We start from the raw sequence: 58,950 nt of genomic DNA on the forward strand, positions 1-58,950 counted from the left end.
AGTTGCTGCTCTTGGTCTCTGACCTCATTTTAGCTGCATACAGACCGCTTACAGCGAGCACATAAGACAGTTAGGGACTTCTCCTTAGTATCTGGGTCATTCAGTGGGTGTCAAGGGTATAGGGCCATGGACCGTACCATTAAAATAGGATAATAAATAATTAGATATAATTAATTTAAAATTTAAAATAAATGTAGTTCTCATGATAGGACAATAAATAAATAAGACGTATAATTCATTATAAAAGTATATCCATCATCTGAACAACCTTGAAATCCCTCTCATACCCGGCTCACAGCAATACATTGGCTCTGGGATATGCAACCATTTCATTACTCACTCACTCAACTTTCCAAACATAACAAATAAAATAAAAAATAAACACAAACCATACCATCCACACATACTGTGCCTTCTGTTTACTTAGTTTTTATCTCACTATGTAAAATAGTGCTTGTGTGTTCAATTAGTTATATGTGAAGATTTATAGAAAAGCTATATATTTTTTTTTGTATTGTTACAATCAGTAACCGGCTTGAATGTGTTTATTTTCCTCGTCTATGAGAACTTTGTAAATTTTAAAATAACCATGGAGTAGTCTTTGTGTCTCTGAACAACTGGTTTTCAATATATAGTTTTATCAACGACGAGAGCTACTCGTTTCGCTTTTAATCTATTTTCTTTGAAAATTGGATACAGAACTTTGCGCCGTTCTGCAATTTCCTTCGGAAACTGATCATTCATGCCAATTTTGGTCCCAGCAAGTCTTTTACCCAGGCTTTTAACCATTATTTTATCTTTAAATGAAGCAAATTTGGCAACAATTGGGCGTTGTGTACCTCTGCCCTCTCTGTCCGAAGCGGTGAACACGTTCAAGTTGGATTTTGTCGACAACCTCGCGCGGAATCTGAAGCGCTGTAAGGAGGAACTCTCTAACTACAGATTCAGAACTTCTCCTTCTTTTTCTTGGATACCTGTAAGTACCAAATTCTCTCTCATGGATCTAGTTTGTATGTCCAGTAAGGCTTCTTTCAGAACGGTGTTCTCCTTTTAATTCCATTCATTTCGGTTTCAATCTTATTGACTGTCCCTTTTAGCTTGTGTGTTTCTTCTCCAATGTCGCAGCTTTTTCATCACTCATCTCTAGGCTTGCCTTCAACTCTTTTATACCTTACTAACTAGTTCAAGAATACCCAGTTTGTCATTATTGATTTTAACAGATCGGTTCGACCTTTACCATTCCCGGTGGTGAGAATATTAAATCATCAGTGTCTGTAGAGAGTCACGTTTCGTTTGTAATCGAGTTCAATCGGTTCCCCTGTCTTACTCTCCGTCATGTTTGGTTGTTGCCTGTTTTCGTAATATTTGTCGATAAATGTCTCTAGTTTTAGGATTTGTTTTGTGTTATTGTCCAGATTGAAGGTTATCACTCACCAGATTATGTAGTGCTAATATTTTAGTCTAATTTAGCAGATATTTCGAATATTATGTTTTATCTTGAGGTGCTCTACATAAATCCCTTCAGTCCGCCATTACCCTTACGTTACCTTTACGTCATTACGTCGACTTTACCCTTTTTTTGTAATCAATTTACATTTTGTGATAAAACAATAAAAAAGGAAGGGGGAAAAGGGAAAAGGAAAATACTGCAACACCAACTAACCCTACACATACAGTACCAGTCAACCAGCTTCATAAAGTAGTCATCTGGAATTTCAATTAACAAGACCTAGTCCATATTATTGCAAAAACAGCTCAAATAAGCAAAGAGAAACAACAGTCCATCATTACTTTAAGACATGAAGGTCAGTCAATCCGGAAAAGTGCAGTTGCAAAAACCATCAAGCGCTATGATGAAACAGGCTCTCATGAGGACCGCCACAGGAAAGGAAGATCCAGAGTTACCTCTGCTGCAGAGGATAAGTTCATTAGAGTTACCAGACTCAGAAATCGGCAATTAACTGCACCTCAGATTGCAGCCCAAATAAATGCTTCACAGAGTTCAAGTATCAGACACATCTCAACATCAACTGTTCAAAGGAGACAGCGTGAATAAGGCCTTCATGGTCAAATTGCTGCAAAGAAACCACTACTAAAGGACACCAATATGAAGAAGAGACCTGCTTGGGCCAAGAAACACGAGCAATGGACATTGGACTGGTGGAAATCTGTCCTTTGGTCCGATGAGTCCAAATTTGAGAACCGCCATGTCTTTGGAGGGTCATATCAGGATGAGCCTGCAGGAAGGGCAGAGTAGGTGGGCGGAGGATCTCTGCATGTATGGTTCCCAACATGAAGCATGGAGGAGGAGGTGTGATGGTGTGGGGGGTGCTTTGTTTTATTTAGAATTCAAGGCACACTTAACCAGCATGGCTACCACAGCATTCTGCAGCGATACGCCATCCACACCACCAGGCTGTGTAAGGGCTATTTGACCAAGAAGGAGAGTGATGGAGTGCTGCATCAGATGACCTGGCCTCTACAATGACCCGACCTTAACGCAATTGAGATGGTTTTGGATGAGTTGGACCGCAGAGTGAAGTAAAAGCAGCCAACAAGTGCTCAGCATATGTGGGAACTCCTTCAAGACTGTTGGAAAAGCAATCCAGGTGACTACCTCATGAAGCTGGTTGAGAGAATGCCAAGCGTGTGCAAAGCTGTCATCAAGGCAAAGGGTTGCTACATCGAAGACTCTAAAATATAACATACATTTTGATTTGTTTAACACTTTTTTGGTTACCACATTATTCCATTTGTGTAATGTGTGTAATGTTTTGATGTCTACAATGTAAAAAATAGTAAAAATAAACAAAAACCCTTGAATGAGTAGGTGTGTCCAAACTTTTGACTGGTACTGTATATACCACTATTTAATACAAATCTACATCACCACCCCATTCCACTACTTTGACCCTAACTGACCCTACACCAGGCCAATGGACTGGGAGAAAGGGACTCTTTTGTTCAACACACTTCGTAAAACCTTGTACTCCCAAGTACTTCTCTGCAGATGCCACCATAACATCTATTTTCTGTGATTTTCGTTCCATTTCTGTGGTACAGCTGATAACCATGGCAATGAACGCTAAGAAGCAAACCTTACTGAAGAACAAATTTGTATCACTCTGTATTGGCCTAGGCCTAGTACTCACCCTTGACCAATCATCCTCTACTCTCTTCACTGTCTCAGTATACAGCACCTTCTGTTCTACTCTGACCCTGGCAACCTCAACCTTTCTCTCTCTCATACCTTTCTCTCTCTCTTCTGATCCCCAGCAACATGAGCACCCCCACAAATGACACTCAGTTTTCCCCGCCGATACTACAAATTCCTTCGTCCCATGCTCTCCTGCACACTTTTCACATATCCGAATCTCCCTCCTACACACTGCTGCAACATGCCCATAAGCTTTGGCATCTGAAACACTTTAGTGGGTTCGGCACAAGTTATTTGGACTCACTGGATATCTGACATATCCTAACATGACTTTATCAGGTAAAGGTTCTGTTTCAAAACTCAAAAGGACAGACAATGTCTTCTCAGTTTCACCAAGCTCACCACCTGGTCTGCGTCGTACCAATCGGAGGGTGTCACAGACACAGAGAATTTTCAATTTCAGTTGCTCCACCTCAATGCCACCCCAGTAATCACTCCTTTCAAAGAATACCTGCTCCGAAAAAGAAAAGCAAGTCACAGATCTTGTRCCTAGTCGCGTGAAGCAAGACATCCGCTCCTCTGAACAGAAAAACATCACAAGTCCACTTCGAGCTACCTTTACAGATTTAACAGTTCCCAAATTATTTTCTACCCAGCCTGAGACTACAGCCAAAAGGCAGGGATCCACTTTCTCCAATAATGTCCCTCCCACTGTGTCGCTTTACTTGTACAAAAGGCCACAGAGAATAAATATTATCTCAAAGTAGGAGAGCTGTAGCTCTGCCCACCAGTGATGTGGAGCAGAGCATGTTGGGCCTTCTCCAGCTCTGAGGAGAAGGAAGTAACGAGATAAAAGTTATAAGTTCCAGTCATCTCCTGTGATTTCCTTTAGTTAGCATGCTTTGTTTTAGCCAAGGCCAGTGTGCGTCCTTCAGAAATGTGACTACATATTTCTTACTTTTCATGTGTTTATGTTGTGGACACACTCAGCTACAATTATTTAGTTTCTCTTTGTTTTACTAATTAGTGTTTTTCTGCACCATAAGAGCTAAGACGTTAATATTTGTGTAAACTCTACACAGTTGTGTTCTGAGTGCCACTAAGAATGCAGATACCCCATTTCATGGGTGCACAATTCATAGGTTAGGCTGTAGAGAGCAGTATGACTGGCCAATACACACAATAGACTGATTAATAAGGTGATTTCCCACAGTCAAAGTCCTGCAATAAGAACTAAGATGGACGTTATGGATGTTAAACTGGTGAGATTTTCTGATGCTACCAAACATAAATTTGCACACTGCAGTCAGTGCACAACAGAGCCAGAGGCGCTGTTAATATCATTAGCAAGCAATTTGTTTTCTCAGCAGTTTGAGTAGTGTCCTGTCTGACAGAGAAATGTGGCTGAAGTTAGCTAGCTCTTACTGTAACTTGGACTATGGAGTAACGTTAGCTAGCTACTGGTAGTGTTGCAAAAATGTAGGACTGGCATTTGGACATAAACTAACGCTGTTGATGTCTGACTCTAGCTAGCTAGCTAATGGCTGAAGTTATTCGTGTAARAAACCTTCCATAAACAAATATAGCTAACTACCTTTCTTTGCCTGTTCATTAGCTGACTGGTGTTAGCTAGCTAGCTACAGAGGTTAGCTGCTGGATTTTGGACAACCTAGCTAGCTAATAATATTAACATCAGCTGTGTTGTTGCCGAGCAACCGAGTTACTGACCTGGTTAAATATAACTCTGAGATCCTAAAAGAGTTCATCGGCTGTCCCCTATGGGACTAACCTCTGTAGCTAGCTAACACCCTTTTTGGTTCCAGGTAGAAACCTTTCCACAGAGGAGTTTACATAGAACCCCAAAGGGTTCTACCTGGAACCAAAAATAGTTCTACCTGGAACCAATAATAGTTCTACCTGGAACCAAAAAGGGTTCTCCTATTGGGACAGCCAAATAACCCTTTTGGAACACTAAGAGTGCAGTGTAAGTAGATCCAATTGATATAACACCGCTTCTAATAGAATACATTTGTAAAGTATTTTTTTTTTTCAGATGTCCTAATTCAACAGACATCTACCTCGGTGAGTCATGTAACGTTTCTTCCTTTTCTCTCTTGCTCATTCTCCCTGTCGCTCACTCAAACTCACACACGTGCGCAGTTGCAGAGAAGAGGAAGAATGATATGTCAGACAACTTTTGAACAAGATAATATGTTATTGTCTCTTTATTGCCTCTACACAAAGCCAAATGTAAAAATGTACGTTTCTTTTTTTAAGACTGCCAAGCTGTCCTCAATTGGGGGAACCTCTGTCAGGGACAATGTTCTCAGGATTATGGAGTGTGTGTTTCTAAAAGGTTGTGTAAATATCACAACATGTATTAGGATTAAGCAAAACTTTACCATTTAAAATGGGTTAAAATTGTCATTATCCAACTTCTGTTTAATGTTGATATCCTCTTTCTTAAAATGTTTCAGATTGATGACTAATATATTAATTTCCCACTTCAATATGAAGGGACAGAGGAGCAAACATGCCTTTGCTAGGACTTTTTAGTGATTCTGTTAGAAATATTTTACTGTGCGTTACTGTTCTGTCTTGTTGTCATGACTGTCCTGTGAGGATCACAATGGGTCAGATCAYTTTGGCAGAGGGGAGGATGGAACTGGAGTGGGGGTTTGACACCTCAATACCCGGTCGTAAATGAAGCAGGAGAGGACTCTCTCTCTACCCTCCAGTATTGGCTAAAGGAATGTCCCTTTGTCTCCAGAGACTTTTTCCCCACCCAAAACGCTAACGTCCAAAAAGTGGACAATGGAACAATATTTCTAACATAAAGAATGTGGGGAATGGTCAGTGGGGAGATGTAGAAAACGAATGTCATATTGTTTTTCATTTTGCGATGTCATTAAAAACTGTATGGACGAAATACTGTAACTTGGAAATCTGTCAAGTTTCCATCCAATACGTTGTACATAGGATATGAAAAATTATGTGGATGTTATTTTAGGAGTCATAAGAGATAACTTCTAATCCTATTCTTTGCACATTAAGTAGCCACATCCTGTGTGAGGTCAGAAGAGTGTGACAGACGGACGGAGCAATCCCCTTTGGCCAGAGTGCATAAAAAGCCTTGGTAACAGAATTAACATTAGACGAGAAAAGTGTGGAGCGGTGGCTACACGTCTGAAATGGTTGGAACTTTGAACCTCGACACGAGGTGAAGAAATGAACTCACCTTCCTTTAGAACAGAGAGACGAAGAGCTACAGGTCATGTCCATGGTGGTTTGAATCCTGAACCCTGAATAATCAACACGAGGAGGAAGAAGCGACAAACTCCCCCCTCAGACAATTACTGGTACAGCTGATTAGCTGTCCTGAGTCAAATATCTCAAACTCTTCAAACCATCCCATCCTACTACGAGTCTCAAATCACTGTAGTACGATACTTCCATCACCCCACTGGAACCACTGACACGGCTGGCTTATCTACAAATAAGCAGCTTCAGGAGCGAATGGAAGAGTGAACTCTGTAGTTCTGTTCAGGACTACACAACGGACAAGGGAACCCACACGCAAACACATTCATGATTTCTTATTCCAAGCGGGTGGCGGTTCGTGTGCAAACTATATGATTAGCATTACTGTGAGAATAATTCTGAAATGTCTTCACAATAAGTGTGCCTTTCTCTCGCTCTCTCTCTCTCTCTATGTCGTTGGGTAAAATGCCATATTGTGTCAGTCCGCTAGGAACCTTTGTCTCATGTAGTAAGTGTGTGTATTCTGTGTTATTATTTAGTTAGCTAGTACGTAAATAATTGAAACCAATTTGTGTAGTACTGAATAATGAGCAAGGCTGGGTTTTTTGCAGATGAAAGGAGGTAATGATTAATAAGATGACTGTGTATCGATGTAATAAATATATATACCTTATAGAGTTTAATTCAGGAGATGGTAACTCTTTAACCTCTTCTGTGGTGCCACAAATCCTAATGAGTTAACATTATTAATTTAATCGGGTAACAATTAAACATAGTTAGTGGATTAAATAAATAAGTCATCAGATTACTGAAGGAAAAGTCACGACAATGTCCTGCATGACCACAGTATGCCAATCATTAATTTATTTTCTTCTCTTTTATGCTTACAGTAAGTGCCATGAAAAGCCAGAAAATTCAGTAGGTTGATGTGTTGCGGGCCCTCTGGAAAGTTCTAAAATATGCCCCTAACCGCGGTGGTGTAGGATGTAAACTATGTATATGAGCAACTTGCTCTTTTTTTAAGACATCTCTAAGCTATAACTGCCACAAAATTAGTCAACTACCACCATGGAAATACCCATAGGCAGCTGAGTCCACAAAGTTTCTTCAAGAATGTCCTTTTCTAGTTTTCTTTTAAAATATAAAATTGATACAGATGTAATGTGCTGATTCTCTTCACTGCAGATCTGACCCATCACACGACTCTTCAAGAGAGCCACTACGCTCCAGATCTGACCCATCACACGACTCTTCAAGAGAGCCACTACGCTCCAGATCACCTTCTGTGCTCAYAGGACCTTGATGAGGCTCTACKCCATCAAACCATGCTTATGAATCATTAAACAAATAAGACAATTGGCCTTTATATAGTCTTTCTATGCATGTAATGTCTGTGGGTGAATTTTGAAACAATTACTGAATGCAGATGTGCAAAAATTTGTGATGTAGATTTGTTTTTGCCATTGCTTGATCTCTTTAAAATGTAAGAATATGTTGCAGATTAACTTTAATTGGTGACTATGGAAACAAATAGAAATGTAATGAACAATGTTTTCAATATCCAACTTTATCCTCAGCAATACATTTTACAGTACACTCTTAGAAAAAAAGGTGCCATCTAGAACCTTAAAGGGTTATTCGGCTGTGCCCATAGGAGAACCCTTTGAAGAACCCTTTTTGGTTCCAGGTAGAACCCTTTTGGTTCCATGTAGGACCCTTTCCACAGAGGGTTCTACGTGGAACCAAAAAGGCTTCTCCCTGGAACCAAAAATTCTTATCCTATGGGGACAGCTGAAGAACCCTTTTGGAACCTTTTTTTCTAAGAGTGTATGTAACACTCTGTAGTCAAGTGGTCATTACCAGGTTATGATGAGATCTTAACTATGACCAGTAGGCTGCATAACATAGGACATAATATAGTGGTCACAATTATGACCAACTGGTCGTATGGTGGTCAGAAAAATACGTAATATTCTGGTCAGTAAACATATTGTAATGACCTGGCTAGATCCTAAATGAACTAATGGATTGCGTTTACGAATTCCCGGTTTATTAACCAAACTCAACACAGGTTACTGTTTGGCCGTAGCCCACGCCAAATAAATAAAGGAAAACAGTATCTAACAACGGTGACCCATCTCTTGTTAAGACCAGATGTAAAGAAGGAGAATAGCATATGGTCTTAAACTTGCGGTGCTAGTTCAACTGCATGTTGTTCACTGCAGGCTATGCTTTGTACTGTAGGCTATTTTTATTTGTAAGATACTGTAGGTCTGTCTCATGGGCGGTAGTTTGTACTATCGACTACAGTACGAGAGGTGGCAGCATAGGTAAAAGCTAACTAACAATTTGCACCTATTTTCAAAATAACAGGAAATAGCAGTGAATGCGGAAGAAGAAAGATGGAGGCGGCTGTGTTCATTCTATCGCTGGTCGACTGCTGTGCTTTGATTTTTCTGGCGGTGTACTTCGTATCCTTTTCTTGAACATTAGCTAATACGTTGTGTACTGGATCTCTATTGGTATTCTTTGTTATAATCAATACGTTTTAGTGCTCGTGCTTTGTGGGTACCTGTCTGTAGTTAACATTGCCAGTGATTTAACGATGATCAAACGGATCAATCCAACCCGTGCTGCTCTGTCTTGATAAACGTACGTTGGCGAACTAGCCAGCAAGGTCCTGTTCGTCCTTTGCACTGTAAAATGTCGATCTTCTGGCTGTCAACAGCAGTGTTGACATATTTTAGATGCGGTATCTGCTGCTTGTTTTTTCCTAGCAAAAGTTCAGTGGTTACTGCTTAGACTGTTTAAGCTTAGACTGTCAGTCCAAGTTTCTCACACATTCCTACGTAGTCAATGGCTTCCTCGCTTGAGTTAGCTGACATTCAGAATATAGAGAAACTGTTACTGTATAGCTAGCCTGATACATCTCTGCCCAGACAGTTTACATACCTTAACTTCATGAATAGATAATTACCCTCTCCGATCTAGAGTGTGACTACATCAATGCACGAGCCTGCTGTTCGAAGTTAAACAGAGTAAGCACAGTTGTCATGGGTCATCTTTCAAATATATATTTTTGCATGTACACACAGCTAGCTGGCTCTCGAGAACCCAGGGGGCATAGCCATCCTTTAGGGCTCTCGGTTAAAGGTGTAGACCACAGCTGGCTCACTGTAAACTATAATCCCGACACTGTTTTAACGGTTAGAAACATTCAATCTCGTTTGCGATAAGGTTTTGGAAACCTCTGGGACTTAGCTTTCACATTATCGAGAAATAATATTTCAAATACCAAAAGTTACACTTGTGAATCGCAAATCGAGCATCACCGGGCCACATTTTGGTGTGCCGGCGTTTCCCAATGATCTTGAATTTGGGATTTCGTTTTAAGTAATTGCTGGCAGAGCACCGAGCGAATAAAGAGATATCCCACCTTGTTACCCACTCCACAAATCCGGGAGGCAGCCTGTGGTCAAAACGAATGCAATCATTATTTTTGACCACAGAACGGGTTAACCGGGCGAGCTAAATCGAACTCCCTTCATTGGAACATTAGATTCCGTCTGTAGTATATATAAAAAATAAAAATTACACAGCAGGGTGTAACTTTGCCAAACTGTGTACTGTAAGATACTGTGTATCTTTTGTGTTTTTTCATCGCTGATATGAAAGTTAAAGCTGCAATATGTAACTTTTTGGCCACTGGGCCAAATTCACATAGAAGTGTATGTTATAGACCTGTCATTCTCATTGAAAGCAAGTCTAAGAAGAGGTAGATATGTTCTGTGTGTGCATCCTATGCTTCCGTTACATTTAGTTGTTGCGTCTTTACTTTAGGTTTTGTACACCGTCTTCATTCAAACAGCTGAAAATACAATAATTTTGGTTATGGAAAATATATTTCACAGCAGTTTAGACGCTACAATGATTCTCTACACTATACTTGCTTGTTTTGTCAGAAACTGAAATTATGCAAAAGTAGAATTTTAGCAATCAGGAAATGGCGGAGCATTTTTATTAAGTTCCAAACATTTCCAAAATCCTATTGCAAGCGAAGTGTATTTACATTTAGACAGAGCATTTGGGTAGGGTCAGGACATTTCCAACTGCAAAAAGGGATGTGGAATTCCACATTGGCGGTGTCATAATACCCATAAAACCTGTCAAACAGGAAAGTGGTTTCAATCGTTTTCAACCATACATTTTTCCCGTAGGGGATTTTTAGAAACACTTAAAATAAGGGCTGGGTTTCGTGTAGGCTTACCCTGTCGTGATGTTTTGATAACCATGTAAATCTATCTCGGAGAAGGGGACTTATCAATATATTGTGCTTTATTTACTATGATTTGAAAATGCTAATTAAGATCAAAGTAGACATGCAAAACGACAAATCCCCGCAAGCTCCTGCAGACCATCGCAAGCTGACACCTTTGCTAACAGGTATTGTGTCAATTTAAAACTTGCATAAGGCAGTTCACAGAATTGTACATTTAAATACATTTAGCCAATTTATTCATTACTACATTTAGCTAACATTAGATAGTTAATCCAGAGATTCCTACTTTTGCCTTGATTCGGCAGCCCCGTCCAGATTATCATGGCATTTGTAGTTCTTTATGATAGCCACATTAGCAGCTAATTAGCGTTTCATTTTTGGTGGGTAAATACAGGCAAATATATTGATAAAAGTCACTTTATCCTAGAAAGATTTACACAGTTATCAAAAAGTCACTCAAGGGTAAACCTACATGAAACACAGCCCTTATGCATGCATGAGAGCATCAGCTGTTCCCGGACGACTGTGATCACGCTCTCCGTAGCGGATGTGAGTAAGACCTTTAAACAGGGTTAGGGCCGCGGGGCCAGACGGATTACCAGGACGTGTGCTTCGGGCATGTGCTGACCAACTGGCAGGTGTCTTCACTGACATTTTCAACATGTCCCTGATTGAGTCTGTAATACCAACATGTTTCAAGCAGACCACCATAGTTCCTGTGCCCAAGAACACTTAAGGCAACCCACCTAAATGACTACAGACCCGTAGCACTCACGTCCGTAGCCATGAAGTGCTTCGAAAGGCTGGTAATGGCTCACATCAACACCATTATCCCAGAAACCCTAGACCCATTCAATTTGCATACCACCCAAACAGATCCACAGATAATGCAATCTCTATTGCACTCCACACTGCCCTTTCCCACCTGGACAAAAGGAACACCTACGTGAGAGTGCTATTCATTGACTATAGCTCAGCATTCAACTCCATAGTYRCCTCAAAGCTCATCACTAAGCTAAGGACCCTGGGACTAAACACCTCCCTCTGCAACTGGATCCTGGACTTCCTGTCGGGCCGCCCCCAGGAGGTGAGGGTAGGTAGCAACACATCTGCCACGCTGATCCTCAACACTGGAGCCCCTCAGGGGCGCTTGCTCAGTCCCCTCCTGTACTCCCTGTTCACCCACGACTGCGTGGCCAGGCACGACTCCAACACCATCATTAATTGTCAAAGAGTTTGCAGACGACACAACAGTGGTAGGCCTGATCACCGACAACAACAAGACAGCCTATAGGGTGGAGGTCAGAGACCTGGCCGGGTGGTATAAGAATAACAATCTATCCCTCAACGTAACCAAGACTAAGGAGATGATTGTGGACTACAGGAAAAGGAAAACCGATCACGCCCCCATTCTCATCGACGGGGCTGTAGTGGAGCAGGTTGAGAGCTTCAAGTTCCTTGGTGTCCACATCACCAACAAACTAGAATGGTCCAAACACACCAAGACAGTCGTGAAGAGGGCACGACAAAGCCTATTCCCCCTCAGGAAACYAAAAAAGATTTTGCATCGGGTCCTCAGATCCTCAAAAAGTTCTACAGCTGCAAGATCGAGAGCATCCTGACTGGTTGCATCACTGCCTTGTACGGCAACTGCTCGGCCTCCGACCGCAAGGCACTACAGAGAGTTGTGCGTACGGCCCAGTACATCACTGGGGCTAAGCTGCCTGCCATCCAGGACCTCTADACCAGGCGGTGTCAGAGGAAGGCCCTAAAAATTGTCAAAGACCCCAGCCACCCCAGTCYTAGACTGTTCTCTCTACTACCGCATGGCAAGTGGTACCGGAGCGCCAAGTCTAGGACCCAAAAGCTTCTCAACAGCTTTTACCCCCAAGCCGTAAGACTCCTGAACAGGTAATCAAATGGCTACCCGGACTATTTGCATTGTGTGTGTCCCCCCCCCCAACCCCTCTTTTACGCTGCTACTCTCTGTTTATCATATATGCATAGTCACTTTAACTTTACATTCATGTACATACTACCTCAATTAGCCCGACTAACCGGTGCCCCCGCACATTGGCCTCCCCGAACTATCTGCATTGTGTCCCACCACCCGCCAACCCCTCTTTTACGCTTCTGCTACTCTCTGTTTATCATATATGCATAGTCACTTTAACCATACCTACATGTACATACTACCTCAATTAGCCTGACTAACCAGTGCCTGTATATAGCCTCGCTACTGTTATTTTTCAATGTCTTTTTACTGTTGTTTTTTATTTCTTTATTTATCTATTGTTCACCTAATACCTATTTTTTACTTAAAAATGTCCCTGTTGGTTAGTAAGCATTTCACTGTAAGGTCTACTACACCTGTTGTATTCGGCGCACGTGACAAATAAACTTTGCTTTGATTATTTTAAGTGTTTCTGAAATCCCCTATGGGGAAAAAGGAATGGTGGAAAATTTATTGGAACCATTTCCCTGTTCGACCGCTTGATTTCATGGGTATTATGACTCATACTGTGGTACTCTATAGGACTCGTGATAAGTACAAGCTGTGCACCTGAGTGCAGAGCAGACGTGAGACAGAACCTCATATTTAGTTAATGTTGGTATAGGTTTAAGGGAGTGAACATTATTTAAAATAAGGGTTACATGGAGAAAATCGGACCTCTGAAATGAAAATGTCTGGCCCTCCCTACAGTAAAATATATTTGACCTAAACCTAAACGCTTAAAAAAATCAGCCCTCCCCTACACCCCAAATAATAATGAACACATAAAGTGATAGCAACTTTGACTCTCCTGAACTGCCATTGTAGTCCTACACAGCACAGCCATTGGTTAGACAGCAAACAAAAACATTTTTGATTCGCAAAAGCAGAGCAGGCCGGGGCTCAGGGTTGGATTATACATTGCAGTGTGTAATGTAGCCTAGTTTCATTTACACCATCCCAGCAGCTATCTTAGAAATACAACTTTGCGCTGTGCTTCTCAAGCATGTACTTCGTAGCCTATAGGCTATGGATCATTTGATTGAGACCACACTAAATAGCCTATATGCTATGGATCATTTTGATTGAGACCACACTAATTAGCCTATAGGCGCACTTGATATTGAGTGCCCAGCGGAGAATCAGAGATAAGGGGCGGTATCGGACACACATTGATATATAGCCTAATAAGCAACTACTTCTAAAACTCTGAAAAATATTGACATTTCAATCTATTACAAATGACATGACCCTCCCCTGGACGAGATTAAGAAAATACTAACCCCTCCCCTTGACTAAAATTGAAAAAGCATGACCCTCCCCCATTTTCCTTCAGGTAACCATTCTAAATGTTGATCCATCCCTAAATCCGTTTGAATGAAATCACTTTTTGTCAGGATCCCTTTTTGAATTAAACAAAACTTTCCATACATTTTTTTGCCCATGGAAAAAGTGGTCAGAAAGTGACTTTTTGGACCTGATTGCCAAAAGGTTCAGGAGTTAAAGGTGCTAACAGTTTGCCTCACCATACCTCACCATACCATGAGACATCCATGTCTTCTTCACCGGAAAAGATAGTTGAGTTTAATATCATTTAAAAGCTTACAAACAGTTTTGTCAAACTATTTTATTTCTTGGAAAAATATTTTTGAAATACAAATTGTCATTTTTTAAAACCTTTTAATGTACATGATCAAAAAATTGATAAACTTCAAATATTTTCATATTCTCATATATCCTATTTCACATAATCTGAGGTTTCTGTGTTGTGCCCGCCATCGGTTGAGACACAACATGCTCTTGAATACAGGGTGGGTGTCATTTCAATCATAGAAATAGAATTCATAGAATGGAACTATCCCTTCAGACCACTGCAATTTAGCTGGTACACTATTGACCTTTAAATTGAATTGACATTTTAACTTCTAATTACTACCACAAAGATGACCGCCCATCGTCGACTGTCAACGTAAATAGTTATGTAAATTCTATTATCTATATTTCTATGATTTCAATAGGTTTCCTATGGACGATTGACAGTATAATTTAAAACAACAGATATACTCATTCCAGTCAACWTTCGCTGATGTGTGGACCTCCAACCATCTTTGTGGTACCATTTGAAATGTGACATTTCAATTTTATTCCCATATTTGTACATTTATCAGCCAAAACATGACACCCACCCTGTATTCAGGAGCATGTTGTGTCTTAACCGATGACACAACACAAAAATCTTGTAAAATAGGGTCTAAGCTACAACATATGCGAATAGTGTTTTTAGATCATTGACAAAGGTAAAATAAAATAAAAAGACATTACAAAAATAAAGCTACAAATTATCAAACAATTTGACAACCTTGTTTGTAAGCTTTTAAATGATATAAATCTCATCCGTTTATCTTTTCCAGTGARGACGACATGGTATGGCGGGGGTATGCAAAATTGGTTAACTTTGCGCACCTTTATCTCGTGAATGTTTTGGAATTCAAGTCCAAAAAGTCACTTTCTGAGCATTTCTACAATGGTTAAATAGGCCTATGTATGGAAGGTTTCGTTCAAACCAAAAGAGGTGCAGTCAAAAAAGTTCCTGAATTCAAATGGATTTACCCTACATGTAGTTAGTAACTTTCAGCTTCCTGACTTATACTTCTGTGGCCTGTTGTCTCCAGTTGTCTTTTTATTTATTGTGTCCTGTATGCTTGTGCTCATATACTTTTCATAATGTGTATCTGCAGTGGGTTGTACCAGAGCTGGTAGGCCAGGCCCTGGCAACAGTGCTGATGCTTGTCTCCCTTCACTGGTTTGTCTTCCTACTCAACCTGCCTGTGGCCGCCTGGAACGTGTACAGGTAAGTACACATGTTACAGTAATAGCACTGTAGAGATGACAGTTCCTTGTGGGGAACCGGTAGATGTACACGAGGAAGTGATGTTATTGAACTTGACATACTGCCCCCCTGCTCAGCAGGAAGTCCAGCACCCACAAGTAATACTATAACTACCCTAGCCAATGTAAGCCCCTTTCAAACTCCCCAACCCTTAGAGATATATCCCACCCCTAAGCAGTTTACTACAATGCCATGGTTGCTCTTTTGTCTCAAGTGTTGTTAGTTTCCCTCTACCTATTGTTTATCCGACAGGGTTTGGAAGGTGCCGATGGGAAACATGGGGGTGTTTGACCCCACTGAGATCCACAACCGGGGACAACTAAAGTCTCACATGAAAGAGTCCATGATCAAACTCGGCTTCCACCTGCTCTGCTTCTTCATCTACCTGTACAGGTAAGAGACTGCCTTGCTGTCTGGGATTCTGTATGCTAGCCGCTGTCACATGTTACAGTACTAAGATGGCTAATCTTACTGCTTCTTCATTTATTGCTTCGTACAGGATAACTTTGATGTTTAGCCTGAGCTTAAGTTTTGTTTTCAAGTCATTTCTTCACTTGTCACACGCTTCCTTTCTCCTCCACAGCATGATCCTGGCACTGATCAACGATTGAGATCCCCATGGCCGTTTTAATCCAATCGGCCAAATCACAAACTAATCAGTATGCGGTGTTCAATATGTCCTGGTCTTCAGTCCTCTGCTCAGCTGGAGTCACATGACCTTACCCCCCCCCCATTCCTTCTGTGTTCTCATAACTGCCCTGGAATTGTGTGTGTGCTCGCTTGTGCACGTGGGTATGTTCATTCGTTCAGCCTGTGTCCAACAATGCTGTCCACGCACTGCTCCTCTGGGCAGATGGAAAACATGACAATCGTACAGGCTATATGGTGCATACAATTGAGCACTTACAGCCAAGAGCCAATCACAACAGCTAGCACATCCTCTTGCAGCCTGCCGAACGCCATATTTGATTGTCATATTTATTTTTTTGTCTCTTGTCAACATGCTGGAAAATCCTTGAATTGAATATCCTTTGCAGAATACTGATCTGTGTTTTGGCAATCTATTTCTATGATATTTTCTTGCAGAGTCTCTTATTAACATCGATCAGTTATAGATCTGACTGCTGAAAGGTGCACATTTGATTGGTATTATAAAACAAAAAGTGTTCTCAGGGGAATACATGCACCTGGATTGGAAAATGTTTTTCAACCCTATTTCATCACTCTGACTGTGTATCAATGGGCAATATATCCTCGGGCTCGATTCAATCCGTAGCGCTGAAGAGCTGCGCTGTAGCGCAATTTCATTTAAGGTAATTTCCAATTGAGCTGACATGCAGCATTTATCATGAATGCAGTCTCCGCGAACGCGGGAACATTGCCTTTAAATTTGTATCGTGCTTCAGATTGAATCAAAGCCCTTGTCTGTATGATAGTTGTATGACAGATGCACATTTATTACACGTCAATGTGAACATTTTATTTGTGCAGTTTGAGAATGACCATGTTCCAGCCAAATGTACTCCATGGGGACAAGCGTGTTCCGATTGTTTAAATCAAACTAAAATGGCTGTCGAGTTTTATTTTTGCTTTTGAAAATAATCTGTGGGGGTTTCTTAAATAAATAAACTTGAAAGAGAACACTTTGGTGTCTTTTTCTTGTGAGATTGTATTAACCCGTATTGAGGTAGGGCTAATACAAAGTGAAAACCTCGGAAGACTTATGCATGTTCTGAGAATATAATAATTTCTGTGGCTGTGTTTCGTAAGCTGCTAATCATTAAAGCCATCACTCACGGCCTTAAAACCCTGAATGCTTTATTGAAAATATGCATACATATCTTCTCCTACACAACATTACGTAACAGTACAATCACTTTTTTTAATAACACATTTAAATGCAAAATGGATTCTTCCGAACCTGGCCGCTAACAAACAAACCTAATAACGGCTTCTCACCTCGCCAAGCGTTGACGGCAAGGAGTGGGAAATAAGAAGCCCCAAAATAAGGTAAGTCTCAAAAGAACAAGAAGTTGCATAAGCTGAACCTAGAACACCACATCTGTGATTGTTTTAGTGTTTGATCTGTACTGAGGTGTGTGGCGTGTGTATACATATATATTTTTTTATATCTATCAGTCTTCTGTAACAGAACAAGCTGGTGGTGGCTGTAATGACCTGTGGGCAGGCGCTCGCCTGATGCAGGGGAGATCTGTGTCACAGAAAAATGCTTAGCCTATATACTGTTCTTACACGATCTCATTATACATACCATAACATATACAGATATAAAGAGCATACCATATCAGAAAAGCTTATTTTGCTTGACCATCCAACAGGAACAATTTGTACATGTTCATAATTATCTGATACACTTGTGTACAAATGCATTACACATACATGATGAATTGTGGTAAAATAAATTAACGTATAGAAAAAGAAATGGTTGAAGAGGCCAATGATAGTACGGGGAAAATGAGATGAAGTGATAAATGAAACAGAAAACGATAGTAACAAAATTCACAAAAGCCATTAAAAACAGATAAAATGTCTGAAAAAAACTTATGTCAGCCTGTATTGAATACATAAATCAGGAAAATGAAAAACAAACAAAGCAGCAAATAAATGCTAATTTCACCACAGCTAGAGAAAAAAGTGGATACACCAAAAACGTAAGCGATAAAGGTGAGGGACAGGAGAGAAGGGAACAAGTGAGAGGCAAGGAGAGAAGAGGGAAATGGAGGTCAAATGAAAACAGCACAATGGTGGACACACAAATGAGATCAAAGTCAAGGAAAARCCAGAGTCAACCCCATTGCTGTTAAGGGTGATACAGCAAGTTGAAGCAATTCCTTCCCCACTACCTAACCTCTCCACAACTATAACCTCCTAAACGTTCCCATTAGAAAGTTAGCCTCAGCACGTGCTTCACTAGGTCTAGCAAGGACTCTGAAGAGTAAGAGCATAGCCACCATATAATCAAATGCTATTTAGCTGTGAACCACAGGTTGTCAAAATGGTTTCTTCTGGCAGCAGTGAGGCCTAAGCGACATGCACATCAATCTCACCATCCCACCAATTCGGGGAAACAAAGCTACATCCAATTTAAAAGGGTATTTTACTGTGTTAAAAAAAAAAAAACACTAAACAAACGTAATCATCATAACCATAGAAGCATCTCCGAGATTCACTTAGATTTGTGTATTTTATATCCATCCGATTCAGTTAAAATGCCCGTAAGTCCTATCATTTAAAAATAGCTAAAAGTTTGAGGTGAAATAAAAAAAACGTAATTATTTCCAGAGTGTGAAAACCACAATCTCATACGTTGAGACGTTTATTAGAGGCAGCAATGAATAAACCCCCCAAAGAATGACTTTCCTGTTGGAAGAGAAACATAGATATATAGTGCCGTGATATATATTTGCCCCCTTTCTGATTTTCTCTATTTTTGCATATTTTTGATAGCGAACGATATCAAATCTTCAACCAAAACCTAATATTAGATGAAGGGAACCTGAGTTTACAAAAAAAAAATATTAACAAAGTAATYCAACATCCAATTCCCCTGTGTGAAAAAGCAATTGCCCCCTTACACTCCATAACTGGTTGTGCCACCTTTAGCTGCAATGACTGCAACCAAATACTTCCTGTAGTTGTTGATCAGTCTCTCACATCGCTGTGAGGAATTTTCACCCACTCTTGCACGCAGAACTGCTTTAACTCAGCGACATTTTGGGGTTTTCAAGCATGAACTGCTCGTGTCATCTCAATTGGGATTAAGTCTGGACTTTGACTAATCCATTCCAAAACGACAAATTTGTTACTTTTGAACCATTTTCATGTAGACTTGATTGTGTGTTTTGGATCATTGCCTTGCTGCATGACCCAGCTGCCCTTCAGCTTCAGCTCACAGACCAATGGCCTGATATTCTCCTGTAGAATTCTCTGATACAGAACAGAATTCATGGTTCCTTCTATTAAGGCAAGTCGTCCAGGTCCTGAGGCAGCWAAGCATCCCCAAACCATCACACTACCACCACAATGCTTGACCGTTGGTATGAGTTTCTTACTGTGGAATGCAGTGTTTCGCAGGACATAATGGGACCCTTCTCATCCAAAAAGTTGACTCAAGTTTGCCAAAAAGTATGTGGATGATCATCAAGACTCTTGGAAGAATGTTCTATGGACAGAATTTTCAAAAGTAGAACTTATATGAAGACATGGGTCCAATTACGCCTGACGAAAACCAAACACGGCATTCCACAATAAAAACCTTAAGCATGATGGTGGTAGTGTGATAGTTTGGGGATGCTTTGCTGCCTCAGGACCTGGGTGACTTGCCTTAATAGAACAAACCATGAATTCCGCTCTGTATCAGAGAATTCTACAGGAGATTGGCAGGCTATCCGTCCGTGAGCTGAAGCTGAAACGCAGCTGGGTCATGCAGCAAGACATGATCCAAAACACACAATCAAGCCTACATGAAAATGGCTAAAAAGAAACAAATTTGAAGTTTTGGAATGGCCTAGTCAAAGTCCAGACCTAATCCCAATTGAGATGTTGTGGCAGGATTTGAAACTAGCAGTTCATGCTTGAAAACCCACAAATGTCACTGAGTTAAAGCAGTTCTGCATGGAAGAGTGGGCCAAAATTCCTCCACAGCGACATGAGAAACGAATTAACGACTACAGGAAACGTTTGGTTCGAGTCATTGTAGGTCAAGGTGGCACAACCAGCTACTGAGTGTAAGGGGGCAATTACTTTTTCAAACAGGGGCATTGGGTGTTGCATAACTTTGTTTCTGAAATAAGTATGTAACGGTTGTGTTATTTATTCACTCAGGTTCCCTTGATCTAATATTCGGTTTTGGTTGAAGATCTGATAACATTCAGTATCAAAAATATGCAAAAGGAGACAATTAGAAAGGGGGCAAATAGTTTCACAGCACTATATATACCCTTACCACTCTCCACCACTACAGCCCTCTCTATATATATATATCAACGTACTAATCATGACAATAAATAATATTATCAATAATAAATAATAAACTCTCAACGAGGCAGGTGAAAGGTGGCAGTCCTGGGGTTAGCTCCGAGACAAAAGAGGATGGGGCCTGGCTGAACACAGGTGCAGACATCAGACACTGTGAGCCACACAGGTAAGAGAAGGTGGGAGACAGGTAAGAGGAGGTGGGAGGTCACAGTCAAGGTGGCTGCTGGGTAATCAGTTAATTTATGTGATTTGTCTGACATCTCCGTGTGTGTGTGACGTTATCACCTGCCACAGCCCCAGAGCCAAACCTCCAGAAAGCGGCTGTCAAAACGCAATAGTTTCTCTGCTTCATTCGTTAGAGTCTAGTGTTGTTCTCCTGGATTCGAGAAGTAGTGTCTTCTGCTCCAAGGTCACCATCAGCTGTCCATGTTACAACATTCTTTCAGGGAGAGAGAGAAACAGAAGAGCATTTTCATTTATAGTTTATTTTTTTAAACATTTATTTTTGCCCATCCCCTTCTTTGGACTACAAAAATAAACTTTGTTTTTACAGTTTTTAAAAATGTTGTTGTTACATGCAGTCTACACACATTTTACATACACGTTTTACATACATTTCTTTTTAAAGTAGTTACATAGCAAGAATAAAATAATTTGATATTTTTTAAATACACTGCTCAAAAAAATAAAGGGAACACTTAAACAACACAATGTAACTCCAAGTCAATCCACACTTCTGTGAAATCAAACTGTCCACTTAGGAAGCAACACTGATTGACAATACATTTCACATGCTGTTGTTGCAAATGGAATAGACAAAAGGTGGAAATTATAGGCAATTAACAAGACACCCCAATAAAGGAGTGATTCTGCAGGTGGTGACCACAGGACCACTTCTCAGTTCCTATGCTTCCTGGCTGATGTTTTTGGTCACTTTTGAATGCTGGCGGTGCTCTCACTCTAGTGGTAGCATGAAGACGGAGTCTACAACCCACACAAGTGGCTCAGGTAGTGCAGCTCATCCAGGATGGCACATCAATGCGAGTTGTGGCAAGAAGGTTTGCTGTGTCTGTCAGCGTAGTGTCCAGAGCACTGGAGGCGCTACCAGGAGACAGGCCAGTACATCAGGAGACGTGGAGGAGGCCGTAGGAGGGCAACAACCCAGCAGCAGGACCGCTACCTCCGCCTTGAGCAGGAGGAGCACTGCAGAGCCCTGCAAAATGACCTCCAGCAGGCACAAATGTGCTGTGTCTGCTCAAACGATCAGAAAACAGACTCCATGAGGGTGGTATGAGGGCCCGACGTCCACAGGTGGGGTTTGTGCTTACAGCCCAACCCGTGCAGGACGTTTGGCATTTGCCAGAGAACACCAATATTGGCAATATCGCCACTGGCGCCCTGTGCTCTTCACAGATGAAAGCAGGTTCACACCTGAGCACATGAGCACATGTGACAGACGTGACAGAGTCTGGAGACCGCCGTGGAGAACGTTCTGCTGCCTGCAACATCCTCCAGCATGACCGGTTTGGCGGTGGGTCAGTCATGGTGTGGGGTGGCATTTCTTTGTGGGGCCGCACAGCCCTCCATGTGCTCGCCAGAGGTAGCCTGACTGCATTCGGTACCGAGATGAGATCCCAGAGCCCTTGTGAGACCTATATGCTGACATGCACATTTGTGGCCTGCTGGAGGTCATTTTTGCAGTGCTCTGGCAGTGCTCCTCCCTGCTCAAAGGCGGAGGTAGCGGTCCTGCTGCTGGGTTGTTGCCCTCCTACGGCCTCCTCCACGTCTCCTGATACTGGCCTGTCTCCTGGTAGCGCCTCCATGCTCTGGACACTACGCTGACAGACACAGCAAACCTTCTTGCCACAGTCGCATTGATGTGGCCATCCTGGATGAGCTGCACTACCTGGCCACTTGTGTGGGTTGTAGACTCCGTCTCATGCTCCCACTAGAGTGAGAGCACTGCCAGCATTCAAACGTGACCAAAACATCAGCCATGAAGCATAGGAACTGAGAAGTGGTCTGTGGTCACCACCTGCAGAATCACTCCTTTATTGGGGGTGTCTTGTTTAATTGCCTGTAATTTCCACCTTTTGTCTATTCCATTTGCACAACAGCATGTGAAATTTATTGTCAATCAGTGTTGCTTCCTAAGTGGACAGTTTGATTTCACAGAAGTGTGATTGACTTGGAGTTACATTGTGTTGTTTAAGTGTTCCCTTTATTTTTTTGAGCAGTGTACATTACATCTATATAGAATAGTACTTATACATTGCGCTGTCAGTCATAACTATTATAGAACATGAGCTTTTAAAACCACACCTCAGCTACTCTCAGTCCATCCCACCTATCGCCGTAAACCGCCCTCATGATTTCTGTGCTGTTCACATAAAATCTGAACTGGTATAATCCTATAGAATCTACATATTGTAAGATAAATATTTTTGTTACATTGTTGATTGATTGACTATGGCTTTCTAAATCTCCCAACAATGCTATATGTAGAGTTCATAATAGCAGAGCATTTGCATGTATAGTACCTTTTCTTCTTGGTCCACCCCTACACAATAGACTTAAAAACCTACAAATGGTCTTTTACACCACATTTRGTCTCATAATTACAGAGTAGAGGCTATGGTAATAATAGACACTGAACCTAAAAACATATGGCAGATATAATGAGGGACCACTAGTTAAAAGTATGATGACCAGTAAAATATATCTGTACCGTTTAGCCCCTCAGCGTCTTGGACATCAAGGAAAGGGGCGGGCCCCCAGATTCGGACGGTACCGTCGTCTGAAGCGCTGGCCAGGAGACCGGGCACTACAGGATTCCAGCTCACACAGTTCACTGTACGGGTATGACCTGTCAACTCTGCGATGGGCAGCTCACTGCGCCTGTGCCAGATGTACACTTTGTGATCTGTAGATGGACACACAGTATAAACCAGACCATGCGAGTGTTACATATACTCCTCTCTACCTTTTCCTGGGCCATGTTCATTAGGCAACAAATGGAAGAAAACAGACCGAAAACAAGGAGGGACTACCTGGCCTTCCAAAAATAAACGTTAATTTTCCTTTGCAAACGGTTTGAAAACGTTTTCCGTTGCATGAACTAATAAAACTTCCCTGATGTGAGTGAGTTCGTGTGGTTATACCGACAGGTTTACAAATAGTACTGAAAGTAATGTCAAAGCATAATTTGGACTCAGATGAGATCGACTTAGAAAGGGACGTGGCCTTACCCTCACTCCCACTGGCGATGAAGTCTTCGTTGTGTCCTCCAAAGCAGGAGTGGATGGTGTAGAAGCCCTGTGTCACGCCCTGATACTTCCTCACCAGCACCCGGTCATGTAGGTCCCACAGGTGCACACCCTACAGACAGACAGAATATTGACCGGTGCACTCTCAGACAGCTCGGCATAATCCGAACCAAACCCCCCCCCCCCAAAGAAAAGCCAAACCACTCACCTGAGTAGCCACATTCAGCAGAGCTAACCTCCCGTTCTTTGAAACTGTGAAAGACATGATTGGATGGTCCTCCTGGACTCTATGGAAGGGGAGCACAAACACAAAATTAAAATGACAGAACTTGCAGAAGCACAGGATGGGCCTCGTGCGTATAGAAACAATGATTAGATACGACAATGGATGGGACTAACTCACATGTTTCTGTCCGTAAGGTCCTCAAAGTTGTAGCCACGGATACGCTGGTGTGTGTCTGATGCCAGGACGGTCCGAGTGTCACCCAGGCACCACAGGCACTGAACCCTTACTCCTTCCCACGAGTCCAGCAGGTTACCGTCCAGATCCTGGGGATATGGATATATCAACATCAATGCACTGATTTGTCCAACACACACAATAGCTCAATCTYCCCTTATGCTGGGAACGAACAGGTCACACCCTGATAGAAGACACTCACACACTGGTAGAACTGGCCCCTCTGGCCTCCGGTGACGAAGCGCTTGCCGTCTGGATTCCAGGCCACACTGGTCAGACTGTCCTCGTGTGATTGGCTCATCTTTGTCCGCAACTCACCCGTCTGGCCAATGACAAGAGACATGCGTGAGTGAGCAGGGGGGACATTTAAAAATAAAATAAAACGAAAAAAAAACTGTAACCTTTTTTTTAATGCCTAGTAATAACATGACAATAACAACTYCCATTTCCATCCCGGTGAGAGTAAGATGTGGAAGTCATCTCTAATTTACCCGCAACACAATCATTAAGGAACATAACTTTGTAGAGGACTTTTGATCTTTCGAACAACAAGCATTCCGGATAAAAAGTCGATCCAACGTTACCTGTACGTTCCACAGCCACAGCTCTGAGCAGTCATCGGGGCCACAGGCAATCAAGTAAGTGTCATCAGGGCTCCAGGCCAGGTATGAGACACCGTAGGCGTGGCCCTCGAGAGTCTTCATCAGCTTCAACTGGTGACTCTCCTGTCAATCAGCAGCACAGCTATCACCTCAGCTAATCATTTCCCCCCAAAGTTCACATCTTCCCGCCTCCGCCACCCCTTTGAAACCCCCCTCTCTTATGCTCGGTTTACTAAAACCTGATACACTTATCAGCATGATCATGGTTCATCTGTAATGATGAAAGGCTCCTACTGTGTTGACATGCCACACGATGACTGTGGTGTCTTTGGATCCCGTTGCCAGTTTGGTGCCGTCATTGGAGAACTTGCAGAACCACACTTCATTGCAGTGTTCGGTGAGGATCTGCTGGGTGTAGCAAGGGAACTGTTTCCTGTAGATAACAACACTCAGACGTCAGGGAGAGAGGACATATAGGAGAGAATAAGGTTTTGTTGATTCCAGGTATAGACCTTATCACCCTGAACGTTCTACCCAGCTAGCGTGGGTAGCTAATACATTWAAAAAAAATCCAGGGCAGATAGTGGCAATGCCCCAAGGTTTTTTGCATTGGTTTAAATGAAGCACTTCACTTCCATTAGAAAATGTGAACGTCAGAAAACGAACGTTAGTTAATGGCGCGTGAATACATACAATCTAGACATGCAATCTTGTGACGTAACAACCACAATAGAAGCAAAACAAACTATTCCTGGGAAGTAAGACCATTACAACTACAGCTGAGGTCCCAGGCAAGGCAATGTTGACGGCCAAATGGAGGGAATGAACACAGGAAGGACAGACAAATACAGACAGAGTATAGAATGAAGAGCCTTACCGGCTGCAGGCGTGGTCCAGGAGGAGGGACACAGAGTCCAGGCCGCTGTCCAGTTTGGTGTTGTGGTAGAGGCAGCGCTCTCTCTGCAGCTCCACAGCCTGCCTCAGCAGGGTCTGCAGCCGGCGCGGAGGCAGCATCACAGAGGGAGGCAGGTACGCTACAGACAGGAGAAGAGAGGGAATGAGGCACAGTGTGATAAGATAGGAATGAGGGGAACAAAGAGAGAGGGAGAGAGATAAATTGTTGAAAAGAAAGTCTATTCTTAAAATGTCACTCGGAAAAGAAGAGGAACAAAATATCTGTGTTTAAAGGCCATCAATTCTGTTTCAAATCTGGAGTTTCAGGTTCTAAATGAACCTATTAAAACTCACGGACGCTTAATAAAGCTCAAACCAAGTTTATTCACCCATTGGGTCGATACAGCTGCATAAGACAGAAGACATTCACACAAGCACTGACATTTAACCCTTTCTCCTATGCTGAGTCTCCTCCTACACATCTGAACAGCCAATGCATCTCTGTTGCTAGACAGAACCTTAGTGATATCTGTTCTTCCTCACTTCATCTGACCTGACCTCTGCCCCAAAGTGCTCACTCCTCCCCAACTCACGGCTGTCATGTTGACTCGTACCAGACTGTGTCTTTTTTCCTCCCATAGGATCCCTGATGGCTAACAATAATATATCCGTACAGAATGTAAACATTATACATTCCCCTCTCTCCCTCAGTGACATGAATAAGTACATTTCATATTCTCAGAACCCAACAAGAGGAATTCATTTGATAATAAAGGTGCACTCATCTTAAACAAAACTGGGGGGAAGGCTGAATGTGAGGATGTGGTATGTGAGTACGTGGTATGTGTGGGTGTGTATGTGTGGGTGTGTATATGTGGGCGTGTATYTGTATGCGTGGGTGTGTGTGTGAGATGTGTATGTGTGGGGTGTGTGTGTGAGATGTGTGGTGTATGTGTACGTGATGTGTGGTGTGTAGTGTGTATGTGTGGGTGTGTAATGTGTGGGGTGTAATGTTATGGGCTGGGGTGTGTGTGTGAGATGTGTAGTGTGGGGGGTGTGTCATGTGTGGGTGTGTATATGGGCGTGTGTGTGTGAGAATGTGTATGTGCGGGTGTGTTGGTGGGTGTGTATACGTGGGCGTGTGTGTGTGAAGATGTGTATTGTTGCGGGTGTGTTGTGTGGGTTGTATCGTGGCGTGTGTTGGTGTGAGATGTGTATGTGCGGGTGTGTATGTGTGGTGTGTATACGTGGGCGTGTGTGTGTGAGATGTGTATGTGCGGCGGTGTGATATAGCTGTCGTCGGGACAGATCTGGGCACTCACTCTGTAACTTGTCCAGGAGTTTAGTGCGGGAGGCAGTGCCTTTACCCTCCCACTCTGCCTTTGCTCTCAGTTCCTCTGCATGGCTGCACATCAGGTACCTGGGAAATAGATGACATCAGCATTAGGCTGCCCTGCAGGACTCAGCCCCAGCACCGCGAAGACAGACAAGGAATCCCGCTATTCTAGCTCACTCAAAATCAGCTCAAATTCAAAGTGGAGCCAAAAATGTGTCTATAATCAAATCCCATACCATCGAGTATACTGAATGAGGATTGGCTGTACTCCAACACAAACACTCCTCACTGATGGAATAGTTAGTTGTCACACATTGCAATGGAGATGGATCAAATTCCTTTTAAAAGGAACTACAAGTGACAGCGGTTTCAATTTCAAAAGAGGCTTAGCTCTGTGATCTAGGCCATTTCTTTAGGGTGGGGTAGGGCATTAGGACTGTTGATCAGAGGTAGCTACCCGCTGAGGATGTGGATGCGCTCTGTGTTGTACTTGAGGGGAGTGAGCTCAGCTCTCAGGACCTGCAGCGCCTCCAGGATCTTGGCATCCTCCAGATACTCCAGGTACTTCTGCTGCAGGAGCAGGAACTTCATCCGCTATAGAGGAGAAAATAAGACGGGCAGGGGAGGAAAGGACATGTACAAATATGAGTGCATTATGAGTTAAGCACTTGCATCTTAAAACATATCAAAAATGGTTTGTCTATGAGGAAAATGTAGCCTACACATCCTACTCTTTTACTCTGACAAGCAATAGGTGTCAATGTCTTGTCCGCATTCTACTGTAGCCAGTGCTGAGTGATTAACCGAAATGTCGGTTATTTTTCGCTTTTTAAACAACTCATTGAAAGCTGTCAGTTCAATTTTTTGAATTCCATTTTATTCATGTTTTTTCTGTGAGCGCAATGCGCAGGTTCTCTAGAGATAAATCAGATCAAGCCCGAACTGTGCAATGTAGTAGGGAGTTTCCAACAGGTCAATATTCTACATAGTTTTGTGCAGAACACATGGTAATTACCTACAATGACCATAATCGAGAGAGAGAGAGAGAGAGAGAGAGAGAGAGAGAGAGAGAGAGATCGAGAGATCGAGAGAACACGCAATCAAGAGGGATAGAGAGCAGTTACTTCGTGAGGTATCGATACCTGAAAATACATCATCTAAGATTGATAGTTGGTATTCAGCAGTCATAAAATTATGCCTTATTTACTGTGAAGAACTACTAAAATAGTGATTTTGTCAGACAGCATAAGCATCAGCTCTACAGAGATGACGTGGAATTAAATAATTGCCATCAAATAGGCCTAAAACAAATGTAAAATACAATACAACTGAAATATTTTATTAAATGTGAATAGATTATGGTTAATAAGTGATAAGCAGTAATGGGCAGTCACTACCATCATGGGACTTTTATTAATTGTTTTTTTCTGTGTTGTTACAGCATTCAACCCACATACTGCATAGTGCATTTAATGTTAAAAACAATAATTGAAAACAGTGATTATTTTATATATAATCGAAATGAAACCGACCTCTAAATGCACCAATAACTCAGCACTAACTGTAGCACTGTTGGGCTCACCACAATAGCACTTGGAGAATGCATCAATGCTTTCAGCTCATTCAGGTCACTTTCAGCCTATATTCAATCAAAAAAAATAGACACTGGTTATTTTCTGTTTTCTAACTACTGTACATTTCAACTTAATAAGCGAAATTGTTGTTTAAAAAGTTTGAGAGAAATTAATAAAATGAGTCAACATGTAGAATAGATGCGTTGTGTACCTCTAAAGTTAGATGACTAAAAATAAAAACATCTCAAATGATTTCATCACCTTGTCCCACTCTCCTTCCACCACATGGTTGCGGAACATTGTGGCAGAGGGATGCTCCAGTCTGCAGCCAGACTCCTGCATCAACAGGTCCACTGTCTGACTGTAGATGAGAGGGAGAGCATGTGCAAAGGAAAAATACTAAGTATTTGCAAAAGGAGAGTCAAATAGCATTATTTTATGTAGAGGAATTCAACGATAAAGAAGTAATTCATTTGAATCATGTTTACTAACTTATTACTTGGTCAAGTACAATATCACAATGCCTGATAGGGTGATCATTGTATCTTTATCAATGACTTGCCAAAGTCCTAAACAATTCGACTTGTGCTGTATCAAATACGTAGACATATCTTTAAAGTTGGAGGCAAATATGATGACCGTTCAATTTTCTAAATTCTTAATGAAAACAGATCGATTTCACGTGATCTTGTGGCTTGACTGACATGCAAATACTATCAAATAACCAAACATTCTCAAAGTATTCTGGACTAGATTTTCCAGTTTCCTTGGTCTTGGCAACTCGCAAGAGTATTGTCATTGTAAGCATATTTTTTAAATACACTTAAAACAATATATATATATATATATATATATATATATATATATATATATATATATTAGAGGCCGACCGATTAATCGGAATGGCCGATTAATTAGGGCCGATTTCAAGTTTTTATAACAATCAGTAGTCAGCATTTTTGGATGCCGATTATGGCCGATTATATTGCAATCCACGAGGAGACTGCGTGGCAGGCTGACCATCTGTTATGCGAGTGCAAGCAGCAAGGAGCTATGGTAAGTTGCTAGCTGGCGTTAAACTTATCTTATAAAAAACAATCAATCGAAACAATCACTAGTTAACTATACATAGTTGATGATATTACCAGTTTAACTAGTTTGTCCTGCGTTGCATATAAACAATGCAGTGCCTGAAATTGTGTCACTTCTCTTGCGTTCAGTGTAAGCAGAGTCAGTATATGTAGCGGTTGGATGGCTCCTTGCGAACTGTGTGAAGACCATTTCTTCCTAACAAAGACCGTAATTAATTTGCCAGAATTTTACATTATTATGACATAACATTGAGGGTTGTGCAACGTAACAGCAAATTTAGACTTAGGGTTGCCACCGGTTCGATAAAATACGGAACGGTTCTGTATTTCAGTGAAAGAAAACAGTTTTGTTTTCGAAATGATAGTTTCCGGATTTGACCATATTAATGACCTAAGGCTCGTATTTCTGTGTGTTTATTATATTATAATTAAGTCTATGATTTGATATTTGATAGAGCAGTCTGACTGGGCAGCGGTAGGCAGCAGCAGGCTCATAAGCATCCATTCAAACAGCACTTTCCTGCGTTTGCCAGCAGCTCTTTGCAATGCTTGAAGCACAGCTCTGTTTATGACTTAAAACCTATCAACTCCCGAGATTAGGCTGGCAATAGTGCCTATAAGAWCATCCAATAGTCAAAGGTCTATGAAATACAAATGGTATAGAGAAAAATAGTCTTATAATAACTACAACCTAAAACGTCTTAACTGGGAATATTGAAGACTCATGTTAAAAGGAACCACCAGCTTTCATATGTTCTCATGTTCTGAGCAAGGAACTTAAATGTTAGCTTTTTTACATTGCACATATTGCACTTTTACTTTCTTCTCCAACACTGTGTTTTTGTATAATTTTAACCAAGTTGAACATGTTTCATTATTTGAGACTAAATTGATTTTATTTGTGTATTATATTAAGTTAAAATAAGTGTTTATCGTTCACTCAGTATTGTTATAATTGTCATTATTACACACATATACATATATATATATATATATATATATATAAATAAAAACCGGGTCGATCAATCGGTATCGGCTTTTTATGGTCCCCCAATAACCGATATCATCGGTCGACCTCTATATATATATATTCTTGTCATTTCATGAAGTCACATTTCTGGACCCCAAAGTAACAGTTAACGTTAGATAGCTTACTACCAAGATCAGCTAAATTGTGCAATAACGGGCCATCTTTCTCCCTTCATCAATTTTCTATAGGACCCCGTGCTCTATTCAATTTTACCTCTACAAAACTCCTCTATTTATCTCACCGAACTAGTCGCTGTCAACATGATGACTTGCTTTATTCGCGGTTATTATGAAGGACATGATTTAGCATCAGCTGACAGCTAGCTAGAAAGTTAGCAAACGTTACTTACTTAAYTCCTAAATCGTGTAAATGTTGCCCTATAAGTCTAATGACATCTTCCTCTGACTGAGAAAGACGTTTCTTCTTTTTCACGGAGTTTGCATCCGAAGACACGGTGTTGTTGGATGCTGCTGGGGCTGGGATACCGATGTTGTTACTGACAGAGTTCCCATTGTTTGTTGTGGATAGTCCATTAACGTTAGTGTGAGCTCCCCCGGCGGAGGACGACTCTCCGTTTTGCGTACTGTTGTTTAGGCAGGACAGCTCCGAATCTTGACCCTGTCCTGCCCCGTTGGCCTGCATGTTATTAATGTAGATGTGGGCTACACTGTGCGGATTTAATCGAATGACAGGAGCAACGGGTGAATTGGGAAAAGTTAAAATCCCCACAACTGTAGACAGGGCCGCTGACCCAATTGCAGCCCCAAGCTCCCCTGCTCCCTCCACCACCGAAGCTCGGTATTTCTTCCGCGGTGGCGGCGACGCTCCGCCGGTTTCCGAGTCGGAGGAAGCGGAGGCCAGAGTTAATTCGCCAAGGGCGTTGGTGACAGAATGATATCAAGTTGGGGCTGGCAAAGGTGTCAGAGACAAGACAATAACTCGTTTTATCGCGGAGCTTCTCTTGTTATTGTTGCTCTCCAGACAGCTGCAGATCCATTATCGATATTGAGACGCAATGACGTCACCGGAAATTCCGACACTACCTTGTGTCCGGGTAGTCCATTTGTGGCGCCCTTGAAGTTCATACTGAACTTTGTTTCACAAGTTAATAGACCTTTTTATATTTTGTTTTATATTTTGATTAATTTTCTCTTGGGAAAATGATAACTTGTTTACGATAAAAGGGTAAATCTGCAGTTCTAACAATAACCGTGACCGTCCTGCTGCTGTATGTAACCACTGTAACCAAATGCAACCACTCTCAAATTCATAGACGAGCTATTTTTTTTAAATTATTATTATTATTTTTTTTTTAAAGTTGACAATAGCAAAATGTTTATTCCAGATATTATGGTTTCAGCCAGACTGCAAAGAAATAAGGTTCAGTAACACGGAGGAAACTGTTGAAGAGACCTCGAACCTCAGAGAGACAATATACAGTAACGTACATACAATCTCCCACTGACTCTCAAACTGGACACGGACAGTAGTGCACAAAATAGCATTTGGAAAATCGGGTGGCAAGAAAGAAAAATAATGCCTTGTGCCCACCCCACCCCACGGCCTAGTCAAGTCCTGTTGAGACTCTCCTGAAGGTCTGTTGTTTCCTTTAGTTTGCCTCATCCTTGGAAGCCTCGTCAAAATTCTCCACCAGATCTGGAACATCATCATCTTCCTCCTCTATGGGTCGATTGGTGCTTTTCCATCTCCAGCCTGTTTGGGCAGAGCCTCAGCCAGTCTCCGGAGGCTAGTCAGACTGTCTGCTCCCAGCTGGTTGAGGATGCTGGGGAGCATCTCTGTCAGCTGCTTGGTCTCGGCGTGGCCAGTGATGGTGAAGGTGTTGGCTGCCAGGGAGGCCTGCACTTTGGGGTTGTTGAAGTGGATCACTGTCCCCTGGTTCGTGAACATGTTCACCTCTTCAATGCCAGAGATGACTCCTAGTTTCTTTAGGGAGAACTGAAGTTTCTTGTCATCTGCAGTTGCAGTTCTGTGCACAACCTTCTTCTTTCTGCGAGCAGTGCCCTTGCCACCGATGCGGACTTGTGCCTGAAGTTTGGCAAGTTTTTCTTGATTCATTATTATTTCTTTCATCTTGTGTCGTTGAAGAATGGCAGAAACAGTGGAGGAAAGAAGGTATTTTAGAGCTCCTAACTGACCTGCACACTAGCAGCGCACACACGCGGGGAGCAAGATCCATGGACAAGAGCTATGGATGCAAGGGCTGACCATTCATGACATCAAAACTATAGAATTAACCAAGTTGAGGCTATACAGCTTTTGTTTCAAATTACATTGTTTAGAGCTTATATTTACAGTTCGTGTGGGGTACAACAATTGACCCAAGGTCATGAGACTTGTCATGAGACTTGTTATATTCTTCAATAATCAATGGGTATATATTTTTTGAAATTTTTTACCTTTATTGAACTAGGCAAGTCAGTGAAGAACAAATTCTTATTTACAATGATGGCCTACTGGGGAACAGTGGGTTAACTGCCTTGTTCAGGGGAAGAACGACAGATTTTTATCTTGTCAACACAGGAATTATAGCCCAATGCTCGAACCACTAGGCTACCTGCCGCCACAGGTAGCATAACTTAATGATTATATARCATTAATTTAAAAGTCTAAAACTGGAAGTTGCAATTGCAGGTTTCCCCTTTAAGTTTTTTTCAAGCTACATCAAAAAGGGGATCTCTTCTCAGCAAGCAAAATTGGTTGAGACGTCTTTTAAACATAGTGTTCATTAGGTTCTGCAACTTCTGCATGAAATGGATCAGATGTCACACTCTCAACATATGCAACAACTTTACGCTATCCAAAGAGGCAACAGACCTACTCAAAACACACTAAATAAAGAAAGTATTAGGGACCATGGTTTAATTTCATTTTTTTTTATCAATACACTTGAAAATGACAAATAATTTAAATGAAATACATTAATAACTTATCTTTAAACTCAAACACAGATAGTTTACAGACCATTCAAAGTGCCATTTTATTCCCAAGCCTGAGGTTCTTTAAAATACAAATCGAGAAACAGCAAAGACCTGCATTTTGGCCACATGTACAGGGACCAAAGCCATTCCTTCAACATTGGCACTTTTACATTGGTTTAAAAAAGAAAAAGGAAATCTGTCCCTGACGACTGCAATAAATTAATTTAATGAACAGTAAACTGTATGTACAACTTAAAGACTCATTAGTCCTTTATCCCATCACTTTAAATAGAATCTCAGCATGAATTAAACTTAGTTATAAAAATATTAAAGGGCCAGGAATGTTTTAATTTGTGTAAGGGGCAAGCGAGGACAGAGGGTTGTAGAAGAATAAACTATTGCACTTTCATTCAATTTCAGAGAAAAGACACTGATGGGGACACAATACGAGCAAAAGAAACTCACCTGCACCTGCAATACTGTCCACATATCCACCTTACATACACACAAACAAYCATACAGTGCTGTGAAAAAGTAATTTGCCCCCTTAATTCTCTACTTTAGCTTTTTTTTTTATACTGAATATGATCAGATCTTCAACCAAAATCTAATATTAGATAAAGGGGACCTGAGTGAACAAATAACACAACAATTAAATACTTATTTAATTGATTTCATAAACAAAGTTATGCAACACCCAATGCCCATGTGAAAAAGTAATTTCCCCTTACACTCAATAACTGCTTGTGCCACCCTTAGCTGCAATGACTCCAATCAAACACTTCCTTTAGTTGTTGCACAGTCTCTCACGTTGCTGTGGAGGAATTTTGGCCCACTCTTTCATGCAGAACTGCTTTAACTCAGCGACATTTGTGGGTTTTCAAGCATGAACTGCTCATTTCAAGTCCTGCCACAACATCTGAATTGGGATTAGGTCTGGACTTTGCCTAGGCCATTCCAAAACTTCAAATTTCAAAATGTGTTTTGGATTATTGTCTTGCTGCATGACCCAGCTGCGCTTCAGCTCACAGAACGCCTGACATTCGCCTGTAGAATTCACTGATGCAGCAAGCATTTTGCTACACCCACAATAACATCTGCTAAATATGTGTATGTGACCAATAACCTTTTATTTGATACAGAGCATAACTCATTGTTCCTTCTATTAAAAGGCAAGTCATCCAGGTCCTGAGGTAGCAAAGCATCCCCAAACCATCACACTACCACCACCATGCTTCACTATTGGTACAAGGTTCTTACCGTGGAATGCAGTGTTTGGTTTTTCGTCAGGCATAATGGGACCCATGTCTTCCAAACAGTTATACACTTGACTCATCTGTTCATTAGAACATTCTTCCAAGAGCCTTGATGATCTTCCAGGTGTTTTTTGGCAAACGTAAGTCAACTTTAAATCCAAAAGTCAAGTTTACTTTAAAATGACAAAAAGCAACAAAATTGAAGTTTTGGAATGGCCTAGTCAAAGTCCAGACCTAATCCCAATTGAGATGTTGTGGCAGGACATGAAAGGAGCAGTTCATGCTTGAAAACCCACAAATGTCACTGAGTTAAAGCAGTTCTGCGTGCAAGAGTGGGCCAAAATTCTTCCACAGCGACGTGAGAGACTGATCATCWACTACAGGAAGCATTTGGTTGCAGTCATTGCAGCTAAAGGTGGCACAACCAGTTATTGAGTGTAAGGGGTTAATACATTTTTCACACAGGGGAATTGGGTGTTGCATAACGTTGTTAATTCAATAAATAAAATACGTTTATTTTGTAAACTCAGGTTCCCTTTATCTAATATAAGGTTTTAGTTGAAGATCGGCTAATTTAGTATCAAAAACATGTAAAAACAGAGAAAATCCAAAAGGGGGCAAATACTTTTTCAAGGCACTGCATTTCTACCCACCGGGAATACCCATAATGGCCAAAGGTGTCAGCTACTCACAAAGACCTGGTGACACACCTGCAATGCCTCCAAAAAACACAAAAACATTCAACCGGTCTCCAATTTCACACCTGGGTTCTGTGCCCACTGTCAACATAGACTCAGATGCCGTAAAGAAGTGATGTGTGCCAATGTAAACAAAGGGGGGGAAGAACATAGAAGGCATGTGTTCCAAATTCATAGCAAACAGAGACAGGGCATGGCATGTTACTTGATTCCGGATCAGAAAAAAGTGAGAAAGAATACTTTCACTGCAGGCTTGTTCAGCACACACACACACACACACACACACACACACACACACACACACACACACACACATATATATATATATATATATATATATATATATATATATATTAACCCTCAAACACTCTACCATCTTATCTCAGGTCATCTCCATCTCCAAGCAGTTTGGAGATACTGTAACAAACACAATGAAATCCATTATTTCCCCAAATATAAAGTATTTTGTAAAAGGGGGAGAGTATTCAAAATGAGGCATTTAGTCCAACAGCCATGATGCATCTGGCTTGAGTGCGTGGTAAGGATGGCATTGTAGTGAATACACGACTGTGTGTTTGTCAGACTGTGTTTCTGAATAAGATGTGTTTGTCTAAGACTGTGTGTAAATATGGGTGACTATACAGTAGCGTGATATGTGTTCATAAGTCTGTAGTGCAAAAAGCTGAGCACTATTTTGAAAAGCTTTGTAGTTTGCCAAAAAAAAATATTTGAACAGGCAGGGTTGGGGAGGCGGGACAACCCTTCTTTCTTTGCAAGATGTACATATCCTCTTACATACTTTGCAATTCTGAAAGAGTGTTGGTATAAGCATGAATTCAGATCTCACTTATACATTAGAATGTATGTTTCTGATTATGCGTGTGTGTTTCTGTGAGCATTGACACGCAGGTCAGGAGTTGTCCACCACTTGGTGTGGCAGGGTGACCGAGGAGCCGTTGATGAAGGAGCCCTGTTTTTCTCTACCCTTCAGAAAGTAGGTAAGCAGCTCTCCTTTCCCCTTCACAAAGATAGGTCCCCTCCTTACAAAACGGAATCCGTACTCCTTCAAGATGTGGTAGCAATCTTCCACCACCTGGGGGCAGTAGAATCACATCAAATTGTAGGTGATGAATCTCCGCATGCATACAGATCCATCCAACATGTGTTTCCTACCCAGACTTGGTAATCCACTTAAAACTATTCCCTGATGTCAAACCCCAAGATCTAAATAGTAATCAAACAAAGTAGGATTATTCTTGTGTTATTATAGCCATCTGGGAAACAACAATTCCAGGCCGACTACATTGCAGTCAACCAATGGTTGCATGCCACATCATCGACTGCGCAGTCGGGTATCAGATTGCTGTATGTGGTTTTGAGATCTTGCAGGTGACTGCAATGTATCACTCATTGTAGGCTATCAAGTGCTCCTGCTCGGTCCTCACCAGAAATCAGGTACATCAACGACCTTAACGGGCCAACGCGCTACAGCTATAACTGATTGTTTGGTTGTCACCTCAAGACTTATCCCATCCTGCATCTCGTCGCACCCTGTACGGAGAGGCCTTACCTGGATGTTACCCATGACCCCTGTGGACTCCATGCGACTGGCCACATTCACAGTGTTGCCCCAGATGTCATAGTGAGGCTTCCGGGCACCAATCACTCCTGCCAGCACCCCCCCTTTATTCAAACCTGGGGAGAGGAGGAAGTATGGGATACGTGATATGCATGCTGTACAAAACCAGGACACGCTCTCCATTCTCCTCTCACCTTAAAATATATGGCTGAAAGGTTAGCACTGACCTATGCGTAGCATGAAGTTGTTGAAGGACTGGTAGTTGATGTTCATGAGCGTGACCTTCATGGCCAGAGCAAAGTCAGCCAGATCTGCCAAATGCTGCCAGCGCTCCCTGTCGGTCAGCTCCTCTTTCTGCACAACAGAGCCCTCTACCTTAACCATCTTCATCATCAAGTTTCCGAGTGAATTCATTTGATCATCGCCACCACTACGTTCATCATCACCCATAAAATGAACATATCCTCTGTAAAAAATCAGTCCTGAAGCTCTTGATCACATTTCTGACCTGCTACCACAAACAGTATAAAATGCTCTAGACTGAGTTCATCAGGAGTTCTGCTGCTTAGCTATAGGAGTTCACAGGATTATGTCATACTATAGGAGTTTACATMATATAGTTTACACGGCTAGTTTAAGCCTGAGCTGACCTTCAGACAGGCGTAGCCGTTGCTGACGTCGGGAGTGACCCCTGACGCTGCCATGTAGGTGCTGCCAATGGTTTTGATTTTGGTGATGCAGCGGAACTGAGACTCGTCCAGAAGCTGTCAGAGGTTAAAAGGTCACGGGTTGAAAGGTCAAGTCTCAAAGTGTTAGGCAGCATCTTTCATTCCTATACATGCCTCGGGAATAGGGAGTAATAACATACAGTACTTCCATTGTCATAGCAAGCTAGTTTCAACATTTGCATGACTGTTACAAGTCGAAATTATGCATTCACGAGCTTCTTACGCTGTCAAAATCGGAGATGATTTCGTTGAGGAACCTGAGGCACTCAATCCCCCCATTGTTGATGCTCTCCTCTGTGTAGAAGTCCGAGAAGTTGGGGATGGAGGCGAACATCACACCAATCTCATCATATGACTGGCTGTACAGCTCCTGGAAGGGGTGGGTATATATATATATATATATTTCAGATTAACAGATGTACAGACATAGATAAGTCAACAGTATAACTCCAGCTGTAACCTTTGCAATAGCTGAACAAACCTTACCACTGTGATAACATGGTGGCTGATCACCGCACACAGTGACCGTGGCTGATACCTCTTTCTCAACTTCAGGAACTATGCATGTATTGGTCCCACTTCACATTGACTGCCTTAAAACCCATGCATTTATTAGGGCTGGCACAATTACCATATAAACGATGGTTATGGATGAAGACCGTCATGACAATTAAATAACTGTCATATCCGTAAATATATATATATACACTACCATTCAAAAGTTTGGGGTCACTTAGAAATGTCCTTGTTTTTTGAAAGAAAAGCAACATTTTTGTCCACTAAAATAACATCAAATTGATCAGAAATACAATGTAGACATTGTTAATGTTGTAAATGACTATTGTAGCTGGAAACGGCTGATTTTTTATCTACATAGACGTACAGAGGCCCACTATCAGCAACCATCACTCCTGTGTTCCAATGGCACGTTGTGTTAGCTAATCCAAGTTTATCATTTTAAAAGGCTACTTGATCATTAGAACACCCTTTTGCAATTATGTTAGCACAGCTGAAAACTGTTGTCCTGATTAAAGAAGCAATAAAACTTGCCTTCTTTAGACTAGTTGAGTATCTGGAGCATCAGCATTTGTGGGTTCGATTACAGGCTCAAAAGGGCCAGAAACAAAGAACTTTCTTCTGAAACTCGTCAGTCTATTCTTGTTCTGAGAAATGAAGGATATTCCATGCGAGAAATTACCAAGAAACTAAAGATCTCGTACAACGCTGTGTACTACTCCCTTCACAGAACAGCGCAAACTGTCTCTAACCAGAATAGAAAGAGGAGTGGGAGGCCCCGGTTTACAAATGAGCAAGAGGACAAGTACATTAGTGTCTAGTTTGAGAAACAGACGCATCACAAGTCCTCAACTGGCAGCTTCATTAAATAGTACCCGCAAAACACCAGCCTCAATGTCAACAGTGAAGTGGCGACTCCGGGATGCTCAGACTGGCCAATAAAAAGAAAAGATTAAGATGGGCAAAAGAACACAGACACTGGACAGAGGAACTCTGCCTAGAAGGCCAGCATCCCGGAGTTGCCTCTTCACTGTTGACGTTGAGACTGGTGTTTTGCTGGTACTATTTAATGAAGCTGCCAGTTGAGGACTTCTGAGGCATCGGTTTCTCAAACTAGCCCAAATAAATGTAACAGACACATCAACTGTTCAGAGGAGACTGCGTGAATCAGGCCTTCATGGTCAAATTGCTACAAAGAAACCACTACTAAAAGACAACAATAATAAGAAGAGACTTGCTTGGCCCAAGAAACACGAGAAATGGACATTAGACCGGTGGAAATCTGTCCTTTGGTCTGATGATTCCAAATTAGATTTTTGACTCCAATTACCGTGTCTTTGTGAGACGCAGAGTAGGTGAACGGATGATCTCCGCATGTGTGGTTCCCACCTTGAGGCATGGAGGAGGTGGTGTGGGGGTGCTTTGCTGGTCACACTGTCAGTGATTCATTTAGAATTCAAGGCACACTTAACCAGCATGGCTACCCCAGCATTCTGCAGCGATACGTCATCCCATCTGGGTTGCGCTTAGTGGTACTATCACTTGTTTTTCAACAGGACAATGACCCAACACACCTCCAGGCTATGTAAGGGCTATTTGACCAAGAAGGAGAGTGATGGTGTGCTGCATCAGATGACCTGGCCTCCACAATCACCCGACCTCAACCCAATTGAGATGGTTTGTGGTGAACTCTTTCAAGACTGTTGGAAAAGCATTCCAGGTGAAGCAGGTTGAGAGAATTCCAAGAGTGTGCAAAGCTGTCATTAAGGCAAAGGGTGGCTACTTTGAAGAATCTCAAATATAAATTATATACATTTTTGCTTACTACATGATTCCATAAGTGTTATTTCATAGTTTTGATGTCTTCACTATTATTCTACAATTTAGAAAATAGTGAAAATAAAGAAAAACCCTTGAATGAGTAGGTGTATCCAAACTTTTGACTGGTACTGTATATGAACGACCAGCTGACTGAAGACGGGATGGCAGGCCATTAGCGCAGTTGAGTCAGTTTCTGCTGTAACATGGACTCTACAACGTGATGAAACTTTGTTTCTCCTTGCTGAAACATGCAAGGTGTTGTAGCAAACGAGGATTCGGTTGCCTAGGCAACACCCCACTCCCTGCAGCAGCAGCACATGCAGTCAGAAGCAGAGGAGAGGAGAAAATGTGCGTCTTAAATATATTCACTGAGTGTACAAAACATTAGGGACACCTGCTCTTTCCATGACAGACTGACCAGGTGAATCCAGGTGAAAGCAACGATCCATTATTGATATCACCAGTTAAATCCACTTCAAATCAGTTTAGGTGAAGGGTAGGAGACAGGTTAAAGAAGGATTTTTAAGCCTTGAGACATGGATTGTGTATGTGTGCCAGCCAGAGGGTGAACGGGCAATACAAAATATTTAAAGTGCCTTTGAACAGGGTATTTGTAGTAGGTGCCAGGCTCACCGGTTTGAGTATGTCAAGAACTGCAACACTGCTGGGTTTTTTCACACTCAACAGTGTGAAATCAAGAATAGTGCACAACCCAAAGGACATCCAGCCAACATCACACAACTGTGGGAAGCATTGGAGTCAACATGGGCCAGCATCTGTGGAACACTTTCGACACCTTGTAGAGTCCAGGCTGTTCTGAGGCAAAAGGGGGTGCAACTCAATATTAGGAATGGGTTCCTAATGTTTTGTACTCATGTTTTGTACATGTATTATAATTGTTTTGCTATTAGAACGGTTATAACAGTGAACTTGTTTATTTGGATGACTAATAACTTTCATCCAAAATCCCATTACCGTCACAGCCCTAGTATTTACATTGTAGCTACATGGTAGTTACGGTCAGGGCTATAAAGTGTGACAATGTTGGTCGCATATACTCCTAAATGCATTTACAGGTTTCCATATTACTTTCAAGGGCATAACGTGTGCTTCAGAAGTAGCTAGCATACTTCAAGGCCCAGCATACAGTAGGCTATATCTCAATCGATATTTTTATTTTATTTATTTTCTACCAATGAAACATTTGAATTTAGAGCCCTTGGTTTTTCTATATTTTTGCATATTCTTTATACTGAATGTTATCAGATCTTCAACCATAACCTAATATTAGATTAAGGAAACCTGAGATTACAAAATAAAATTGGATACGTCCCCAAACCATTACACTACCATCACCATGCTTGACCGTTGGTATGAGGTTCTTACTGTGGAATGCAGTGTTTGGTTTTCGCCAGGCATAACGGGACCCATGTCGTCCAAAAAGTTGACTAAAGTTTGCCAAAAACATACCTGGAAGATCATCAAGACTCTTGGAAGAATGTTCTCTGGACAGACGACTGAAAAGTATAACTTCTCAGACGACACGAAGGGCGAACCAGGTACTGTATCTACAGTGGTGAAGTTGTCTCACCTCGTCCCTTTTCTTGGAGCCCAGGAAGTGGCGCGCTACGTGCTCTGGCAGCATGTTCGTGACCAGCGCCTCGTTCCAGCGCCTCATCTCATACACCTTCTCCTTCTGCTCGTGGACCTCAATCTTCCACAAAAACAGAGTACGGGCTAGCTTCTCCACCTAAAGTCAGGGACATGGTGGCGGGAGACAGGAAAGAGGTTCAAATAAGAGGTGGAGAGGTTAACAAGAATGGAGGAGAAGCAGAACATGTGGAGACTAGAGAAGGTGGTGACGACTTGGAAGGTATATAACTAGTAGACTTCGGCCATAGTAACTTACATGTCGAGAAAAGTAGTAGAAGCTGATCATCATGACGAAGATCATGATAGTCATGGCATATTTGGAGGGAACCAGATAAGACCTAAAAACAGAGCACAGAGATAGTCAGAAATCACAAGCATGCTCACATTGTTTCCAGAACAACCATAATCACACTAAACATGACAATCAGAGTTGCGGTCAATTTCATTTAAATTCAGTCAACTGAAATTCCAATTGCAGTTTTACTAATTGAAAAGAAATGATGACCACACATCCATAAACTGATGACCACCACCCACACCTGTTCTACAGCCTATAACACCACAACCACATCCACCTGTAGTCCTGGAAGCGGGCCATATCGTAGCGGTCAAAAATGTCCCTCCAGCTGTAGATGTTGACGATGCCCGTCGCTATGGTGATGAGGAGCATGAGTGTGACCTTGACCATGTGGCTGACCTGTACCAGCATGGTGGTTGCCATGAGTGCCAGCACGGCGATGTAGCTGTAGTACTTGGGGTTGTCCAGACAGCCCTCTGGCCCGGATTGGACAACAGAGGAAGGAGGAGCCATTGTGGCGTTTCCAGAGGGACGGGGACAGCTCAGCTACAGGGCGTGGACAGAGGGGATAGAGGCCAAATGTTAACGCAAGACCTGAGCCACCACTCAATCGATTTCTAGTGCTTCCTCCAAGCTTACATGGACCCCTTTAAAAAAATCCCTGGTTTCACTCCCATCTTGTTGCTTTATTACGAATTTAAAACATTTAACTGCAATGCGCGCTGTTGCATATGGACGGTATGCATGCAAGTCAACACCAAAAACAGACCCATAAGTCAAACCCAGCTTCATGAGAAGGCTTGTGTATTGGCATGCTACTGCATAATTCCACACCAGAAAGCCAGTGTTGTGATTTTTTTCTGCTGGACTAACGATGAGCGTTTCTCACCATGTCCACAATGTCGGCCATGGTGAGGATGAAGATTGCTGCCATGGCCCAAGTGTTCCGTGCCCAGCGGGTGTGGTCGATCCATGTGGAGAAAGACACCAGCCTCTTAGGGAAAACCTAGGAGGAAAAATAACATGTTGATCATCAACAGTAATATCATTAACCAGTCACGTGAACTTACCAGTAATATCTATCTACCTATCATCGTTGTATTGATGTGGTTTTGAGTCATGTTTCACAACACTCTTTTACGACACCTGTGGTATATGTGGGGCAATGGCGGAACATTAAAAACGTTTTAACTATGATTGATGGCGCCGGTCGTCTTTGCTCGCCGTAACCAACGAAGTAATACAATTGTAATCATCATCGTAATGATGCTCAGTTTTCAAAACGCATCATCAGATGGAAACCATAGTAGCGGTCAGGGTATTTCTCCTAGTGAGTTTGTACAGATGAAGGATATTCATTTGCACCAGTTTGCTACAGCAGGAAAATAATCCTGCAGCAACAGGAAATGTGAATGATGTGGATTTTGATTACTGGAAAAATTTTGTAGGGGTTGATACACTTCTCATAACGGAAAATCAAGTCTGAAATGTCAAAGTAGTAAACGTCAGAAGCCTTTCTAAACCGCAAATATACTACGAATTGTACATTTCCTGCATTGCAGGAAAGTTGTCCCGCAACAGTAGGCCGTCATTGTAAAATCAGAATTTGTTCTTAATTGACTTGCCTAGTTAAATAAATAAAAAAACTGGGTGTTCAAATGAAGATCCTACATCTGTACTATAGTGACTTTCATGTTAGTGACAGTACAGTATACTACGACATAGTGCTGTATATGTCAACGGTCATTTCAGATGAGCTGGGACAAACTGAGGACGAGACATATTGGTTTTCCTCATTGAACCATCAATCATGCCATGGGGAGTCACGCATCAGTCCAACCAGAGGGCTTCTCTATGAACATCTATATGATGAAGAGGGATTGATTTTCCATAGATAAAGAATTGTCACTGGAGTGGAACTACCGTCGCCCGAGGGGATTCAGATCTCCAATGGTTAAATCTCATCTCATTGGGTACAGTACATTCTCTCAGCAGCTGAACAATAATCTGGTCCATACAGCTTCAAGTAAAAGCATTTCATTATGTAGCACTAAAAGCTCTTGCTTTTACGCTCTGGGGTAAAGTGTATGTGTGTGTGTGAGCGTGTGGAGTTTCTGGTGTTTGTGTGTTTGACATTGTACTGGGACAGGCACAGACATGTTGACATGCATTTCACCCTTGATATAATAGTTGTTAATCTGTTTGTTTATGTGTGTGTACAGTGCATTCGGAAAGTATTCAGACCCCTTCCCTTTTTACATATTGTTACCGTACAGCATTATTCTAAAATTGATCAAATTATATTTTTTCCTCATCAATCTACTACACACAATACCCCATAATGACAAAGCAAAAATAGTTTTTTAGAAATGTTTGCAAATGTATTCAAATAAAAAACAGAAATAGATTATTTAAAAAATATTACATTTTACTAGGCATGCCAGTTAACAACAAATTCTTATTTACAATGACGGCCTACCTTGGCCAAACCTTCCCCTAGGCCAGACGATGCTGGGCCAATTGTGCATCGCCCTATGGGACTCTCGATCACGGCCGGTTGCGATACAGCCCGGGATTGAACCAGGGTCTGTAGTGACACCTCTAGCACTGAGATGCAGTGCCTTAGAGCGCTGCGTCACTCAGGAGCTAATTTACATAAATATTCAGACCTTTTGCTATGAGACACAAAATTGAGCTCAGGTGCATCCTGTTTCCATTGATCATCCTTGAGATGTTTRTACAACTTGATTGAATTCCACCTGTGGTAAATTCTATTGATTGGACATGATTTTGAAAGGCAAACACCTGTCTATATAAGGTCCCAAAGTTGACAGTGCATGTCAGAAACTAAAAGCAAGCCATGAGGTCGAAGAAATTGTCCGTAGAGCTCCGAGACAGGATTGTGTCGAGGCACAGATCTGGGGAAAGGTACCAAAAAATGTCTGCAGCATTGAAGGRCCCCAAGAACACAGTGGCCTCCAGCATTCTTAAATGGAAGAAATTTGGAACCACCAAGACTCTTCCTTGAGCTGGCCTCCCGGCCAATCTGAGCAATTTGGGGAGAAGGGCCTTGGTCAGGGAGATGACCAAGAACCTGATTGTCACTCTGACAGAGCTCCAGAGTTCTTCCAGAAGGACAATCATCTCTGCAGCACTCCACCAATCAGGCCTTTATGGTAAAGTGGCCAGACGGAAGCCACTCCTTAGTAAAAAGGCACATGACAGCCCGCTTGTAGTTTTRTAAAAAGGTAACTAAAGGACTCTCAGATCATGAGAAACAAGATTCTCTGGTCTGATGAAACCAAAATGAACTCTTTGGCCTGAATGCCAAGCGTCACATCTGGAAGAAACTTGGCACCATCCCTACGGTGAAGCATGGTGGTGGCAGCATCATGCTGTGGGGATGTTTTTCAGTYGCAGGAACTGGGAGACTAGTCAGGATCGAGGGAAAGATGAACGGAGCAAAGTACAGAGAGAGATCCTTGATGAAAACCTGCTCCAGAGTGTTCAGSACCTTAGACTGGGGCGAAAGTTCCCCTTCCAACCGGACAAGGACCCTAAGCACACAGCCAAGGCAATGCAGGAGTGGCTTCGGGACAAGTCTCTGAATGTCCTTAAGTGGCCCAGCCAGAGCCCGTACTTGAACCTGATCGAACATCTCTGGAGAGACCTGAAAATATCTGTGCAGTGACGCTCCCCATCCAACCTGAGAGAGCTTGAGGATCTGTAGAAAAAGAAGACTCAAGGCTGTAATCGCTGCTAAAGGTGCTCTAACAAAGTACTGAGTAAAGGATCTGAATACTTGTGTAAATGTGATAGCATTTTTTAAAATTTTGAATAAGTTTACAAACATTTCTAAAGACCTGTTTTTGCTTTGTCATTATGGGGTATTGTGTGTAGATTGATGATTGAAAAAAACAATTGAATCWATTTTTAGAATAAGGCTGTAACGTAATAAAATGTGGGAAAAGTCTGAATACTTCCCGAATGCACTGTATGTGTGTCTGTGTGTGACTGTGTGTCTGCATTGCACACGGTGCACAGATACAGTGCATGGGGTTCAAAACCCTTGTGGGCAGTGTGGGGATGGGGGAGGAGTCTTGCTGTTAGGGTGACAGGAGCAGTCGATAGTGGTAGCTACATAACTGCCTGTAGCAGTCAATACATTTGACTTTCCATGACCTGGCTCACGAGGTTAGATCAAAAGTGTTGATGCGTGACAAAAGAACGAACGTATGGGGTGCTGATTAGACACATTCTTTACCACATTCAGCTTACCTAACATTGGGAGTGTCTGAAAAGATCAAATGCACAGCATCATGAGATGCTTAGCACATTTAAGGTATTTAACTACGGTATGCCGATCCACTATCACAACTACGTTATTTTTTAACTCAAGAGTATACCACAACAAATATCTTCATATCTACAGATTTCTTATGTTGTGGAAAATGTTCGATGATAAATTATGATTTGGCCGTGGGTTAACTGTTGCTCGCTCTGAAAGGCTAGCTGCTCTCTGGTTGGATGTTGAGCAAGGTGCGATAGTGGAGCGGGGGGGAAGGGGCACTCACTCGAGGGAAGATGGCCGCCAGAGAGCAGACAGTTAGGACGAGCAGCAGGACCTCTCCCACAGCTAGGGTCACGTAGTTTGCTATCATCCTGTCAACCGCAGGAACACACAGAACATAAGGAACGAAAGAGAGAGAGAGCGAGAGAGAGAACGAGAGTTTAGGTGAACTCACCGAGGGTCTATGAGGACCTCCATGGCTGCAGTGAACAGGAGCACCACACAGGAGCAGCTGAAGGCAGCTCCGCTCTGCTTCTCCTTTTCTACGGAGTAGCGGGTCTCCAGCTCAGGGTCCACAAAGCGCAGGGACAGACGGTTGGTCCGTTTCCCCTTCAGACTGACAAGGTAGAGGGAGGGTTCACACGTTCTGTCTGCTCACATAACAGAGGATTCATACCTGGCTGCACATGGCTCACTCACACACCCTCTGCTACTGGGTGTTTCTCTATGACTATCACACACACACATTCATACATAGATATACACAGGCTGGCAAAATTCTGGGAATTTTAAATAAATTCCCTGGTTTTCCCAAAATGCCCGGTTGGGGGATTCCCGAAATCAGGAAGGAATAAGCATGAAATCCAGAATCCTCCAACCAGGATTTCAGGAAAACCAGGGAATTTATTTAAAGTTCCTGGAATTTTGCAACCCCACACACACCCTCCCTCTCTGTCTACTCACGCTTGTACGGTCTCTCTCTCCAGCAGTGCCTCATTGAGCAGTTTGTTGAGCTCCTGTTCGTTCTCTTGGGCATCAATCACCCTCTCGGCCAGGTCCCGCAGTCTTAGCCTCCGCCGAGGGTTGGGGAACGAAGGGTTCACCACCTGGTCACAAGAAGTGGCATTCCGGGTCTGTCATTACACCACTCACTGATGCACCCCGATTCTCCACACTTCTTCTAAAGTGTGCACTTGCACACTCCTCTCATGGATTTAACAAGAGTGTCGAAACTCTCTCCAGCCAATACTTACACCAATTCAATGCTTTTAGATCCATGATGGGGAGTGTGCAAGTGCACACTTAATGAGAAGGGTGGAGAATCTGGGTGGAGCCACTCTTCATTCAGGTTTGAAGTAGGGAAGGTAGTACACTTTGGGCAACTCCTGTCTTGGAGACATCCAAAGCATTTGGAGGTTTTTGTACTAGCCCAGCGCTAACACCCCTGAATAAACAAATCAAGGTCTGAATATAAGACAATGATTAGTTAATCATTTGAATAGGTTACTAATCCTAAACTGAACAAAGCCCGCACACACTGTGCACTTGTAGTACATAGAGTTGCAATCCTGTGTGTGGGGTTACAGTAAAGGTCATGTGTTACCCGTGTGTCCAGCTCCTCTGGCTCGTCTGGTGTGGTGCAGGCTGTGTGGACACTCCCATTACACTCAGTGGTGTTGATCAACAATGGAGAGTCCCATTGGACGACATCACAGACAACTTCTGATAGAAAACGAAGAGACAGCAGAAGAGAGGAGAGAGAGAGAACAGAGAGAGAGAGAGAGAGAGAAGAAGAAGAGAGAGAGAGAGAGAGAAGAGAGAGAAGAGAGAATGTGAGGTGTTTACAGTGACTGTGTGTGGTGTTTGACAAGGAGGAATCTGGAAGAAAAAAAAAATATTGACAATTTGTTACGCTTTCTTACGCTTGTTGTAAGCTGTTACTAACCTGCATTTCCATGGTATTAACTAGGAAACTACGCTGGTAATCACCTCAAAGAATTCAACAAAATGGAGACTGGTATCAAAGTTAAAGACAAAAGTTATTTCTTAGTAATACTAACCTGGTGTAAAATAAAGTTTACCAAGGTTTTATCTCAGTGAGATGAAACCTGTAAGAATAAAAGGTTGAATAAAACTAGGTGCTGAGCAATACTCACCACCCCGTGATGCCCTCTTTCCCAGGGGGCCCTTGGGCACCACCACCAGGTAGGAGTCGATGCCCCTCTCCTTCAGGTACTCACAGCGGTCGCCCCCGTTCCCCGGCTCCATATCAAACTCCCCGTGCAGACACTCCATGGTGGCTTGGGAGATGTGCACACGCCTGCCGCAAAGGTCAGGGGTTATAGGTGATAGGTCAGAGAGCCTGGCATATCAATGGCAGGGCGGGTGGGGGCTGACCCTATGCCCTCCCTATTGCAAACTTAGAATAATTCCTGTTGTCACCCTCTTATTTGATATACAGTACATCAACATTTCCTTACAGACTTCATAACTTATTGCTAGCAATAATTCATTTTGTATTGGTATATAGGGTTTGTATTGGGCACAAACACATTTGACAAATATGCGTGCATGAGGCAGGTAAATCTTGCCTGTGCATCATCTAAGGTTGTAGTAAAGATCTGTAAATAGAGTTAGGGAAATGTAATGACTTAGAGGGGTTTAAACCAGTTCCTTCTTACCCCGGTATTCCTCCCGCCTCCATCTTATTGGCCACGGTGACGTCAGTGGACCAGACGTCATACTGCCACCGCTTCTGTCCCAGGACGCCCCCCAGGACAGTGCCAGTGTGTACCCCCACACGCATGTCCACATCTGTCCCGGTCTTCTCACGAACATACCTACAGGACAACACAGTCACCGTGACACAGAGCCAAGAAGAACCACCCTAGCCATTCTTTCCTCTGCCATTCGTTTTGCCTCCGGCACATCACGTTACTCCTACTCCATGTGCAAATCTCAAATGACACCCGATCCACCAGGAGTACAGAAGGACCTCTGAGATGTGAACACGTCTGAAACGGAGGTCATTCGGAAAACTGAAAGGTCTGGACTTAAAAGCTCATCAAACCTTGGTAGACAATATGAATTGCGTATGATTTTCTCACCATTTATCCAGATATTGTAGATGTCAGACCTGTTTTTAGCACATGCAAGTAAGAGGTTCTACAGTAGTATGCCATCTTTGACCCTAAGTAGGTGAATGTCCTTTGACATGCAGCCTATACCACAAACCACTCTACAGTTTCTACAGTCTACATTTCCATTGGGTGGTACTCACGAAATGGCCTCCACCATGGCCAGGCCCATCAGGATGGAGCAGGCAGCGTGGTCCTCTCTGTAGTCTGGCAGGCCACAGATGCAGTAGTAACAGTCGCCCAGGATCTTTATTCTCAACTGGTGGTATTTCTACACAGAAACACACACACACACACACAGTGAGGTAGTTAGTGGAGGGGCTGGAACATTCAAAGTGATTTCATCTATATGTGAAAAGATGTGACTACTCATGTAAATGTACTTTAATCTATCAATAAATCTGTTTAAAAGATTTGTGGTAATACATGCCGACCAATATACATTTTTTTTGTCAGTAAGTAATATATTTGTCTGTGGGTGTGTGTGTGACTCACGGCAGCCAGCTTGTCAAAGCGGGCAAACAGTTCATTGAGGAGCTTGACCAGCTCATGGGCACTGCATGATGATGACAGCTGAGTGAATCCCACAATGTCTGCAAACAAAATACTGCAGGAGAAAGGGGATACATGCTGTCATCACATCATCCWACTAGATATCCTGCCTCTTTATTATATATAACATAGTATACTCTATAAGTTATGTTCTCCTAGCCATGGGTCTACAGATTGTACATAGAGAGTCTGAGGCTACTGTGTCTTACCTGACYTTTTCGTGGCGATACATGTACATGGTGTTGAACTGCTGCTTCTCCTTCTGTCCTGTTTGACTGGCTTCTTTCTTCTTCATGTCCTGTAACATCTCGTCTGCTATATGCTTGGGCAGGATGGASAGCAAGAGACGCTCCTGTGGAGGACYGGGAGAGTGGCGAGGTTTCAGTGGATACGAGGAGACTCTAAAGAGCCTTAATAGACGCACGCACAGCTTACAATAAAGGAACTTAAATTTTGTGTGATTGGCAGCAGAATCAATCAATGCTCAATCAGAATCAATAAAAAGATTCAGTGACCTAATCAAACCACTTTCTATAACAAAAGGAAGCTGTCCGTTGCCATCCCAAAGCATCCACTTCCAAATATATCTACTTCGATCACCCTTCAACCAATAGATCTTGGAAAAAGAAATACCATAACGAAATAAACATGGATGACTGACTACCATGTGCTCAAAACAGTACATACAGTGCATTTGGAAAGTATTCAGACTCCTTGACTTTCAACATTTTGTTATATTACAGCCTTACTCTAAAAGAGATCAAATATTTTTTCCCCCCTCATCAATTTACACACAATACCCCACAATGACAAAGCGAAACAGGTTTTTAGACATTTTTGCAAATGTATACAAAATAAATAACAGAAATACCTTATTTACATAGGTACTCAGACCCTTCGCTATGAGACTCGAAATTGAGATCAGGTGCATCCTGTTTCCATTGATCATCCTTGAGATGTTTCTACAACTTGATTGGAGTCCACCTGTGGTAAATTCAATTGATTGGACATGAGTTGGAAAGGCACAAACCTGTCTATATGAAAAGGTCCCATGGTTGACAATGCATGTCAGAGCAAAAACCAAGCCATGAGGTCGAAGGAATTGTCCGTAGAGCTCCGAGACAGGATTGTCTCGAAGCACAGATCTGGGGAAGAGTACCAAAACATTTCTGCAGCATTGAAGGTCCCCAAGAACACAGTGACCTCCATCATTCTTAAATGGAAGAAGTTTGGAACCACCAAGACTTCCTTGAGCTGGCCCTCCAGCCAAACTGAACAATCAGGGTAGAAGGGCCTTGGTCAGGGAGGTAACCAAGAACCCGATTGTCACTCTGACAGAGCTCCTCTGTGGAGATGGGAGAACCTTCCAGAAGGACAACCATCTCTGCAGCACTCCACCAATCAGGCCTTTATGGTAGAGTGGCCAGACGGAAGTCACTCCTCAGTAAAAGGCACATGACAGCCCACTTGGAGTTTGCCAAAAGGCACCTAAAGGACTCGCAAACCATGAGAAACAAGATTATCTGGTCTGATGAAACCAAGATTTAACTATTTGGTGCTGCCACCAATCGTTGCGTCTGGAGGAAACCTGGCACCCTCTCTACGGTGAAGCKTGGTGGTGGCAGCATCATGCTGTGGGGATGTTTAAAAGCGGCAGGGACTAGGAGACTAGTCAGGATCCAGGGAAAGATGAACGGAGCAATGTACAGAGAGACCCTTGATGAAAACCTGCACCAGAGCACTCAGGACCTCAGACTGGGGCGAAGGTTCACTTCCAACAGGACAACGACCCTAAGCACACAGCCAAGACAACGCAGGAGTGGCTTAGGGACAAGTCTCTGAATGTCCTTAAGTGGCCCTGCCAGAGCCCGGACTTGAACCCGATCGAACATCTCTGGAGAGACTAGGGCTGTGGCAGTCACAAAATTTCGTCAGCCGCTGATTGTCAAGCAAATAACTGTCAGTTTCACGGTAATTGACCGCTAATTAACAAACACATTTAGCATCTCCTGGCTTCCACATATAGCCTACAAGCCACTGATACTGACCTTCTAAACATCTACATTTTAAAAAGTTTAATAAACCCATGTAATATAGCCTACACCGTCACAATAAATCCATTATCTATTTTAGACAGAAGCATGATATAAAGAAAATGTACTCAATTTCAGAAGAACAGAATCGCATACTCTGAGTTGTCCTTATGCTAGGTCCTGATTTGGCTATGCCAAATGGCTGTGGGCTACACTAGTTCATTTAGCAGACAAGATTTGCTTAGAATTCCATGGCATTATTTTATCGTATGAAGAATACAATTGAACAAAGCTGAATAAAATTGAAAGGATATTTTCTCCAAACGATTTGAGGGAGTGTGGACGCGGCTATTCTGTGAWGAGTGGTTAACAAATACATGATCGGTGTCCCGACCTCGGGATGGTTGAGCTAATGTAGGCTAATGCGATTAGCATGAAGTTGTAAGAAACAAGAACATTTCCCAGGACATAAACATATCTGATATTGGCAGAAATATTAAATTCTTGTTTATCTAACTGCACTGTCCAATTTACAGTAGTTATTACAGTGAAAGAATACCATGCTATTGTTTGAGGAGATTGCACAGTTATGAACTTGAAAATGTATAAATAAACCAATTAGGCACATTTGGGAAGTCTTGATGCAACATTTTGAACAGAAATGCAATGGGTCATTGGATCAGTTTACAACTTTGCACACACACTGCTGCCATCGAGTGGCCAAAATCTAAATTGCGCCTGGGCTGGAATAATACATTATGGCCTTTCTCTTGCATTTCAAAGATGGTACCAAAAAAATACAAAAAAAATGCATGTTTTTTTTTACTTTGTATTATCTTTTACCAGATCTAATGTGTTATATTCTCCCAGTGTTCCCTTTCAAATGGTACCAAGAATACGCATATCCTTGCTTCAGGTCCTGAGCTACAGGCAGTTATACACAAATCTGTCATTTTAGGCGAAAATTMGAAAAAAGGGGCGGATCCTTAACAAAGAAATAGGTATTCCTATATGTTTAATTTTGAGTTATTATTGTAACTGTAGTTCTTCCACAAACGTTGGGCTATATGTTTTGATTTTTAATACATTGTAAGGCTGCATGATGCGACTCTAATGATGATTTGAAAAAGGTTGCTTGAAAGGCATGAGCTCTGCTTTGTTTTTTGCACAGGCTGTACACACTACATCAGTCACTCATTCACAATTTGACAAGCACTTGATAATGCCTAMAATTTCACGGCGGCATCCACTTTGTGTGGCTGTAATGCACCCTAAAAAAAAATCGATGCCTTTTGCGGACAGTGACCATTGTGCGCTTCTCCCTGAGTGCTGCGCGCTCCATCACAAGATCGGGACTTTCTCACAGGCTACAAGTGAAGACAGACACACCAGGGACGCAACTTATCCTTATCCAATTCCGAGGTGCATATTGACGATATTGAAAGAACTGTCCACAATTACTTTTAGTCAGCCAACAAGATGAGTAGGCATAATGAACAGCAAAAGCACTAGCCTATGTCAATCTACTATCCCCCATTGTACAAAAGTCGACGCAATGTGACTGACGCATCCGATCAGAACGTTTAGCTTAAAAAGCTGATAAACTATTAGAGTATTTCTTCACATTATAAGTGCAGCAATATGCACATGGTAGTAGGCTATAAGTGTGAACATTCCATTAGCGGAAAACACCATTATCAAAAGCGACCACAAATGCAATTATGCATGTCATGCTTTTATTATCAAGGTGCATTTTTAAGGTGAAAATGATCTTCCCCAAACTTGAAACTCACATGCTGCTTATGTATGCCAGTTAGGCTCTACAACCCTTGCAAAGCGGATTAATGTGCTTCATTTTAAGAAGTTATTTGGCCACTTTAGTTGTGATACAAACATTATTAAAACATATAGGCCCATGGGCTAGGCTACATGAGGTGTGCGACTATGATTTGAAAGGGTCGCCCCCCCCCCCCCAAAMGCTCTTATGCTGGGCATCATTCAGAAATTATAATACATAATTCACAAGTGATAAGATAATATTGTCACCCATCAGACTATTCTTTAATTTAATCTTGTCTTTACATGTACTAAATAATACATGTGTGAAATTTGTTTTGATTTAGAATGGACCATTATCATGCACCTGTTTCAAAACAGGGGCAGCAGTAAAAATTACATGTCATCTACCCACTTAAATAGCGAATGGAGAGACGCTTTACCCCGTGGTTTATTTTCATGCCAGCCAGGTTGTCACGCCCTGACCATAGAGAGCCTGTTTTATTCTCTATTTTGCTTAGGTCGGGGTGTGACTAGGGGGGGGGGGGGTGTTRCTATCTAGGTTGTTTAGTGCTATGTTGGTCTGGTATGGTTCCCAATCAGAGGCAGCTGTTTATCGTCGTCTCTGATTGGGGATCATATTTAGGCAGCCATTTCCCCACTGTGTTTTGTGGGATCTTGTTTTTGTGTTGTTGCCTTTGAGCACTTCATTTACATCACGTTTCGTTGTTTCTTTATTTTGTATTGTTCTAAGTTCCACTTCAATAAATATGTGGAACCCAGATCACGCTGCGCTTTGGTCCGAGTATGCTCCGCCGGTGTGGCGGTAATACAGTCACTGCAAAAGCCCTAGGAGAGACCTGAAAATAGCTGTGCAGCAACACTCCCCATCCAACCTCAAATCTAATTTTATTGGTCACATACACATGGTTAGCAGATGTTATTGTGAGTGTAGCGAAATGCTTATGCTTCTAGATCCGACAGAGCAGCAGTATCTAACAGGTAATATATAGCAATTCCACAACAAAACCTAATACACACAATCTAGTAAAGGAATGGGATGAGAATATATAAGTATAAAATATATGGATGAGCAGTGACAGAGTGGCTAAGATGCAATAGATAGAAAGGATGCTGAAGGATGCTGTATATACAGTTGAAGTCGGAAGTTTACATACACTTAGATTAGAGTCATAAAACTTGTTTTTCAACCACTCCACAAATGTTTTGTTATAAAACTAGTTTTGGCAAATCGGTTAGGACATCTACTTTGTGCATGACACAAGTAATTTTTCCAACAATTGTTGACAGACAGATTATTTCACTTATAATTCACTGTATGACAATTCTAGTGGGTCAGAAGTTTACATACACCAAGTTGACTGTGCCCTTAAACAGCTTGTAAAATTCCAGAAAATGATGACATGGCTTTAGAAGCTTCTGATAGGCTAATTGACATCATTTGAGTCCATTGTAGGCGTACTTGTGGATGTATTTCAAAGCCTACCTTCAAACTCAGTGCCTCTTTGCTTGACATCATGGGAAAATCAAAAGAAATCAGCCATGACCTCAGAAAATAAATTGTAGACCTCRACAAGTCTGGTTCATCCTTGGGAGCAATTTCCAATTGCCTGAAGGTACCACGTTCATCTGTACAAACAATAGTACGCAAGTATAAACACCATGGGACCACACAGCCATCATACCGCTCGGGAAGGAGACGCATTCTGTCTCCTAGAGATGAATGTACTTTGGTACGAAAAGTGCAAATTAATCCCAGAACAACAGCAAAGGACCTTGTGAAGATGCTGGAGGAAACAGGTACAAAGTATCTATATCCACAGTAAAACGAGTCCTATATCGACATAACCTAAAAGGCCGCTCAGCAAGGAAGAAGCCACTGCTCCAAAACCACCATAAAAAAGCCAGACTATGGTTTGCAACTGCACATGCGAACAAAGATCGTACTTTTTGGGGAAATGTAATCTAGTCTGATGAAACAAAAATAGAACTGTTTGGCCATAATGACCATCGTTATGTTTGGAGGAAATAGGGGGAGGCTTGCAAGCCGAAGAACACCACCCCAACCGTGCAGCACAGGCGTAGCAGCATCATGTTGTGGGGGTGCTTTGCTGCAGGAGGGACTGGTGCACTTCACAAAATAGATGGCATTATGAAGAAGGAAACCTATGTGGATATATTGAAGCAACATCTCAAGACATCAGTCAGGAAATTAAAGCTTGGTCGCAAATGCGTCTTCCAAGTGGACAATGACCCCAAGCATACTTCCAAAGTTGTGGCAAAATGGCTTAAGGACAACAAAGTCAAGGTATTGGAGTGGCCTGACCTCAACCCTATAGAAATTTTGTGGGCAGAACTGAAAAAGCGTGTGCGAGCAAGGAGGCCTACAAACCTGACTCCATTACACCAGCTCTGTCAGGAGGAATGGGCCAAAATTCACCCAACTTATTTTGGGAAGCTTGTGGAAGGCTACCTGAAACGTTTGACCCAAGTCAAACGATTTAAAGGCAATGCTACCAAATACTAATTGAGTGTATGTAAACTTGCGAAACAGATGTACTATCTCGATTAAGAAAGCTAAATCAAGCTACCTTTTAAGCTCTATATCCGACAGCTGGTGATCCTTCAAAATTTTGGAAAACAGTAACTGCATTGTAGCATACAAATTCCTCTTCCCTTCCTAAGCAAGTTCAGTCTGACTCTGGCATCATAACTGAGAAGAATGGGATAAGTGATACTTTTAATCATAATTTTATCTTGGCAGGCTTTTTATTTGCGAGAAATGGTGGTTTAATTGACCTTGGTAAGTCAATCAACTGCTCTTCCTCTGCCAGCCTCTAGCTGACTTGATGGTTAATCAATCAACTTCTAGTGAATCTTTGTTTTCATTTCAACAATTTACTATATGTGATATGCATTAAGACGGGTAAAAAAAATCTGATATGGGCTGAAATGCTTGATCCATTTTTGCTGCAGCTCTCTGCCCCCCTGATTACTGAATCATTAACCCATATTTTTTACCTGATGATTATATCTGGTACTATCCCCAAGGTTTGGATGGCGGCCCATGTACTCCCCCTTCACAAACGTGCGGACCCTTGTGATCTAAATAATTAAAATCACCCTATTTCTAAACTTTCTTGCCTAGCTAAAAATATTAGAATCCTTGATTCATTCTCAGCTAAAGATCTTTCTTATCTTTGAAATGTATTCTAAATGTACATCAGCTGGGTTTTAGACCAGGTCATAGCACTATCTCTGCTGCCTCCTTAGTTATAAATMATGTGGTTAACTGTATGGATAAAAGGCAACATTGTGCTGCCCTCTTCATTGACCTGTCAAAGGCTTTCAATACTTTTGATCACTCATGGCTAATTCAGAGGCTTTCCTCAATTGACCTAGACCAGATTGCATGTAACTGGRTTAAAACTCAATGTGTATATCTACTGATGATGTTAAATAAGATTTCCTAGATATTACGAAAGGTGTCCTACAGGGGTCGATTCTGGTCCTGTGCTTTTTACATGAACAATATCGACTTCTAAAAAAACCTGCACTATTGTATGCCGATGATACTGTTGTGTATGCTATTTCCCCCACGGTTGACCAGGCTCTATCTGAACTACAGTCTGCTTTCATTGTATTACAGAAAAAATGTATTGACCTGGAATTAGTATTGCATTCAGGTAAAACCAAGTAGATGTTGTTCTCTAGAGCACAACAAAATAACTCTGATGATTTTAGCATGTCATTTGGATGGTGTCCATATTTATTGTGTCCCTGCTTACAAATATCTGGATAGATTTAAAGCTGTCTTTTAAAAAGCATATTGATGACTTAAGAACCTGAGAATAAAAATGGGCTTCTTCTATAGAAATGGGTCCTGCCTCTCGCCAAATAGTAGAACGCAGATTATTCAGTCGACGTTCCTTTCGGTCCMAGACTACAGCYACATCATCTATATGAAGTCAGCTGCCACTTCATTAAAGCTGTTAGATGCAGTTTATCATAGCGCACCGGCTTTATTACAGGCTAAAATGTTTGTACTCGTCAATGCATTCATTTGATTTATTAGCATCCCCATTAGCGACAGCTAGTCTTACTGGGGTTCCGACAGACAGTTGGTTGGCCCTATGAAGTCACGTAGGTTGATACATTGCTATGTTTTTATTTAGAAAGCCCTTTTACAAAAAGTCCCCCTGTACCTAACTTCTTTACTAAACTTTAGACATACGAGTTACCACACCCGGTCTCAGGATGACTAACTCAGGAAATTCCTTTGGTTGCTACCGAGTTGGGTAAATCAGCTTRTAGTTTCCTTGCACTTTATCTGTGGAATAATCTTCAAAATGTTCTTAGATTTGATATTTGGGTGCCTCTAGGGGAATTCATTAAGCTGACTGAGAATGATTTATATTTTTTACCTTACAAATGCTTATTACTGATGAATGCGTTTGTTTTCTATGACCATGTTTTTCTTTCTGCTTGCATTTTGATGTGTGTATTTTCTGTCATTTAAGGCTCATCTGTAAAAGAGACCTTGGTCTCAGTATGACATGGTACAATTGTCAGCCCAAAAAATAGGCCTATAACTTTTCTCCCTGTTAAAAGCACTGTACCTGTACACAAATCTGATTGGCCTAAAACTATCACTCATCATCACATAAGTCCATCTGAACAGATTCCACCCTTGATGACCCAAGACCAGAAACATAAACATTGGAAAACACAAACGCATCAGGCAAACAAAAACCTTGAGTACACACACACACACACACACACACACACACACACACACACACACACACACACACACACACA

At 42.0% G+C, this 58,950-nt stretch overlaps 3 protein-coding genes and 1 pseudogene across 4 annotated transcripts; 1 reads left to right on the top strand and 3 right to left on the bottom strand.

Annotated features, from left to right (window-relative positions):
- The first annotated feature begins 8,782 nt into the window (after positions 1-8,782).
- Positions 8,783-17,221, top strand: LOC111958822 (protein cornichon homolog 4). Of its 2 annotated transcripts, XM_023980103.2 has the most exons (5): positions 8,783-8,889; positions 9,388-9,456; positions 15,429-15,541; positions 15,833-15,973; positions 16,164-17,221. In XM_023980103.2, exons 1-5 carry the CDS (start codon positions 8,821-8,823, stop codon positions 16,189-16,191), a joined length of 420 nt encoding a protein of 139 aa, XP_023835871.1. In that variant the 5' UTR covers positions 8,783-8,820; the 3' UTR covers positions 16,192-17,221. The 2 variants fall into 2 exon arrangements, with proteins under 2 accessions (XP_023835871.1, XP_070293508.1); XM_070437407.1 differs by lacking the exons at positions 8,783-8,889; positions 9,388-9,456 and adding an exon at positions 9,497-12,608.
- Positions 17,222-17,380: 159 nt separating this feature from the next.
- LOC111958804 (WD repeat-containing protein 26) lies at positions 17,381-31,852 on the bottom strand. The gene is made up of 14 exons (XM_023980078.3): positions 31,181-31,852; positions 28,972-29,071; positions 28,719-28,775; positions 27,594-27,730; positions 27,123-27,220; positions 25,784-25,940; positions 25,201-25,339; positions 24,889-25,029; positions 24,507-24,626; positions 24,248-24,393; positions 24,053-24,131; positions 23,827-23,956; positions 23,307-23,501; positions 17,381-21,017 (listed from the first exon to the last, which is right to left on the bottom strand). The coding sequence occupies exons 1-14, from the start codon at positions 31,471-31,473 to the stop codon at positions 20,995-20,997; spliced, it is 1,815 nt and encodes a 604-aa protein (XP_023835846.1). The 5' UTR covers positions 31,474-31,852; the 3' UTR covers positions 17,381-20,994.
- Positions 31,853-32,431: 579 nt separating this feature from the next.
- On the bottom strand, positions 32,432-33,018 carry LOC111958805 (transcription factor BTF3 pseudogene; annotated as a pseudogene).
- Positions 33,019-33,709: 691 nt separating this feature from the next.
- LOC111958876 (adenylate cyclase type 3-like) lies at positions 33,710-50,651 on the bottom strand (the record flags this gene model as incomplete). Its single annotated transcript, XM_024134906.2, has 18 exons — positions 33,710-36,817; positions 37,295-37,419; positions 37,531-37,657; positions 37,954-38,067; positions 38,255-38,401; positions 41,960-42,118; positions 42,278-42,359; positions 42,597-42,865; positions 43,209-43,325; positions 46,894-46,981; positions 47,065-47,226; positions 47,574-47,716; positions 48,214-48,329; positions 48,767-48,930; positions 49,292-49,450; positions 49,891-50,018; positions 50,243-50,354; positions 50,509-50,651. Coding segments are annotated over 18 exons (2,538 nt in total), but the record flags the coding sequence as incomplete, so codon positions are not given.
- Between the last annotated feature and the right edge of the window lie 8,299 nt (positions 50,652-58,950).

The sequence above is a fragment of the Salvelinus sp. IW2-2015 genome, linkage group LG35 (assembly GCF_002910315.2).
Source record: "Salvelinus sp. IW2-2015 linkage group LG35, ASM291031v2, whole genome shotgun sequence".
Taxonomy (NCBI): Eukaryota; Metazoa; Chordata; class Actinopteri; order Salmoniformes; family Salmonidae; genus Salvelinus; species Salvelinus sp. IW2-2015.

Coding starts and splice junctions, on each gene's coding strand:
- LOC111958822 (XM_023980103.2), top strand. CDS start 8,821: ATGGAGGCGGCTGTGTTCATTCTATCGCTGGTCGACTGCTGTGCTTTG. Junction 9,457..15,428: donor GCTGTTCGAAGTTAAACAGA/GTAAGCACAGTT, acceptor GTGTATCTGCAG/TGGGTTGTACCAGAGCTGGT. Junction 15,542..15,832: donor GCCGCCTGGAACGTGTACAG/GTAAGTACACAT, acceptor TTTATCCGACAG/GGTTTGGAAGGTGCCGATGG.